The sequence below is a fragment of the Coptis chinensis genome, chromosome 4, assembly GCF_015680905.1.
Source record: "Coptis chinensis isolate HL-2020 chromosome 4, ASM1568090v1, whole genome shotgun sequence".
Lineage (NCBI taxonomy): Eukaryota > Viridiplantae > Streptophyta > Magnoliopsida > Ranunculales > Ranunculaceae > Coptis > Coptis chinensis.
This window is the reverse complement of record NC_141459.1, coordinates 89,108,228-89,180,316: the sequence shown is the minus strand read 5'-3', so window position 1 is coordinate 89,180,316 and position 72,089 is coordinate 89,108,228. Positions and strand designations below refer to the sequence as shown.

The 72,089-nt window shown below is 35.0% G+C and overlaps 5 protein-coding genes, 2 long non-coding RNA genes and 1 other non-coding gene across 9 annotated transcripts in view; 3 read left to right on the top strand and 5 right to left on the bottom strand.

Annotated features, from left to right (window-relative positions):
* LOC147505498 (nudix hydrolase 15, mitochondrial-like) overlaps positions 1–1,980 on the bottom strand; it is a 2,800-nt gene extending 820 nt beyond the window's left edge. Inside the window, exons 1-2 of the mRNA XM_086558013.1 lie at positions 1,417–1,980; positions 1,194–1,336 (exon numbers count right to left, since the gene is read on the bottom strand). Of these exons, the coding sequence (XP_086414139.1) occupies positions 1,194–1,336; positions 1,417–1,834 (561 nt within the window). The 5' untranslated portion in view covers positions 1,835–1,980. The remainder of the gene's footprint in view (positions 1–1,193; positions 1,337–1,416) is intronic.
* A 1,150-nt stretch (positions 1,981–3,130) lies between these two features.
* Positions 3,131–3,204, bottom strand: TRNAI-UAU (transfer RNA isoleucine (anticodon UAU)). Its single transcript has one exon. It is a non-coding gene; the product is annotated as a tRNA-Ile (tRNA).
* Positions 3,205–18,407: 15,203 nt separating this feature from the next.
* On the top strand, positions 18,408–19,181 carry LOC147505496 (uncharacterized). Its single transcript, XR_015220612.1, has 3 exons — positions 18,408–18,455; positions 18,541–18,641; positions 18,893–19,181. It is a non-coding gene; the product is annotated as an uncharacterized LOC147505496 (long non-coding RNA).
* An 8,918-nt stretch (positions 19,182–28,099) lies between these two features.
* LOC147505495 (uncharacterized) lies at positions 28,100–34,057 on the bottom strand. Its single transcript, XM_086605566.1, has 7 exons — positions 33,959–34,057; positions 33,840–33,878; positions 32,726–33,313; positions 32,559–32,587; positions 32,222–32,467; positions 29,253–29,649; positions 28,100–28,630 (listed from the first exon to the last, which is right to left on the bottom strand). The coding sequence occupies exons 1-7, from the start codon at positions 34,055–34,057 to the stop codon at positions 28,100–28,102; spliced, it is 1,929 nt and encodes a 642-aa protein (XP_086461692.1).
* A 1,514-nt stretch (positions 34,058–35,571) lies between these two features.
* Positions 35,572–37,797, bottom strand: LOC147505494 (uncharacterized). Of its 2 annotated transcripts, none has more exons than XM_086604150.1 (3): positions 37,525–37,797; positions 37,107–37,260; positions 35,572–36,034 (listed from the first exon to the last, which is right to left on the bottom strand). In XM_086604150.1, exons 1-3 carry the CDS (start codon positions 37,615–37,617, stop codon positions 35,865–35,867), a joined length of 417 nt encoding a protein of 138 aa, XP_086460276.1. In that variant the 5' UTR covers positions 37,618–37,797; the 3' UTR covers positions 35,572–35,864. The 2 variants fall into 2 exon arrangements, with proteins under 2 accessions (XP_086460276.1, XP_086460275.1); XM_086604149.1 differs by having other exon boundaries at positions 35,572–36,169; positions 37,525–37,786.
* A 6,329-nt stretch (positions 37,798–44,126) lies between these two features.
* Positions 44,127–45,067, bottom strand: LOC147505493 (uncharacterized). The gene is made up of 3 exons (XR_015220610.1): positions 44,887–45,067; positions 44,645–44,805; positions 44,127–44,483 (listed from the first exon to the last, which is right to left on the bottom strand). It is a non-coding gene; the product is annotated as an uncharacterized LOC147505493 (long non-coding RNA).
* A 7,047-nt stretch (positions 45,068–52,114) lies between these two features.
* LOC147505492 (uncharacterized) lies at positions 52,115–54,512 on the top strand. Its single transcript, XM_086604148.1, has 5 exons — positions 52,115–53,018; positions 53,105–53,218; positions 53,314–53,450; positions 53,539–53,770; positions 53,895–54,512. The coding sequence occupies exons 1-5, from the start codon at positions 52,479–52,481 to the stop codon at positions 54,042–54,044; spliced, it is 1,173 nt and encodes a 390-aa protein (XP_086460274.1). The 5' UTR covers positions 52,115–52,478; the 3' UTR covers positions 54,045–54,512.
* An 8,959-nt stretch (positions 54,513–63,471) lies between these two features.
* Positions 63,472–63,849, top strand: LOC147505491 (uncharacterized). The gene has a single exon (XM_086605565.1). It carries the CDS (start codon positions 63,472–63,474, stop codon positions 63,847–63,849), a length of 378 nt encoding a protein of 125 aa, XP_086461691.1.
* Positions 63,850–72,089: the final 8,240 nt, after the last annotated feature.

Below are 72,089 nucleotides of genomic sequence, written 5' to 3'. Positions count from 1 at the left end.
CCGTGCATCACATACACCAATTTAGAGTTGAAGGCACTGCTGAAACATTCCATGTAAGCACCAAATAGGTAAATACCAATATACCATGCAAACTATATTGACAAAACAATCCATCATATACATGTTCCTCTTCATAACTTTTACAAGTCTATTCAAAACTTCACCAATAATGCACACATGTAACCTTTATCTTATAGTTATTTCTGAATCTATCCCACTTCCCTCTGACATTTTATTCAGATCCAATTCTCTAATCGAGTGAGCGGAGCGAACAGGGCCTTAGGTGGGGTATGGGTCCAAGAATGTCACTTGGTTGGTTTCCATATGACTGTCCTCAATCTCTCTTCTCTTCTTCTTCGCCAAACTCACTCATTCTCTCCAATCTCAATAACCCTTCTCTCTCTCTCTCTCCGCCAGAACCCATCTCTCCCTAACTCGCTCTCTCGCCTTCTTCCCACCCAAAGCCCTAACTCGCTCTCTCTCTCACTCTGCAGCTCTGCTCACTCCCCACTGCTTTGCAGTATACTAGTATTCATAACAATGCCGATCAACAGCCCAGCTACAAGACAAACAGGCTACTTGAATAGAAATGGGGGAAAGATGGTCTAGAACAAATAACTAAACTGACACTGTTTCAGTACCAAGAAACAATTGTGCAAGGCAAAACACCATATATTTTTTCAATCAATATGTCCAGCTAATTTCCATAGATGTGAGATTAATCAAGATACAGAAAACCTAAAGTGAAAACTTTGCAGCTCAATGAGGCACCTTAATGTAGCCTCTTCTCTTCTCCTCCTACTGAACCTTGTTGCATTTCACATGACAGTTTTATATGGTGTAGCTTCTGCAAACTTGTAGATTTCTAACTTTCTGTGCTCATTTTCAAAATTCGAGTTAAGCAAGTTCCCATTCTATTATTGTAGTAAAATTCCAAGCTATCACCATTTCGCCCTTCGTCCATTTATATGATCCTCTCTCTTCCTCCTTCATTCCGTCATTATTCTAGTTAATCAAGGACACTGTTGGGGGTAGGAGAGATCCATTTATATCAATTTCTCTTCATTTCACCCAGCCCCCAAAGAGACATAAAATGAATCAACATCATTTTGTGAAGCACAAAGACATCCTTAATTTTCCCAAAAAATGCAACTAAACAATAAACAGTAAAACAATTGCAATACATTTCATACCTTAGACAAGAATGGTTCCATAACAGTAACAACATTAACAGTAGAAGGCTCCAATCCAATTTCCTCTTTCGCTTCTCGCATCGCCGTATCCGTATCATTTGCATCTCCTTCCTCAGCTTTACCACCAGGCAATGAAACTTCACCTAAAAACAAAAACACACCACATTTCTTAAAACTCAAAAAAGAATCAATCTTTACTAAAAAAAATCACACAACCCAATACCTGAATGTGTGGAAAGATTTGAAGAACGTTTAGTTAAAATAACACGAAGAACCCCATCATCATCCTCAAACAAACATATAAGAACAGCAGCTTTCTTGGGCTGGAATCTTTCAGGATTAACAACAATGGGTGTTGAAGATTCTGCAAAACCAACTTGAGAAACAAGTTTCCCAGCACTCTCTTCTTGTCTCTGTTCTTCAACTTCATCAAAAAATGAAGAAGGTGGTGTTTTATATAAACGAAGTTGTTGGGCTAAGTTTTGAAGTCTTAAAGAACCAAAGGAAGAAGATTTGGAAGTGTTGTCCATGAATAATAATAATAAGTTGGTATTAGATATTGAATTTGAGACTGAAGAAGAATTTGTTCTTGTTCTTGTTGTTCTAAGAATGTGGGAGATTAATGAGTAGCTAAATCTCATTATTTCGTATATATTAATTATTTTTTGTTGGGAAAATTTAGAGTTACGGTCTTACGGACATGGTGCAACAATTGGGCATGAGGGGAATTCATCTCGACCATGTAGGCATGGACCATATTTTGTTTGGGTCACATCTATTTAGTCCTATCACAAGACAAAGAATACATCCATTCTTATATTGGAGCTGATTTTGAGGCCAAGACAAAATTCAAGTTTTGGGTAAAAAAAGAATCAGAACTTGTATTGTTTGTATCAGGCATCTCCATACAGTGTTCTGAAACTTCTGAAATATGTTGCTGATGCTTATGGCCAGAAGTGATGTCTTGCGATGATAATTCAGGTTGAGTCTCTTTGGCGGTCTTAGGACTGAAAAATGCCTATCACGTCCATACAGGCATGGGTGCGCAGCCTTCTTACTGTGAGAGGTACTTGTTTGATGCTAATTTATTGAAAATATAGGATACAATACAGCTAATTTTGCGATAGGGAGTGCTCTTTGACCCTGTTAATGGAGTGTCTGTGACTCTGTGTCTTCACACTTTGAATTTAAGAGTTAGAAGGAACTAACATAGTATGTTGCACACTTGCATTAGAAAGACCCGTAGATTACACAAAATCGCAAACATTGCCTCATTCCTCAAACACTCATGAATTACAGCTTCAATATTATTAAAACTACGAAAAATAAATATTAACCAGATTTTCCCACTGGTAAATGGGATTTGAATGGTGTTGATAGTGAAAGATTTGTTCAACCATAAAAACGGTGCACATGTTGTTGACAAATTGTATCCAAAGGACATTTTGGTGGTTAAGTTTGAGCATGAACCTTTTGTAATCTTGTTTGTGGATAAACAATAATCAATCCACTCTATCCATTATTGAATGATACACCCCTAGTTGAATTCTCTTCTTTATCCTTCTTGTTCTTTTAGGATGATATCACTTTCAAAGAGTGTAATTGATAGAGTCCAAGTCCGGAGTCTTGGGAGTTCTAGTTCGTTGTTAATTGAGTACACATAAATTGAGGAAGTTGTAAATTAATTGGTCCATTGAAGACAAAATTTGTGCACCATTTGAAACAAATTCAATCAGGCCAGTTGAAGCTCTACCACAGTTATATGACTCCCAGTTCTTCAAATATAAACTAGATTCAACCAGAAATATTTGACTACGGTGAAATTTTCATATGAACTTGGAATTGACTGTTGTAGTCAGACCAGTGAGTCTTCAATCCATTGAAAGATGACAATAGATTTTACAAAAAAGTTTGATAGTTGAAATCAGATACAAATATTGTCCCGGCGGGGCTCGAACCCGCGACCTTCGGCTCATAAGACCAACGCTCTAACCAACTGAGCTACGGGACATCTTGTTGATGTGAGTTGGAAAGTCTATTATCACATAAACAATCCAGTAAGAACTGCAAGAATGTCCCAAAGTTTACTTTGTCAAACTGAGTATGGCTCGCCTAGGGAACCAGCGGTAAATAGCATCGTGAGTGAAATAATTGGTATACCAGTTTTATCAGAACTGCAAATTATAAGATGGTATTATAAAGTGGTTTGTTTTTAATTTTAAGTTCAAAATACACACATGTCCCAAAGTTTTACTTTATATTAATTTGTCAAACTGAGTATGGCTCGCCTAGGGAACCAGCGGTGTACGATGATAGCATCGTGATATATTTGTATTTAGTGAAATAATTGGTATACCGGATTCCGTTAAACTTTTACCCTTAAAAAAACTCATTCTTGATATCATTAAACGAGGATCCACAAACAAAGTGCTAAATTAGTAAATTACTCAACAAAATTACTAAAAGGAAATAAGTACGATAATGGGATTTTATTAGAAGATGAGTAGATGACAATATCATATCAACAAAATTCATTGTAGGGTTGTAGATTCTATGAATTTTTAGTAATATAAGGATATTTAACGAAAAAAAATGGGGACTGAAGACATTATTTGAGTGCTGACATAGAGCTGATGTGGCATGATCTATATGTGAGATTGTCAGTGGGTGTCTTTGTTTTTTTTTTTGGCATGATCTAAAGTGCTTCAGCCACCTAAATATAACATGTACTACTTAGAGATCCTCCTGTATTTGCCGTAGTAACCAAAAAGGTGTTTCTATCTCCCAGAAACAGTCATGGAGATAATCAGCCCTAGTGGCTAACACATGTACTACCTTATTACAATGTCTATCTACATGGATTACTATTAATAAGGAATAAAAAAACCGAGGTAAATTCCTAAGCATCTATGATTATACGACGGGTTGTCCTCCCGACGTTAGTAGTTAGTATACTCTAAAAGTTATCTACTGTCTTGCAATCGGTTTCTACCAGGATCCTTTGGTAGCCTAGGACACTCCCATTGGATGGCGCACTTGAGCCCTCAACTCTCTCTCTCTCTCTCCTTGGCGTCTCATCTATATGTTTTGGTGGTGCCTGCATCACTCATCACACATACTATAACCAATACCGTACCAATAGGTTTATATTTCGAAATGAAAGCAATATCCACATTAATTTTGACATAGGAAGATGGTAGTGCTAGCCAACTTTTTTTGAATGGAAGTTGAGTGGATGGGTGTGAAGGTGTTTTATTTTGTTTATCAAGGTGGAGTGATGTGAGGTGGGTGGCTGTCTTGGCAATACCAATTGGTAATGGAATATATTTTGCTGAAAAATTGTGAGCACATCTTTCTTTCCTAATGGTCTAGTATGTGTAAAGTCATGTTAACTTTCACTCCTCTAACTCCACAGGGCAATCAGGTGGTGGTTTAAACCAAAGACTAACAAAATCTTTAAATAATAATTTTTAAAAATGTCAATGCGTATATGCCAAGGAGTTGCAGACCAAACCGCCCTAGAGAAAAGGCAAGTAATTAGCAGATGGGGTAAAGTTTCGACGGGCAATTTACAAAAAACGCATTGTTGATCTTTGATATCAAAGATACAATTGATTCTCTTTAGTCAGAGACAATGTCATGAATACATTTCTAAGCAAAAAATTGGGTCCTTGGGTTCCCACTCGATTTCCAAATTTGAAGGGAAAATTTGGAATATCTACAATGAGTTTGTTTAGTTTGTCAACAATTAGACACTCATGGAAGGATTTGATACTGGAGGACCCCCCTAGGCGCCATTCTGGGCCTGAGGCCATAAATGCGCAACGCACCCAGTCTTTAGAACCAAACTAGATTTTTGGACCCGTTCATCGAACGGGGCCCGTTTTTATATGATTTTTATGTATAAAAAATATTACTTCGAAACTATATTAAAATATGGGTTGTATACAAATGTGGAGTTAAGTGATAAGCCCATTTGGTAATCTGTAATACGAACTAAATTGACCACATACAATCCAATTTTATCGCTTAGGTCCATAGTGCACTTCTTAGGGCTATAGTGCATCTTAGACATAGCCTATAATAAAGTCTATTAACCCATTTAATTGTGGTTGAGTTTAATTTTTGAATGAAAATGTGTCATTGGTTTATTTATTAAGACATTTTTGTTGATGTATAAACTTGCACTTACTGAATCATTAAGTTTTGATGGAAGAATAATCAAATAATTGAAACAATAAAATTTGTATTAACCGAACTATTATTTATCTGTTACTATTTATCAACGTATGTGGAATTTATAGTTAAAATATTACAAACAGGTCTGCAACTTTGCATATTTTATTATTATGTATATTTTTATATTATGTTTAAAAAATGTTATTTCAAAACTATATTTAAATGTGGGTTGTATACAAATGTGAACTTAAGTCATAAGCCCTTTTGGTAATATTTAATACGAACTAAATTGACGCATACAGTCTAATTTTATCGCTTAGGCTCATAGTGCACTTATTAGGGCTATAGTGCATCTTAGACATAGCCCATAATAAAGTTTGTTAACCCATTTAATTGTGGTTAAGTTTAATTTTTTAATTAAAATGTGTCTTTGGTCTGAGTATTATTTATTAAAAACTTTTTATTGATGTATAAACTTGCCCTTATTGAATCGTTAAGTTGTGATGGAAGAAGAATCAAAGAATTGGAACAATAAAATTTGTATTAACCGAACTATTATTTATCTGCTACTATTTATCAATGTATGTGGAATTCATAATTCTTTTTTTATAAAACCTTCATACATTATATGTGGAATTTATAGTTAAAATATTACGAACAGGTCTGCAACTTTGCATAATATTGTTTGAATATGCTGTAACATTGTTTTAACAAAGCGTTAAGAGTGTATTTTGTATGTATGAATAGTGTATCAAGCCAAAAAAATGTACGAACAACGTATTTTACGAAAGTCCAAACTTTGGCCCATATATAGTCCATTAATTGGTTGGAGTTTTGTGATGGTGTAGTTGTCTAAACATTGAGTTGTCCATAACCATACAGTAAAGCATCAACTTCGTATACGATGCAGTGTTCTTCTTGTCGTGTCTGAAAAAGGCCAATAACACATGCTTAGATGCCAAAGGAGAATGCAACTAACCACCAGTTCTTGATGATGAAAGAAGTAACTCATTAACAGGAAGTTTTAATTTGTGCTTTGTAACTCTTAAAAGATTCTCACTGTATAGTCTACCATTATTTACATTGTAACAATGATTTCCTTATTTCAAGTATCAATTATATGGATTGCAGATATATAGACAATTATTCAAAGTACCTTCGAATACCACCTAAGTTGCATAACGAATGCTTGTAATGTAGTTTGTTCTAGTTCCACCAATCAAAACAAATAACCAATCGCAACCTTCATGATGAACCACCTAAAATAGTTCGATTTGAATGTATTAGTGAGATAGACTCATATTCTATATAGCTCAGTGATTGCACACACTTTCTGATACTTTCATCCATTCACTTCTCTTTTAATTAGTAAGGTAAATGTTCCAGATGGAGAGCCAAAACATCCAATAACCCATCAGTTAGTGCTGCAATTTCGTGTATAGAGTACGGGGTCCTAGAATGTAAAAATGATTTTCCTTTCATATTGTTCATGACATGGAATAAAAGTCACAACCACCCCTGTGTTCTACGTACTGTAATGTAATAAACTTAAAAAGTATGAGCACTAAAAGTGAAGAAATTAATAAATTCATATAAAATGAGCATATGTAAGTGTAGTTTGTAAATCGCTTGTGACGACATTTCAAGTGGCAGCCATGCATGGTCATGACATTTGTTAATTAATACAACTGATTTGTTGAAGTAGGTGGAGTGTGGAAACGCCAAAGGCATCTCTTCATGTGTGTTGAAAGCACACAAACATGTCCAGATAAATGTACCAAAAAAAGAGGAAAAACATACTAATGAAGGTTCCACGTTTGTGCTTAAGATACATTTCAATGATCTCATCGTTTGGAAAATTCTTCTCAGTAAAGACTCTTCGTTTGATAGGCACAATTAGGTGTGCAATTAAACAATTTTGAATCAATGAAAAACAATACAACAAATAGATAGCTCTTGCTTCAAGTTCTTTTAGATCTTTTTTTACACATTGTCATTGATTTTTTTTACTTGATATTTTATTTTATTTTCTCACATTTTATCTTGGTCACATGTTTTAGTTAAATTTCGTTTTCAATTGAAATAAATTTATTACAAAAACAAAATGGAAATTCATTTTAGCAATTTTATGGACTGATTAATTGTCATTTAGCAAGAAACTTTGAACATATATACTCCTTTAAATTAGTACGTATACAACATATTATCAAAATATAATAAGCAAAGAATTCAGACAATTAGGCGACTATTGGGGACATGAACATTCCTAGTGAGCGTTTGATCCATAGTTATTGAAAAAAAAAATTGAAACTAAGCAACAAAATGAAATGTCACTATTTTTTTTAATACATGCTGAAGTGATGGAAAACAAAGAATATCTTTTACATACTCACCTAGTTTGTCAATATTTTTTTAAATGATACAACAGAAGATGTTTTTCTTTCGTGATGTTATTAAGGAAATGAGCATTTCCAATGAAGAAAACCAAGATGACCCTAAGCTCGTACACCATTGCTCAGTACTAATAGCCCAATACACCTCCCACACCTCCCAATACGCCATATCGTCTAGCTAAAAACTTGAGAGTTTTGTCTCAAACGACACGCGCAGATCGCTTGAGTGTACATTTTACAGTCCAATTTTATCGCTTATGCCCATAGTGCCAAATTTTACTTCAAAAGTATATTAAAATTGCATACAGTCCAATTTTATTGCTTAGGCCCATAGTGTTATAGTGCATCTTAAACATAGTCAATAATAAAGTTTGTTAACCCATTTAATTGTGGTTGAGTTTAATTTTTGAATGAAAATGTGTCATTGGTCAGAGTATTATTTATTAAGAACTTTTTATTGATATATAAATTTGTACTTATTGAATCGTTAAGTTGTGATGGAAGAAGATTCAAAAAATTGGAATGATAAAATTCGTATTAGACGTACTATTATTTATCAACGGATGTGTATTTTATAGTTAAAATATTACAAACAGGCCTGCAACTTTACATAATGTCGTTTGAATATGGTTTAACATTGCTTGAACGAAGTGTTAGAGTGTATTTTGTATTTATGAATAGTATATCCAGGGAAAAAAATGTACGAATGTCAAAAGCTGAAAGTCTTCTAAATATGTATATATTTTACGAAAACCCAAACTTTGGCACATAGTCCATTAATTTGTTGGAGTTTTGTGATGGTATAGGTGTCTAAACATTGAGTTGTTCATAAAATTGTTTTGGTCTCATTGTTTATTTTAAAATAAAAACCCAATGCATTTTTTTTTTAAAGGAGTAGTGTTACATGGACTTACTTTTTAAACATACTATTGCAACTGACTATTTGGATAATGTTGGTTTGCATTACAATACACGCGGATACATGTCTCTATGTAAATCAATGATTAGGACTTTTGACACATCAGTAGATATAAATAGTAGTTCAAAATGTTAAATAGTTGGTTGGTGTAACATTACTGCTTTGAAAATAAGGCAAATTGTAAACACTTGTCTATAAGCTTTGAAATGGGCTATGTTATATTGGTTTTGTCTCTACTTATTTTCAATTTTATTTTATTTTATTTTATTTTATTTTTTTGGTTTATTTTGTTTATTTGACTTGTTATTGGAAGACCACATGTACAGGATCTATTATTTATGTCCTTACAACAAAAAAGAAGCGGAAGTTCTGACGTCTGAAGTTTGTTTGGGTGGAATTGTAGAAGTTCTTCCTTCATCGTTCAACCACAAACCCATTTCCCCTAAACTCATAGTCCTCGCTCTCTGCTATTTTAGTTTCATATTCACTGTATTCATACTTATCTACTACCGTAGACGCCATGGATGGGTAAGTTGTTTTAGTTAAATTTTGTTTTAGTCCAATTGCTTAAGATACTTAAGAGACAAAGTAGGATGAGTTGTACATGTGTTGGGGACTTGGGTGTTCTGAAGTACATGAAGATGAGTCCGGATAGCGTATAGTCTTCTATTCATGTGTATATAAATCAATTATCAAGTTTAAGTGTTACAATATAGTTTTGTATTTACATGATATTGTGGAATTTTCATTTATGATAGTAATTAAGTTCCTTTAGTTCATCAGGGAATCAAAGACTCATCTATTCTATTTTGGGTAAATTAAATGTGCTGAATATGAATTGTTGTTATGTAGAAGATGCAAGGCTGATATAGTCATTGGCGAAAGTTGTGTGTGATGAATTATTGTTGTAATACCAAGAGTTATTTTCTATTTTAATGCAACAAATTGAACAGGCTAGTTTGTGGTTATCATTCAACAAAAGTGGAACAACTTCTCCAAATGATTGTAATCGAATTATTAAGTGTCCACAGATTCAAAGTGCTTCATAGTTACATATACCATCATATATCGGAAATACTACACAATGTTACCTTGGCTTCTAACTGCATGCTCATGTTCTCGCCATTAGCTGAAGGTTTGGCTAGTGTATTTCCTGGAAATGAAGTGAGTGAGCTTCTCACCGAGTCCCTGCAGAAGTTGAAAATGTTATCGGGTGTGGTAGTGCTGTGAATATGGGTTTTGTACACAACAATTTTTGAGAGCCTAACATAGTTAGTCTATTAGTTTTGAGGAGCTGCTGAACGCGCATAGCAGGAAAGGTGATGATCTGTCAGTGATTGGCAGACTTCTACTTCTTGGAGTATTCTTCCCCACTATTCATTGGCGTCCTGCAAAAATTGTTCCGCGGATTGTTGTAGCTTTGCATTTATTCTTATATGTATCTTCTAGGCATATTTTCTTCTATAATGATTCTGAATTTGATTGATAAAACATCACTAAAAAGAATATGAGCGATGGTTGTTATTATTTTCAAAAAGTTATCCCTTCAGATCCCAGACTATTTTTTTATATAGGTTGAAAGATTTTGGAAGGATGAGCTCGGTACCGAAGTTATTATATAAGGTTGAAGTCTTGAAGATCATACTGGCAGTTATATGATGTCAGTTATATGTAGTATACCCGTTCATATCTGCTATCTGCTATTGCATGATGTGTGAAGTTCAAGTCTTAGTGCAAGGTATATGATCAGCAATGGTTCTATTTTCAGCAGTTTAGTACCCCCTGTATGCATGCACTAAGTGCTACATATATTCGGATAAGAGATTCTATGTTGAACTTACTGTCAAAACTCGAAAGTCATTGAATTTCATTGTTGCTGGAGTCGGTAAAATTGGTAATAGTTGCGAGAGATTATTTTTGCAGAAAATTCTGTGATGTAATTCCAGTTGCAAATTGAAAAATTCCACAAATGTTAATATGATCATATAATCGACTGGCAATCAAGTAGAGTTCTTCAATTTGATGGCTAAACATTTATGTGACTAACTTTCACATCATACTCAATAAAAAATAAAAATAAAATAAAAAAACGCCAAACCAAACCAAGTTATGTATGTATTGTTAACAATCTCACATTTGCTGAAGTATCACCTGCAGTGAATGATACCAAAGAAGAGTACTAATCCTCATGGTTTTCTTTTTTTTTTTATTCTGAAACCGTTTTTTTCCTCTTTGTTGCTTTTGCCCTTGTTTTGGCTTTTCTCAATGTCTTTCATTTATTTAATTTTTTTTTCGAGACAATATATTTTATCTTTGTTGTGTTTATCATCAACCAAACAATCTAGCATAATATTTCTGAGGACGCCGAGTTGATTCTGTTTCTCTTCAACCTCTTTTCTTTTCTTCATAAGTTCTTTAAAATTGAAGTGTTCAATTTCTATATCACGTTCATCCTTTATAAACTGTATTGCGTGAAAAGCTGCTAAATCCTCTGCTTTTGAAACAGAATATGTAGTGCTTCCATCAATTTCTTTAGCTACGACGTCTTCATTGTTAAAGAATAAGTCTTTTGGTACCTTTAATATTACAGTGCTTTTGAATCGTCCGTTCTCTAATTTTGTGTTGTAGACCGGATCTTGTTGAACGTTAAGTCCTGCTTCTAGAATTTCCTTTAGCAATTTTTTTTTACATAAGCTGTAATTTTCATACGCCATTATCTGCAATATACATAATAAAATTTATAAATTATTTATCCAATACTCTTTAATATAATAAAAAAAAATAACAATCAATATGAAATGAACTCATAAAAGAATTGTATATAATGGAGAAGAGGAAAAAAGTAGGCTACCTGGTTTTTGGATACGTGTAGTGCAATTGTTTTTTTTTGTACATATATATAGGAGATAAGGTATGATTTGTATATATATATATATATATATATATATATATATATATATATAATATATATATATATATATATATATATATTATTATATATATATATAGGAGATAAGGCATGATTTGTATATATATCTTAAGTTAGTTTTTTTTTTCAAACTTATCTTAAATCAGTTTTTTTTTTTCAAACTTATCTTAAATTAGTTTTATTTTTTTCAAACTTCTCCGTGTATTATTGGGCCTAGGCCCAACAAATTTGATAAGACATATTTTAAGCGGGTATTTGTATCGGCAACTTCTATTCAAATTAAACATTTTCTAATCTTACCGAGGCAAAGAAAAAAGTTTGAATTTATGAGCTAAAGAAGGGTGATATCTCTATCAATGTCACCAACTATGGTGCAACCATACTATCATTTGTTCTCCATGATAACCAAGGTTTTATTTTATTTTCGCGTGAAATGTATTACGCCTCCAGCTTCATCCCCAAATCCACAGTTGAAGAATTTTTTTTTTCTTAATTTTTTTAAATTTTTTTCCAGGATGTGGTTTCACAGGGCCTTTAGAGCTGATGAGTGGTTGCTATATGTGGTAAGTATCAACAACTATGCTCGTTTTCTTGTTTCCTGGCGGTGGTTTCTCTGAAATGATCCATCTACTGTTTTGCAGATGGACAACCCTTCTTCCAGTAATGTCTGTGGTTTCTCTTTAGGTCGCATCTTTAACAGGAATGATGAGGTAAATGTCTAGCTTGATATACATTTCTTAGAGAGGTTGGATATGCTTCATTTTCTTTTCTTCTGTCTAAGTCTTTCCTAATGGATGATCAAATTTTGTTTACATAATGGGCAGCTTGTTATGTCGTTTAGTCAAGGGTTTAATGAGGACGGTGAAAACACCAAATCCTGTATTCATTTCAGGTACGATTTTAACGAAATGCAATATGTTCAGCAGTTTCAATAGTGACTAATGTTCATAAATAGTAAACTTTTATTCATAGTGCTATTCCTGCCACGCTCTCATGGTTTATGTGTTGTTGATATAGAAAACTTGTTCATTTTCTAATTCGAATGTTCTTTAAGTTGCTTCTGCTACAGTTGGGTGTGTGTCCTTGTTTTCCTCGTTGTTGGCATATTTTTTCTTTTCTACGGCCTGTAAAAATAAAAAAATATTTGCTCTTGGAAGTCTTCTTGGTCGAAAATTTATCATGTAGATAGTTGTAAAAAAAAAAAATTATCATTTTTTATCTCTAACATTGATTTGTTAATTTTTAACAATCAGTAAATGTAAAACGTATTGATTTACCTTTTTCAAAATATTGGTTGTTGCGTAAATTCATCATAAATTTCTCGAGTTTGATCTTGAATACTCGGTTGACAAATCCTTCATTCCTTGAGGCAATTCCATTTTTTTCAATACATTTTGCAATTTCTTCATCAAAGATTGAAATCCATTACAATTTCAAAGGGTTTTTGTGGATTGATAGCTCGATATTTTTTTTTCTAACCATTGAGTTGTCAGTAGTATCATCTAAACCTGTGTACATGTCTGCCGTGATTATTGGTAGTCGGTTGTTTGCCTTCATCTGTATAATAAATGTAAAACTTTATTTTTTTGTAAAAGTAAATGCAAATGTAAAGAAAAATAAATATTTCATTAAGTTATGATGAACTATAGATAATTCAAATCGAAAAAAAAACAAAAACATTAATATGATGGATCTAACACTGTGCTAATCTTCATCTAATATAAAATTTAGCTCGAAAACAACTAAAAAAATAAATTTGATTGATCTAACACTACACTAATCCTCATCCAATTCTGATGAATTATTTGGGATGCTTAGGTAGTCCATTTCCCAATTTGGTCCTCCTATAAGCAATACTTCATTTATTGACTTCAAATAGGCATTTTCTTTTCTCAAGTTTTCAATATATTGATGAAGTTGTTTTTGTCTAGTATTTGCTTCATGTAGCTCTTCACGTTTAGTAATGACTTCTTTGTGGTTGACGTCTAAAACCTCAAATTTGTATATCTGCTGTAGAAAGCGGATAGCGTTTCCTGCAGCTGCATTTTCTGAGTCCACTTTCTTAGTTTGATACGTCCCCGGAAATGATTGGCTTATAGGATAATTTGGATTTTTGAAGATTTCTCTCATTATCGGCAAATCTATTATGACATTTGCAGCGTATTGGTTGTTTTCAATCTTTGATATGTAAACTGGTACTCCCTCAATTTTTTCCTTGATGAGAATTTCCTTCAACGCTGTCTTGAGTGAAATATTGTGTTTGGTTTCATACTCCATGAGCTGCATTTTAAAAATTAAATTAGTTAATGATTTGGAATGTGATAGTAACAACAACAAAATGTTTTATAGTTTAAACGGGAACAATTACAACAGTAATCCTAGTTCCACTAAATTACTTTTAGTTACTGAATAAATCCTACATTGACGTAGTTTCCCAGTTTGTGTTCAATTAAGCAGAATTTACTAAGATGATTTACGTCCTATGAGGCATCCAGCTATATAAACATCACACCCTAAGTGTGCCTAATGCATTTACCTGACACAGCAAACATTACAACAGTCTATCGTAGCGAAATAGCTTTAAAACAAATTCTATACATCCAAAACAATGACAATAGCAGCGAAACATATAAATTTGTACCAAACATTAAGCAAGAAACATACTCAATCATTGATAAGCGAAGTAAACTACACATTCAAGACACATAAGCAATGCAGTATTGCAGTCTACCTAAAGTTTCATAATCAAAATTCTGTGATATAAACAGTGACATAACGGTATGGGCACAGTTAAGAAGTGAGGTTGCATTTGGCGAAGCTGTATTTATCTAAAGGTTGTAGCTCTTGTTAAAATCTTGAAGTTTCTGTTTCATACAGTTCTTTAGTCGCGAAAGGCTCAGTGGATACTATGGAGTTGGTGCATTCACCATATCCAACTTCCTTTTGTCCTTTCCTTTTCTTGTCATGATTTCGGTTGTTTCAGGGACAATAACGTATTATATGGTGAAATTTGACCACCGATTCTCTCACTTTGTGTACGCCATTCTTATTATGTTAAGGCGTTTAGCTGCGTTGCTGTTGTAGAGAGCTGTATGATGGTTATTGCATCCTTGGTTCCTAACTACATGATGGGAATAGTAACTAGAGCTGGATGCAAAGTTTATATGAATCTTTTGATGAATTGGGATCCATAATCGCATCTGAGCATCCTGATCCAGTTTGGTCTTCAACACTACTAAATGATATTTTGCTCACTTTGCATGCTCGGCTTAAGGTACACAACTTTTAGCTTAACAGTTTATTTCTATCAATTTGCATTGGTGTCCTAGGTTTCAGTTTATGTGCATGTTTTTTTTACCTTAACTAACCACAATAACTCTAGTAATACTTGAACACAAACTAATAGAAGGCAATAACATATATTTTTGATGTTGAATTCATTGATTAAATAAAACATGTTTATTAATACTAATAAATAAAATTGAAGTAGATGTAAAAATAAAAATTTGTTTACCTTAACCGTTTGTGTTACTCTTTCTGTAGCCTTAATTCAATATCTTCTATTCTATACAATGAAAAAATTTAGAGCAATTCAATTAGATATGTAATATTTGATTCAACATGTATATCAGAAAAAATAATTGAGAACCAAAAGTTTACCTGTGTTTTTATATGCGTTAGGAGTAGGGAGATATGATCAGATGTTTTTATATATATAAAGAAAAGGTTTTCTTATTTCATTAGAATTCTAGTATTAGTATGACTCTAATTTTGAACATATCTATAATTTTTTTTGTTTGACAATTAGAAGTTAAAGCATGGTGGGACTCTTCCTTGTAGTCATCTATACTTGATAGTAGAATTTGCGGTATGAGATAGGGATATGAGTTGGATATCTAGAGTATAGCAACTAAGGAAAAAGTAACATGTTTATAGCGAAAAACTATTTGGCATATCAACAATCACATAAATAATCTACAAAAGCCAAATATTAGAAGTGTAAGTACCTGAGAACAAATATTAACAGGAAGAAGGCCAATCAAGTTTAAAGCAAGTACTAAAAATTAGAAAATAACAATCGACTTACATATGCCTATATCCAAAAAGCATTATTAAACAATTTCAATGGAAGTCCGACGTACTGAATGCCTATGTTTCGAATGTTAATGATCAAGTTTCTAGTGTCATAGAGTTTGGACGTAAGGATGGAGTCGGAAGTCGTAGTATCAAACAAAATACTTTTATGAAGGTGGTTCTGAAATTCGTTTGCTGGTTTTTCATAATCTTAGTTGCAGTACTTATGAAGTAGGACATCATTTCATTCCTACTTGATTCGCTTGCTGATGTTGTACCAGTTTCACGAACAATTTTACAGCTCAGAACTGGGTTCTTGTTACTAACCTGTAAATCGCCTGACAAATTTTTGTGTGAAATGTAGCTTAACAATTTCGTGGACGGTTCTCATGTTCTTAATACAACCTATTTGTTGACTCTCTTGACTTTGTTCTTTGTGTCAAATACATGTTGGTCCTTCTTTTCTTTTCCTTCTTAATTACGGAAGCAATTTATAACTCAGAATCAACATTTTGGTTAATTGATAGAGTTGCAACAACGAAACAGATAATGTACTTTTGGTCTCGATTAGTAACTTTCTTCCCTTGTACGATTTAGAGGTTTGGATTATGTAGAAAGTGTTCGCCCCTCGATACACCTTTAGGATTCAAGACAATTGGTTTCAGCACTGCCAATGGAATTGTACAGGTGTACGCATACTTACCAAACAATTCGTAATTTGATCCAGGACTGAAAATGTATAGTTTTTCAAACCCATTATTCCCCCACTGCAACTGAGTTTCTTCTACCTTGTTGTATTACAGTAGAAAGACAACTCTTAATATAGCAGGCCACATACATTTTAGGAAGTAAACGATTTGAAATTTTATCGTATAAATAATAGATGAAAGTCATGAAACGTATTCAGATTAAAGGAACTTCTAAGACCAAAAGTAAATTGGTTAATTTTCTTTTCATCGTTTTCTGTTGAAGAATTGGGTCAAAGTAATAAACTATGGGAAGTGCTTCCTATGCGTTCTCTGATTATATTGAACATTATCGCTAACACACATTAGGTTAATTTTTTCTTTGTCCTGTGTACTACCAAGATAAGTTGAATAAGAAATGATCAAGGGAAGTCCTATTTATTGGATGAGTACACATGTCAATAAATGTGAATTCGAGGTGCACCGTGTATATCCCGCTCATTTCCTCGGTCGGTTGTCCATAATTATCTTTCTCTTACCCTTCCAATTCTTCTTCGTTTTGGTGTTTTTGTTTAGTTCAGAAAGACTGTTTTGATCCTTCTTTCCCCTGCTACTAGAAAATAGTCCTTGAAAGGCTCCCGTTGTTAAACTTTTCGATCTTGGTGGAATGATGGTGTAATCGGACACAAAAGGCGGTTTGTTTGAAGTAATTTGAACCTTCTAGCCCAACAAAGATAAGTTGCATCAGGGCTGCTCATGCTTAAATGGCTCAACAAAGACCCAGTCACCTCTAGAGCTGAAGATCTATAGTTTTTTATCATCACTTCTGAGCTTAAGACATCTGGATGTAGGGTCACAATGTGTTTAACTGCGACCATGTCATCTGAATTCCTGCTCACCAACTCTACCTGCATTGAGAAGTTCCACTGTCTTCTATTGAAAAGTGCTTTCTAACTACAAAATTAAAATTGGAATTGATAGATGACCTGCGTCGATAAAGTCTTCTGCGTTTCCTCCCACATCATGGAGAGCCCAAGTGCCGGGTGACCATGGGACTCCACCTTGGCTTGTACACCTGAAATTCAGAAACATGCCTCCTTGTATAGCAGCACCGCCTTCACCCTCTGAAACAATTGTGTGTAGAACCTCGAGCGTGCTTCCATGCCACATATGAGCCTTGTATGCTGTGATTAATCCGCTTGTGAGCATCAGGCTGGCAACACTTCCATTATCCAACCTCATGCTTACCACACAGCTGTCACCAATTTCAGTAAAGCTTACTCCATGGTCTTTATAGATTGATCACTATTTGATACATTTGGAAGTTGATTCTATTCTCTATCTTGTATATGTGGCTTGATGTTGTGGAACTGATTGGTGGTGGAAATTGGTTTAAGATTGCATGGCATGGTGTGTAAATAAACAATATTTGAAAGGAGAAAGTCAAAAGTAGGAAGCTTAAAAAGTCAAAATGTGTTAGGCACACGACATCCTTGACGATTTTCCTCACAGATATCGATGCAAAGTTTAGGAGATAAATATGATCTTGCATAATCTTATTATCTGGGGGTGTTATTAACCTTATTATTTTCTTTGCCATTATACTTTTAGTTCTTGTAGGATGAGAGATTATTCCTAATCAGCGAACAGTGAACTGGCTCGTGCAAAGGCACCACCAGGGAATCAAGTCACTACATCTGGCTTTTGAAGTTTGTAATTATATTGATAAAACTTATTGGACTCTATCAATTTGGCCATAGACCATAGTAGTTGAAATTTTAATTAATAGTTTGGTCCTTGTGTAGAGATGTCATTTTCTTGTAGTTAGATTCCCCTAACAACTCATTCTGAGTAAATGTGCTCAAGCTGTGTTCAAAGCCACACTCCGTCGTGGATACTGGATCTTGGTTTTCATTCTTGAGTTGCTTGATTTAGTTTATTTTGGACGACATTGAACTGAAAAGCATCTTCTGTGTATATCACATATTGAAATGATTCCTTTTGTTGGGGATTGTGGATCACCGCCGCATTACGTTCAAGGGAGAACTCCTTAATCATCAAGGAGATATTTGGAGTTACAGAGTATGGTCCTTTGCTGGAACTCTTGTACAATCTAATTGAGCCATCCTAGGTTATCTATATTGATCTATAATTTTCTCATACGCAGCAAGGACGCAGTTACTCTTCGGACACACACGCTCTCTGAAGCTGGGGATGTTGATTCAATTCAGAAGATGGTTGGCATTTCAGATTCAGAACAATCTAATGGTGAGTCTTCTGTTGCTTCTCAAGAATGATGTGTCCCATGGTTAGAGTTATGGCGTGAGTCGGAGTAGATAGAAGTGACTATATTAATGTTTTTTTTGTTGTTCTTTATATGTTAACTGGTAAAATTTTGAGGCTAATATATTGGAATGAAGTGTTACAATACCTGTTCGCATTTTTGCCACTCAAATTTGCCTTACTCAAAATGGGCATTATGCGTAATCTGACTTCTTAAGTTCTTGTTATTTGTATAGGGGCCTGTGTGGTAATTCATTGAAAATCATAAATGTTAGCTGTTTGCCATGAATGCAAGTTAAAGTTGACCCACTTGCCATATTTCTATGAGGACTGCTAGTAAGCTCTTGATGAGAAAACAATACATCGGATCCAAGTAGAAGAAAATGGAGAAATTCTAAAAAGGAAATCTAGAATAACTTTGAAAGCCAGAGGATGCAACATAGGCAATGTATTGATGGATAAGGTACTTCTAGCTTTGTATGTGGAAAAGCTGAACCAACAAAGTCGTGGCATTCACATTTTTATTATTAATTTGTAAGTGTATTTTGTGCTCTTTCTCAGATAATCCAGGTTCGATGGGATGGCTTTAATTTAGACCAAACTTTTACCGATTAGATATGTTCTCAAATTTTTGATTACTCGGGCATTTTCTATATTCCAAATCCAAATTTTTTCGGGGGTCCGGAAGATTTAGCTTGGAGAATGGTTTGTAATTCTATCTTTCTTTACCAATATTTTTGTCAGTTTTTTGCTAATTTGTATATTTGTGCCTGTTGAGTGCTGACAAAAATAGGAGGGTTGGGTGGATACTGATAAGTAATATTATAGGAGTGTAAGGTGATATCTAAACATCATCCTATCCATCATAAGTTGCGTACTACACTTGTCTACATTCTCATAGAAATTCGAGACAAATAGTAATCATCCAATCACAGCATATTAGGTTCACATGTGATGTTCGGCTGGAATAAATCTATTGCACCTTGCAGGTTTCATTTATCTGCTTATTTGCATCGTTTTATTGAACTGTTCTTGTTGTGGTTTTTAACCAATGTTTTGCCTCAAATGTTAGAGACAACTGAGAGAATGAAACCTGCAAACATCTTTTCGTCATTTCTCAAATGTTATCTAATAACAAATACACATTTCTCAGGATTGTACATAGCATTGACTTGCACACATCTTTTGTCTTAGAATCTTTGATAAATAGCTTAAATCTCCCTGTCTCTGCAGATATCTCGTTGGCATTAGAGATCAGGTGCAGTCTGGGTTTTCTCATTATAGCAAAATTAGTTAGCAGCTGTCTAACAAATATTTGAAAGCTGCACATTAGGAAACTTAGCAAATACCATTGCTGGGGTTATTTGAAATCCATTTTTTTATATTAAAACTACATATTGGAAAGGTTATTGCTTGCTAGTGTCAGGGCTGTCTTCTTTGAACTTTGGTGCTTGTTGTATCTCTAGTGAAAGTCATGGTAATTCGAACCGACTCTGTGTTAATTTAGGATGAAAATGAAGTTTTCTTTAGGATCAAAAGAAGTACTCAGCTGAGGAAACTGATGACTGCATACTGTGATGGCCATCTGTCGAGTTCAATTCAATTGCCTTCTTGTTTGATTCACTATCACAATCTAGTATCTTTAGAAGTTCTTAAGAGATGGCTGACTTTTTATTTTGCTTGTCTTAATCAGATTGGCTACCTAGGCTACTGCAAGAAGTAGGGCCTTTCAACATGTTATACCCCTCATATCAATATAGAGAGGCAAATACAACTTCCAATTTCAATCCAATTTTTGGTCTTCTATCAAAAATTATGCAAGTAAAGCTCTAAAGAAGACTTCACTTTCTCATATTTTGGTTGGAGCAAGAATGAAATGGAGGATCTAATTTATTTTATGCTTTAACAGGGAGAAAGGTTAGATTTCTCCATATATTCTTTCTAGTATGAATTATGTTGTTCTTTATCATTTCATTATCTGATTTGATTCATCCTCTTTTATTGTTTTTGTCAGTTATTCCAACTATTAGATCTCTGAAATTATAATAGCATTGACATAAATAAATTTGAAATCGTAATATCATTCACATAATGAAGAAAAACCAAATTAACTTGTAAAAGACATGTAAAAACATAATTTATAAGCAAATAAAAATGTCAAATTATTTTCTCCATTGTTCATTGAAGAAAATTATACCTCTGAAAACACTAAAATCCTATTACCCATCCGCTCATTGTGATTCTAAGAGCTTTCCGGTTCTTTTTGTTGGTGAGACCTCATCCTGTAGGATTTTGTTCTTATTTTTTTCTTTCTATTTGATCCATTTTCCTGTATTTTTGACATGTAAGTTTTACTTATATATGAAAATAAAATTGAACAACGGTTAAAAAGAAAATTAGTTTAAAAGATTATTACCCTTTCGATGGATTGGGGTCATTGTTTGGGTCAATATATTTTGTTTTTTTTTTTATCAGTTTCTTCTTCCAAGACATTGTTTACACTAAATGTTGGATACATTTCATGCATACTGTACTTTCGTTTATCACAACTTTGAAGATGTATGTCTTTCCAAGTATTTTTCTCTAGTTCTCCTTTAATTTCATCCCAATCATTGCCCCTCATTATAGAAATTGAAATGCATTAATATATATTTTCCAAAAAAATTATACTTGGTATCATTAAATAATTGTATATTTACTCGCCTTTTAAATTCATCTTTTTAATTTTGTCAAATGGTTGTTGCACTATGTATTCGCTCTATTTCCAAAAACAACAAATCTTTGTTTGATTTGTTTCATCTTGCACACAAAGTTTAAGATAGTACCTATGCATAAAAAAAGAAAACATAATTGAGAAGATTAGTAATATATAAATTTTATGTGTTTTTGAAAATTCAATTTGTTTACCTCTCGATGGTTCATTGTAAGTAGTTTTACATTCCTTGGTATGCATGGTTCATCCCCGTTTTCACATGTTTGACAAAGATGCATTTTTGCAAGATTTGTAGTTCCAACGATTTCCAAAAGCTTTTACTTAATCTTGCTTTGCAAGTGAATGACTTTTTCTAAAATCAATATTTAAATAATGAAATAAATAACTTTTTTTGCATCGTCTTTATGCGTAATTCCAACATTACAAACTAACCTTGGTTGCATCTTTCCTTGCCTAATTTAATTAGGTCGTCATGATGGTGACTCTGTCCTTACTAAGTACTTCCAAAAGTGAAGTAGGTTCACCTTCTTTATGTTCCTCAAACTCTATTTGAATGTTTTTGGTCTCAAACTTGCATTAGATTAGATTTATGTGTCAATATATATTAATTATTAAATAATAAACATATTAGATTATTTTTACCTCTTTCTCATTTCATTAGACTGAGGGATATCCAAATTGAAGTATACTTGTGTTGCTGATGTGACGGATGCTTTAAAGACAGCTATGGAGTCAAATTAGATAATAATAAAAATTAAGTTTTTTAAAATAATAAAATTAGACATATAAACATCGAGTATTATTGAATAATTTGCATACGTCCAATTTTTTCATATAGAGTGACGTTAATATGACTATGACAATTCCATTAGAATTGTTTAGTGCAGCAATTTTTTCTGAATCTTCACCCCATAGAGCAATATCCAGTTCATAGTTCCTGCAAAAGGAGAAAAGAGATCAGAAATAAGAATTTATTTTGTAAAAAAAATTGTCGAATTATTTTTTTTCTTCGTATGTTACCTCTCATTCATTAGTGTAACATCTCTGAAACCATATGGGCTTTGAGCTGATACTTTTTTTAAAAGCCCTACAAAATCTGTTGAGTAGAAAATGTTATTACAAAAAATACATGTACAAAACAAAACTTTAAGTAATTAATAACATACCAACTGTGTTGATCGCTTTGACATAATAATCTTTTTTCTCCATGAATTCTTCAAATTCAACAAATGAAAATTTGTGGTGCCTGAATATTGATTTGTCTTCCTTTGAAGTTGTCACGACTGTTTCTTTTTTGAATGATATTGTGAAGTTGAATCTCACAGGTTGAAATTTAAATGGGGCTGCCTTTACCTCAAAATTTTCAAAATAATAAACTTCTCCTTGTTTCAATTTTGTGTCAAAGTCCTTTTGCAAAACTTTATCGATTTTAGCATGAATTTGGTTTTCCTATCAACAACCTTGAAAATCTCAAAAAGATAACAACTTTGTTTTTGTCAAAATAGTGCTAATTATTTGTAGCAACAAAAACATTTAAAATTATCAAACAATGAAACTTGAATTTTAATTTCAATAGCCTAAACAAATAAATTTTACCTTTTCATCAATTAATATCATCTCAGTTCCAAAGAGTCTTTCCTTAAACCGTGATATCCATAGTCTGCTTACTCGTGCTCTTATTTTGCAAAATCCTGAGTTAAGGTTCAGTTCGTCAAAAGTTTTGCACTTCCTTGCCATTTCGTCTGATCTGTAAACCATTAACAATATCAAAATATTGTTAAAAGCATGTAGTTCATGGAGTAATAATAGATTAGTTAAGATTTTACCTTCTTTTGTTTAGGAGTTAAGAATGACAATTGTATATTGGTATTGTATTTATAGGTTTAGTATTAGTATGAATTAGAGGTTGAATTAAACTATTGTTCTCAGAAACGTAGCTAATAGGAATTTAAAGGCATCCAGCTATAGAAGCATCACACCCTAAGTGTGCCTAATGCATTTACCTGACAAAGCAAACATTACAACACTCTATCGTAGCGAAATAGCTTTAAGACAAATTCTATACATCCAAAACAATGACAATAGCAGCAAAACATATAAATTTGTACCAAACATTAAGCAAGAAACAGACTCAATCATTGATAAACGAAGTAAACTACACATTCAAGACACATAAGCAATGCAGTATTGCAGTCTACCTAAAGTTTCATAATCAAAATTCTGTGAAATAAACAGTGACATAACGGTATGGGCACAGTTAAGAAGTGAGGTTGGATTTGGCGAAGCTGTATTTATCTAAAGGTTGTAGCTCTTGTTAAAATCTTGAAGTTTCTGTTTCATACAGTTCTTTAGTCGCAAAAGGCTCAGTGGATACTATGGAGTTGGTCCATTCACCATATCCAACTTCCTTTTGTCCTTCCCTTTTCTTGTCATGATTTCGGTTGTTTCAGGGACAATAACGTATTATATGGTGAAATTTGACCACTAATTCTCTCACTTTGTGTACGCCATTCTTATTATGTTAAGGCGTTTAGCTGCATTGCTGTTGTAGAGAGCTGTATGATGGTTATTGCATCCTTGGTTCCTAACTACATGATGGGAATAGTAACTGGAGCTGGATGCAAAGTTTATATGAATCTTTTGATGAATTGGGATCCATAATCGCATCTGAGCATCCTGATCCAGTTTGGTCTTCAACACTACTAAATTATATTTTGCTCACTTTGCATGCTCGGCTTAAGGTACACAACTTTTAGCTTAACAGTTTATTTCTATCAATTTGCATTGGTGTCCTAGGTTTCAGTTTATGTGCATGTTTTTTTTACCTTAACTAACCACAATAACTCTAGTAATACTTGAACACAAACTAATAGAAGGCAATAACATATATTTTTGATGTTGAATTCATTGATTAAATAAAACATGTTTATTAATACTAATAAATAAAATTGAAGTAGATGTAAAAATAAAAATTTGTTTACCTTAACCGTTTGTGTTACTCTTTACAGAGCCTTAATTCAATATCTTCTATTCTATACAATGAAAAAATTTAGAGCAATTCAATTAGATATGTAATATTTGATTCAACATGTATATCAGAAAAAATAATTGAGAACCAAAAGTTTACCTGTGTTTTTTATATGCGTTAGGAGTGGGGAGATATGATCGTATGTTTTGTTTATATATAAGAAAAGGTTTTCTTATTTCATTAGAATTCCAGTATTAGTATGACTCTAATTTTGAACATATCTATAATTTTTTTTTTGTTTGACAATTAGAAGTTAAAGCATGGTGGGACTCTTCCTTGTAGTCATCTATACTGATAGTAGAATTTGCAGGCGCAGATAGGGATATGAGTTGGATATCTAGAGTATATCAACTAAGGAAAAAGTAACATGTTTATAGCGAAAAACTATTTGACATATCAACAATCACATAAATAATCTACAAAAGCCAAATATTAGAAGTGTAAGTACCTGAGAACAAAAGGGAACTCAGTCTTATTAACAGGAAGAAGGCCAATCAAGTTTAAAGCAAGTACTAAAAATTAGAAAATAACAATCGACTTACATATGCCTATATCCAAAAAACATTATTAAACAATTTCAATAGAAGTCCGACGTACTGAATGCTTGTTTGAATGTTAATGATCAAGTTTCTAGTGTCATAGAGTTTGGATGTAAGGATGGAGTCGGAAAGTCGTAGTATCAAAAAAATACTTTTATGAAGGTGGTTTTGAAATTCGTTTGCTTGGTTTTTCATAATCTTAGTTGCAGTCCTATTGTCAATCACATGGATGGACACTTATGAAGTAGGACATCATTTCATTCCTACTTGATTAAACTGGCGATGTTGTACCAGTTTCACGAACAATTTTACACTCTGAAACTAGGTTCTTGTTACCCAACCTGTAAATCGCAAACAAATTTTTTGTGTGTGAAATGTAGCTTAACAATTTCTGTGGATGGTTCTCATGTTCTTAATACAACCTATTTGTTGACTTTCTTGACTTTGTTCTTTATGTCAAATACATGCTTTGGTCCTTCTTTTCTTTTCCTTCTTAATTCTATGATTTAGAGGTTTGGATTATGTAGAAAGTGTTAAGCCCCTCCATACACCTTTAGGATTCAAGACAATTGGTTTCAAAGATTGCCGATGGACTGTCATGCAGTGTCGATACTTACCATACAATTAAGTAATTTGATCCAGGACTGAAAATGTATAGTTCTTCAAACCCATTATTCCCCCACTGCAACTGAGTTTCTTCTACCTTGTTGTATTACAGTAGAAAGACAACTCTTAATATAGCAGGCCACATACATTTTAGGAAGTAAACGATTTGAAATTTTATCGTATAAATAATAGATGAAAGTCATGAAACGTATTCAGATTAAAGGAACTTCTAAGACCAAAAGTAAATTGGTTAATTTTCTTTTCATCGTTTTCTGTTGAAGAATTGGGTCAAAGTAATAAACTATTGGAAGTGCTTCCTATGCGTTCTCTGATTATATTGAACATTATCGCTAACACACATTAGGTTAATTTTTTCTTTGTCCTGTGTACTACCAAGATAAGTTGAATAAGAAATGATCAAGGGAAGTCCTATTTATTGGATGAGTACACTGTCAATAAATGTGAATTCGAGGTGTCTTGGTGTATATCCCGCTCATTTCCTCGGTCGGTACATCCATAATTATCTTTCTCTTACCCTTCCAATTCTTCTTCTGTTTTGGTGTTTTGTTTTAGTTCAAAGCAGACCTTTTTGATCCTTCTTTCCCTACTAGAAAATAGTCCTTGAAAGGCTCCCCGTTGTTACGCTTTCGATCTTGGAGGAATGATGGTGTAATCGACACAAAAAAAGCGGTTTGTTGAAGTAATTTGAACCTTCTAGCCCAACAAAGATAAGTTGCATCGGGGCTGCTCATGCTTAAATGGCTCAACAAAGTCACCTCTAGAGCTGAAGATCTATAGTTTGTGATCATCACTTATGAGCTTAAGACATCTAGATGCAGGGTCACAATGTGTTTAACCGACCATGTCGTCCAATTCCTCAAGCTCACCAACTTTACCTGCATTTGAGAAGTTCCAATCGCCTTCTATTGAAAAGTGCTTTCTAACTACAAAATTAAAATTGGAATTGATAGATGACTGCGTCGATAAAGTCTTCGTGTTTCCTCCCACATCATGGAGAGCCCAAGTGTCGGGGTGACCATGGGACTCCACCTTGGCTTGTACACCTGAATTTCAAACATGCCTCCTTGTATAACAGCAGCACCGCCTTCACCCTCTGAAACAATTGTGTGTAGAACCTCGAGCGTGCTTCCATGCCACATATGAGCCTTGTATGCTGTGATTAATCCGCTTGTGAGCATCAGGCTGGCAACACTTCCATTATCCAACCTCATGCTTACCACACAGCTATCACCAATTTCAGTAAAGCTTACTCCATGGTATTTCTGCAAAAAACATGTATACGATTTTAGTGGTAAGTCCTTCACAGCAAAAATCAGATAGTAATAGAGCCTTACAATCACTTGCAAAGGAATTTCCAACGCAAACAAAAAATATTAATAATAATATTACAAAAAACATTAAGTATTATGATGTTGATAAGTTTAATCATAAGAACAATACCTTAATCAAATTGCTTGAAAAACCTCTTTATACACAATGTTATGTGTATATCCTTTTTGGCTCATCGTCTTCACTTTTATTAGAAATTTTAGTCCCCTGTCTAGATGTTGTTCTTGAAACAACCACATATAATTGGCCATGTGTGAAAATTGGCCGTGGTAAATAAACACCAACATGGTTGAAAGTTTGTCCTTGGCTCTTGTTTATAGTCATTGCATAACACACTCGATAGGGAAATTGTTTTCTCTTGAAGACAAATGGCCACTTGGTGTCACTTTCGAGAGACGGGATGATTCTTGGAATGTAGACTGGATCTCCTATATTACTACCTGTTATAATTTTTGCTTCAATAACTTTGGATCCCAACCTGGTCACAATCAACCTAGTTCCATTGCAAAGCCCTGCACTCTAGTTCAAATTCCGCATTAACATTATGGGAACACCAACTTTCAGCTCAATGTTATGGTTTGGCACTCCAGAAAATTGAAGAGTATTCAAAAATTCTATAGGATAGAGAACGTCTTGTTCAGCAGACTTTCCTGCAAAATAATTAAATAATCTTATAAGAAATGTAAAAAACGTCTAAAGGAAAACAGTTTTTTATTTATTTATTTGATGTGCTAACCTTCTATGGGACAAAGTGAGTCTGCACTCAAGTAACTTTGTAAATCTCCTGGTAGTGATGAAATAATGTATGAGTTAATTTCATCAACTGTTTCATTCTTAGGGGCTAAGATGCTTCTTTCCTTGAGGTACTTAACCGAGTTATGATTTCTGGCAAAATCTGGATAAATAGTTGACACAATATCTTGGATAGAGTCATCGGATTCTGGAATAAGGAGATCTTCTGGAATTTGTATCCATGTTCGTTCAATATCATTCTCCATAGCAATTGCTGGCAAGTTTCCATCTCCAAGATCTAAAACCCACTTGCTAAAGTCTTCTATAGAGCTAACTGTTTTAGGGTCTACTCTATCATTTTGTAATCTCATGTTTTGAGTCAGATGAAATACTTTACATTCTTCCTAGATTTTGGACCTGTCAAATATAGATAAATATGGTAAAAAAAATAAATTGTTCAAAGTTACTAAGCGAATTATTTGATAAAATTGTGTTTTTTGATATATCTTAAATCGTACCTATTTATTGAAGCGTCAACAATGTCACCTCTTTTACCCCTTGGAATAACTGGCAAAATTTGTCTGAAGTCGCCACCCATTAGAAATGTTTTGCCACCAAAACGTTTGGTTTCTTCATCCATTATGTCTTTTAAAGTTCTATCAACAGCTTCAAAACCGTGCCTATGAGTCATTGGTGCTTCATCCCATAAAATAAGATCGGATTTCTGTATGAGCTTGGCCAGTGCTTCATGTTTTGAGATGTTGCAAGTTGAATCTTCATTGGTAGGAATTTGAATATTAAACCTCGAATGTGTTGTTCGCCCTCCTGGTAAAAGGAGTGATGCTATTCCTGAAGAAGCAATTGCAAGTACAATTTTACCTTCTGATCTCAACTTTGAAATGATAGTCTTGTACAAATACATTTTTCCAGTTCCACCGCTGCCATAAACGAAAAATACACCTCCATTCTGTGAATATACTGCTTCTGTAACTGATTGGAAAACTTCCTATTGCTTAGTATTAAGGGCTTCATGCAATTTAACGTATTCATCACGTAATGCCGCGGCGCTTATAGTCAAGTTCTTCTGCAATTATTTTATTCCCAAACCGCATTTGGTCCTTCATATCCGAAATGGAAAGTCCTTCACAGTTGCCAAAGTTTTTCCTCTTTTGAGCATGATATTTTCAATCTCACACAGAGGTGTAATTTTTTATTTTCTCTTCTGATAAATTCAATGTCTGATTCCCATTGTTTCTTCTATACCGATATAAGATGTCTTCTCCAAGAGCATGATGATGTTTTTCCCATAATTTTTCAGGAAATGATATCTCGCACTTCAACATTAATGTCACAAACAGTTCACGTAACGCTTTAGGGCTTTGAAATCCGCTTGCCTCTTTCAGAGCATCATCCCACTCGCTGTCATCATCAAGCAAACCTAGTGCCCCCTAAATTTAATTTAATAATATATATATATATATATATATATATATATATATATATATATATATATATATATATATATAAAAAATGTGCTAAATGAAATCAAATAATATACATGCATAATAGGTGTGTCTATAATTATGAAAATCTTTTAAATTTTTTGGAGCATTCATTTTATAAGTTACCTGACATGCCGCTTTGAAAGTAGGATAAGTAGTTCCATTTACTGTTCTGATCTCTTCAAAGCTTCTAGGGCCTTTGACAATATTAAGCAATATACGCAAGTAAAATCTTTCTCCTGATGTAGGGTGAGCATAGTAGACATGGCCAATTTTTTTTTTACCACCACCTTTTCTTGGAGTCCACTCTTTACTTTTGGTTTGCCAAACCCATTTAGTTGGAAAATCCATGTAAGTAAGTTCTCTAGCAGACGGGTACATGGCATTTGCTTTAAGCCACTCTGTAAACTTTGTCTTTGATACATTCTCGCGCTCTATGACTTCTTCTGGTAGATCTTTATCACTGTAATAGACCATTTGCTCTCCTTCAAGATGGAATGGCAACCTTTCTATGCTTGGGTTTCTGTATTGAATTTCAAAATTCAATAACCTCCAACATGCTTCGTGAAGCGAAAAGATAACGACAATCAAGAAAATGTTCAACTTCGTCTACATCTTTAATGGTTTGTTTCCCTCATTGCCTAAATCTGTCGCGACATTTTTCAACAATAATGGCAATGGCTCTGTCTTTTGCCTTGTTAATATACTTGAAAAGATATTTGATCGACCTTGCCTTATTACGATTGCTCAACATTTATGTGTGCTTGAAATTTCACACAAAATCGACATTATGTGGTATCACCCACCTATTGTCCAGTTCTTCGGTTTATCAAAAACTTTAACCGTGACTTTACGACCATTGTTTCTTCTCCTATAAACGGTGAAGTCATTGTGATCAATAGAAGTCTCACTGCAAAAGGCCTTAGGATAGTGTCTAGAGCACTTATTTTCCAACATACATGGCGATCTTGAATTTAAATCTCCACAGGCCATGTATATCATAAACTGCGTGGATCGCTTCATATGTAACTTTATCTTAAGGTCCGAAGCTCTGGCGATATTAACTTATTGATCTAAGTAGGGTCTTTGGCTTGGCACCATTATCCAAGAAAAGCAATATATGAAGCGTGTGGTAAACCCCTCTTCTGAAACTCTATTGTGTATATTGCTGCATAACAAAAGTTGGAAAGTATTATTTCTCTGGCATAGTCAAAACTTGGAAAAACAAATTGAGTAGAAACTTTGGTTTACAAAAGAATATTATTATTGCTTCGGAACAGATTATATGCGCGTTTGTGTTATTTTTACAGCTTTGAATTCTCTTGTAGAATTTAGAGAGACTATTACTGGCATGGCTTAGTGATTATTATGATGGTCATGTTAGTTTTGAATTCGTTGTACCTTTAGGATTTACTTGTGAATTAGAGATCAGGTGCACTCTGGGTTTTCTCATTACAACAAAATTAGTTAGCAGCTGTCTAACGAATATTTGAAAGTTGTACATTTGGAAACTTAGCAAATAGCATTGTTGTGGTTATTTGAAATCCAGTCTTTTTATTAAAACTACGTATTGGAAAGGTTATTGCATGCTAGCGTCAGGGCTGTGTTCTTTGAACTTTGGTGCTTGTTGTATCTCTAGTGAAAGTCATGGTAATTCGAACTGACTCTGTGTTAATTTAGGATGAAAATGAAGTTGATGACTGCATACTGTGATCGCCATCTGTCGAGTTCAATTCAATTGCCTTCTTGTTTGATGGTTGTCGTCTTAGAGGAGAGCAGACTCTAGATGAGGTATCTATTTTTCTATCACGTGTACTTCATTTTAATCCAATTCATCAGCTTCATTTCTGTGCTGTTTAACTTTTGAGCTTGATTGTTGATATTACAGCTTGAAATGGAGGATGATGATGAGATTGATGCAATGCTTTGCACCAAACAGTGGATTCACAGCCAACTTTGTGGGCTAATCGACTACATCTGTAATATGGTTGGGAGAGGTGAAAAGGTGGGGGCTATATATTATGTAAGGTTTCAATCAATGCTAAGATGTGTTGAAGTAATGTTCCAGTGTCTCATACTTCAACATGTGTTTGTAGTTTTCTTTAGGCTTTAGTTATCGGTTTTACTCTGATTCTCTGATGGTGTTTTTAGATAAGTTGTTAAATGTACTGTGTGAACTCTTAATTCTATTTGTTATGGATTAGACAATGTTCAATGTTTAGAGGGAGTGATTATTGACTGACGCAGCAACAAATAATATGCTGTCAATTGGGATGGCTCAACTATTTTAAGTTTCTAGTCTGTCCCAACCTTTCTCCTTCCTCTTTTCTCATCTCCTAACTTCTCTTTTTGCCAGAAACTCCTAATCGTTGTCCCCAGTCTTTGATAACCAACCAACCACCTTCACTGCCGATACTTAATTCCATTTTCAGCTCATTTGGTTTACTAATCTCTAGTTCAGGACGGACTAAAAATCTGAGAGGTAAAGTTTCTAGGCCTGGGTAGAGGTGTTTAAAAATTTCAGTACAATAGAAAAAACTAAACTTTTCTAATAATGGTCTTTTCTAACATACTAAAGCATTCTAAATGTAAAATTAGTGGAAGACTTGTTAGAATAGAGCGATATAATCAAAGTACATTTGATTTTTGCTTTTGATTATATAAACGTAAAGCAGACAATACTTTGATTATATAAAGCATTCTAAACGTTTGATAGAAGTAATCCTTCAGTAGTCTTGTCGATCTTGACATGTAACATGCAGAAATATTTTTACCTAGTTTTTCATATTTATTTTTTGTTCAGATCAGTTGTTCAAGCAAGAGGTATGTACTAACTTTCCTTTATTTATGCCACCAAATGATGGCTTACTAAACTGGTAGATTTGAAAATCTATAGTAGGTGCAAATTGACTCTCTAAACTATAACACTCTTTCTTCATTCTAAGTTTCCCATTATTCCAAATATTTTTGGGTTAATTATGTATGAACCACTATTATTGAAATGTATATATACATGTTCGTTAATTCCAAATGGAACTACGCTTATGCATTTTATAAATTATAGGCAAAAGAATTAAACATAAAGTCTGACCTGCCCAAGCTTTACCAAAATGTTTACGCCAAGCCGTCGGTCATTAACTCGTGCAGGTTTTATTTCGAATACCCGATCAACAATTTCAGGGGCATCTTCAGGTTTTAGTCCCTTAGAAACCTTGTCCAATGCCATTTGAATTTCAGGCCATTTGGGGTTGCAAGTAAATGTGGTGAAAATATCAGGAGTTCCAGCCCATCTGGAAATGGCTATGGCATCATGATAATTTAAACCATATATCTTGGACCACCTATAAAAAACAATGGTAAAATTAATCATTTATCATTATATATTCATTTTCAAAGGTTGCAAGTGAGTATTTGGGATTTGATTGAACTTACCTGTAAAAGACGATGGTAAAACTAATCACCTACCAACAGATGCAAGTTTAGTGTCCCCAGAAACAACAGCATCAACCATACCTTGGTATAGTTTAGCACGAATCGTATGTTGGTTATTTCTAACCCACGAAAGCCTTATTTCCTTAGCAGTGATAATATGCATCAACCCAAAATTGTTGCTTCAATCGACCACTTCTAAATATTGTTAGTCCTTCATTTGCTCTCATTTGCATTCTAAAAGCATAATACTCTCTCATGGTAACATGTTGTCTCTTACCAACTTTACTACCATTTATGTATTTTATTTTAGGTCTATACCCATCAGCTCCATCAGGAAATAAGAGAGGGTATTGCATTGACATAAAACTTGGAAAAGTCTCATCGATCCTCTTCAAGCCGTATCCTTTCTTGTCAACAACAACGTCACGGTGACCTTGAGATTCATCTCCATTACCAACAATGAGACCAGCAACCTCATTAGAAGTTGGCATGTTGTATACTCTTCCATCAGTCTGTCTTGTACTAATGAGTCTTATACTAACATCAGCAATTTCAGATTCTGTAAATCTATCTCTGGCCATTCTGTAACTCTCAGCTATTATGTTGTTTTCATTTAACATTTCAATGAGTCCTGCTATAATGTTTGGATCTAACGGTTTTTTCTTTTCAATCTTTTTACTAAAAGAGTTCAATCTGTTTTGCACTTCATTGGTCAGATCATATATCATATAACTGGCCAAATTTAGGAATCTGACCTAACGTAAAGAACAAAAACGAAATTAACAGGTAAATGACATGTAATCACAAAATTATTAAGAAAAATCAAATGTCAAATTATTTTCTACATTGTTCATTAAAGAAAATTATACATACCAAAACAATATAATATTTTGCACTTCATTTGTTGTATATATGTATAACTGACTAAATTTAAAAGCTAACCTAGAATTGGTAGCAAGGTTCCAATTTTGTGATGATTCTGCCCACTTATCTTATAAACATATGGCCCCTTTCCGTTGTTTATTTTTTTATCAACCACTCCTCCAGTTGATGTGAAAGCAAACATCGAGTTATACGCCCGTATATTTTCTCTATAATTTGCTGACCTTGTACCACTTTCATAATCTAGTAGTTGGTTTAGGAATGGAGGTGCATTAGCCAAAATAGGAAGTTGAACTTTTCCATGTAGGCAACATATTCCAAACTGTGGTTTTTTGGTTTGTCTTGTTCGCCCAACCCTTTCTTCATACCATAATATTGCTCCACAAAAAGAACACACACAGTTTGGTTCTCCAAAATTCCATGCTTCTTGAAAATTTCCTGTGTAAAAAAATAACAAAATAACACAATTAAAATTTTTACATTCTAAATATCAAAATAACATATATTTAAATTCTTACTTGTATGTTCACTTTCTCCAAGCAGCATGTCTTCATATGAATTGCTTTCTTCATCCCCATCTGATTCACAACCACTGATTTGTGAATAGTAATCATCATCTCTGAGCGAATCAAAACAGTTTCTTTTTCTTTTGAGGTCTGTTTTTTTTTTTTGGGAATTTCTTTTATTAAATCCTTCTTTAACTGATTTTGCAAATCACGAACACCTAGAGGTCTATTCCTCTTTTTTGCTAAAGAAGACATCCGATTAGATCGATTAAATTTATATTCTTCTTTAGTTAGTACCGGAGTACTAAGAATTGGTTTTTTTGCCAAACAATTTTCAGGGTCAGATACGTTTGTTCTTGATCTTTTTGCAGCTCTAGGTTTAGTTGTACCATGTGCTGCTCTGGCACTATTTGTAGTAATGCTTTGTTGTCCCTCTTACAACCATATTAGAACTATAAGTTGCATAAGACATAAAATTATTATTAAGAACTACTAAAATTTACTAAAACAAATATAATAGCTATCAATAAAAGCAAGAGGTCTATTCCCTGCTAGTGAAACAACTTCAACCAGTTTCTAAGATAAGAATAGATGGACCAGAATGCATCTCATAGAGGCCCCATCTCCCCCATCTCCAAAAAAAAAAAAAAATCAATCAAACATAACATAAACAGTAAGAAGAGTACCTGATTTGGTGAACAATGTACAGGTATTGGTTGAGTATAGAGACGGTAAAGAGGTGTTTTGGTTGAGTATGGTAATAGGTTTTTGGTTGAATGTGTATAAGTGAATAGTAGATTATGGAGAATTAACCAAATCTAGGGAGGTATTTATAATTATTTAGCATTACTTTTTTTTAGGAGTTGCTTCAATTAATACGTGATTTGTATAGATATAGGAGATAAGGCATGATTTGTATATATCTTAAATAAGATTTTTTTTTTCCAATTATCTTAAATGATGTTACAGTGATAAACTTCATGTGTTACGACCTATGGCCTTTTAAAGTGTCCTAATGATAATAGGATACAAAATAACTAAGATGGTTTAAAGGCGACATCAATGATTTCTCTCTTTAACATTTTCTTTTTAGGCAACATGTGAGTATTGGATACACATCACCTTAATGATAGTACGAATTCCACTAATCCTTTTTGATTATCAGACTTGCTATTACAATTGAAAGGAGGAAAAGGAAGAATGAAAATTATACGTTCATCCTGGTGAACCTGTTCAATGCGAAAGAGTCTTAACAACTAATCTCATTTCATCATGGTTTAGAATATCTGAAGAAATAATTGTAGAAGGAATGTTATATTACAATCCTTTTCTCTCTTCTAGCCAATCCATGGAAACATAAATACATATAGAAAGTATCATTGTACAATTTGTTTATCAAAATTGAAACTTCAAAGCTTAAGTAGACATAGCTACCAAATGAGCCCTGATTATTCCACACTTACAATGGAAGACAACATGAGTACATGATTTGTATACCTTTGGCCATAAACAAATACTACTAACTCGACAAAAAAAATTTGGTAAAGACCATATGAAGTTTCAAAGACGATGCAACCTTTGGCGAGATCACACCACACGGCCCCAGCCATCATATCTGTGGAAGCTTTAAATTAAAATATTCATTTGCCACTTCAATGCTATCATGCACTTTCTTGGGGAAGAATGAACTTCAGCTGTCATTGATCTAGCTTTGCTTGTGAGGAGAGCATAGGATCAGGGGTCAATTCTAAACCACTTCTTCCAATTAGCAACACTTTTATCGCTGGATGGAAATCTGGGAATGTTTGGCAGACTATTCACACTGGTAACAATGCTCCTTGAAGTTGGCTCCTTGCAGGAAGCTTTTCATTCATCGAATCAGAAACAGGAACAGTCTCATCGGAGCTTCGAAGGGTGTTCACTTGTTGAAGTATATAGGATCTTGAACCCAACCACTGCTCAAATTTGAACCCTGCACTTTCGCATTTGTTGTGTCGTTGTCCTCTTCAACTGATAATGTTGGGTTTGCCTTCTCAAGCCTCTCATCCAAATCAACCTCCTGAACTTGACTGGATGGAAAAACCTCATCTAGAAAGAGACATATAACAACACAGTCGTCACTTTTCGACGTAGTAAACTTGATTCTCCATGCTCGCACAACACAATCTACAACAACTCTGGCTGCTGTTGTCCGACTTGGGGCAGAGGCGACTATATCCACAACTTTACATGAAAATTAAATGCAAAAATTATATTTCAGCTGTTGGAACCAATAAGGGAGTAAACAAAATCAAAGAAAAAAAATGCTTCAGAGGATGATTACATGACAGCCTATTATCTCAACGAAAAATAGAGATAAATGTATATTATCTATCATAACATGAATCAATTGCAAACCGGTAGTAATGTGTAACATGGTAGCTGAATAAAAATCGTATGTTGATTTATACACCAAGTCTTAACCATAGAATATGATCAGTAATGATATTACAAAAATGAAACATAAAACATTTAGGAAGATGATGGCATTACTTACATAATTGACAGTTTATTCAATGAATCGTCTACCATCTCTTCCTTGACAATATATGCAATTAATAACCATGATATGTTTTGCATCCAATCGTCTTGCATTCTCACTTAACCCCACAACCTACATTCTCGCTAATAAACATAATCTGAAATATAACCTAAAAGGACTCTACATCATCTGTAGATGTGAGTCAATCTCCAGCTTGTTAACTCCATGGGGGCATATCTCCATTGCATTCTCACTTAACCCCACAACCTACATTCTCGCTAATAAACATAATCTGAAATATAACCTAAAAGGACTCTACATCATCTGTAGATGTGACTCAATCTCCAGCTTGTTAACTCCATGGGGGATTATCTCCATTTAGTCTAAGTACAATGCAAGAGAGTCACACTCAATCCATAAATTCTTCCAGTTGCTCTACACAACACATTTTACTAATACGATTGCCAAATACTCAGCTTCACATTTGGTAGCAATGCCTAGACCTTGTGTCAAGACACAAAGTATTTGATTGTCACTGTCTCTAAAGATAGTTAGCGATCCACTGTTTCTAGTATTGCTTATGGAAGAACCATAATTCCCTATACATGGTCTTGTTTCAATGCTTAATTAGTTGCTTACCTTCAGATTCTTCGAAGTTGTCATGACCGGTCGTACAAATGGTAAAGCAAACCCATGAGCTCATGTTGGCCCCATGTTTGAATTCACTGAAAAAGGTGTTGAATGCATCATCTCCTCCGCCAACAGTTTTGTCACTTGGCATTTGGCCATCAGGCTAACAAATGAATACACAATTCTTAACATAACATAACAGTCCATACTCTTAACCAATCATTTTTCAACGTAACAGGCATTTAGATCTACTAAAATAAACCAATCAAATTTTAGATAAAAAAATACGATCTGTTACATTCAGCGTAGAATAATAAGCCTAGATCTAACATATTCTACCCACATATTAACTCTAGATCTAACAAACTCTTAATCGAGAATGAGAAAACGATAAAACATGTTTCATATCTGAATGATTGATTAGTACCTGGATGCCGTGCTCGAGGCAGTAAAGTTCCCAGCATGCATTTCCGCCTTGAATACCAGCCTGACCAATGTGAATCGATATGCACTCCCTCATTTTCGAATAAACAAATCAGTAACGGATTGAGACTATTAACCTCTATTACAGATATAATAGTCAGACTTATCATGTAAGTTGTATTGCAAATACTTGTTAATATAGTTTTTTACTTTTTCTTTGATCAATGTCGCTGGTGGAATGATACATGTATTCATCTCTTGCATACCCACTTCGAAAAAAAGAAAATAAGAGTATACAAAAGACGTGCTTTTTTCTCTTTTCTTTTTTGGTATTCTTTTTTGTAACCAAACATATATGACTGCTAAACCACAGGGTTAAAAGTATCAGTAAAAATCCATTCAATATACATATACCAAACTTTAAAAAAAACACCAAAAAAAGATGAAAAAAAAATGTACATTCATCCATCCATTTTGTTTCTCAATCTAATATTCAATCACGCGTACCTGCATACCAGATTAATATACTTTGGAAGTTATGAATCCCAATAACTGTACACCAATTTAAAATACCAAAAGAGGCAAAAAGCTTTAACGTGCTAAAGCCTAAATACCAAATCAACAAAATTAGATTATCGTCTTTAAAATGATGAGGGATTACAAATCTGATAAGAGAAGAGATTAACGATAGTCAAGTAACAAAATCCTCATAATTCAACTCTCTAAAACATTCAAGCATTAGCTAAATTGGTTCCTTTATCTAAAAAGCAACTTCACACAACCAACTTCTACTTGTATAAACTAAGATGACAAATAACGTCCCACTAAAAGCAATATACACCAAAAGTCATTGCATTTTCTATACAAAAAATGGGCAAGAATGGTTTCTATTTACCTTCAATAAACTTCCATGGTGTCCGAATAAGATTGGGGACTTCCATTATTCATAAATCCAGGAAAATATGATAACAAAAATTGTAAATTCATCTTTGAGGCATTCTAGAGATATCAATCTCCTTTTATTGATTCTACCAATGGATCCATATACATGTGCTATACATAGTCAAAACGTGAATAACCAAGGAGTTATTAACACTTGAAACAATATTAACATATTCTCAGCTAGGATTCTCTCATAAACAACTTTGATAATCTTTTCTTAAAGGATAAATCATTGGACATACCTATGGATCGAGAAGTAGCAAGCACTCCTAGTACTCTATAGACATTCCAATTTATGACTCTTCCACCAGCGACTTCTACTCTCTCCATTTGATCTGGTCTATCAGGCTGCAGAAAGATGTTTCCCATGATTAGAGTTAAAAACTGGTAAATAGTTCACAAAATAAACACACATTTTATTTTCGAAGTGAAAAGTTTTACATGATACATCAAAATCTAATAGTGCACAATGGAATCACGATGCCTTATCAGAACTTTGCTTTGAACACAAAGAATAATACTAAACCATCCACTATTGATGTTTTCTACTCTCATCAAAGCCTAAATCAGTTGTCCTTCTAAAACTTCCTGAACCCGTTATCCCCCTGTTGCCTTCATTAGATACTATGATAACTTATGTTGTGAAGGCACCTACTCTCAAAAACAATCCCCTTGCGATCTATGTTGTCAAGCACTTACTATAATCAGCTTTAATCCCCTGCACCTAGTCAAACTACTCCAAATAGAGGTCAGGCAATAGGTTTAGATGTTCCACATGAAGTATATGAAAAAGAAAAGGAAAGCTAACATAAAGACTCCTGAATCATTTCAACAACAATCATCAACCAAACAAAGAAATCAAATAGAAAGAATGAAAGTTTCCTTAAAATAGTGTTCGTGGAGTCTCTCCTGATTTTTCGAAATTACCCTGTTACGTTTATATATAAAGATATGAATGCTAATTTGAGTTGGCTATCTTATTACATTGTAAAGCCAAGAAATAGCTTTAAAAGGGCATTTATATGAATCAGTTTTAGTATGTTCAAGAATTTCGATTAGCAATCATCAGTACACTTTTATTGTCCTTCTAAAACTTTCCGAACCCATTATCCCCCGTTGCCTTCGTTAGATACTATGATAACTTATGTTGTGAAGGCACCTACTCCAAAAAACAATCCCTTTCAATAATGTACTTGCTATGCATAGGAAAATCACTAAAATGTAGATAACTACTAACTATTACTACCATGACATTAGTGAGAAATAAAAAATGTACTAAAACACACTGAATCCATTATCGGTTCACCTCTATTTCATTGTCCTTGTAACTACACAAAGCTCATCTCAGTAAATCTCTAATCTTATTTTCCTTAATCCTATTCATATCTAAGCCTATAATCTATCATGGGAAAACTTATTTTCATTTCTATTAATGTTAGGTAACTATGTTTGTTGTTCATTTAATAATAATAATAATAACTTTAGGAATATTAAGTTTGCACTTCGCTCTCATTTAATCTGCACAGAAATAACAACAACAATAACATAGACAAATAAGCATGCACACTTGTTCAAAAATAAGATATATGAGATAATTTCTCCATGTTTGATAGGAAATGGAGTCCAGTTCTACTCATGTTGGTCGTAAACATATTTTTCTCTCCATAATATAACAATTGTGATTTGGGAACAATGAAGAAAGTTTTGATTCTAGGCGTTTAGTTTTAGTCCAACTTGGGGATGTCAATCAACACTAAATAGTTATACTAATTATAGCTACACAAATTATGCATACTTCAATCAGTTCAAGATAAGCTATAACAAAAGGAATCATGGGACATAAAATTGATTACCTAACTATTGCTACTTGTTTGGTAGGTTTTGAACACTCGCTCTCCATGATGCATACAAAAACCTACCTGAAAAATGCAAGAGCCACAATGAGTGAGGAGATTGATGAACGCTTGAGAGCAAATAAGAGAATCTCTGAACGGACTAATATGAATCGTCATACCTTGTAATAACAAAACTTGTAAAAGAAGCAAAAATTTATCACAAAAGAAGAAGAATGTTTTGCAAAAAATGTGGAAAAGAAAAAGAATCTAAAGCTAGCGCAGTAAAAATAAAAATTCAAACTTACTGAGATGAATAACACTAACTACTATTGATTGATTAGAGTATAAATTTCAATTAATGTACCCCAATTATAGGGTTTTTCGAATGATGTTTAAAGGAAGGTTAAATCAGGTCTTTGCTAGTGATTAGAAAAGGGTTTTCTAACATATTCTTTCAAGAAGTTTTGTTTATTAACAGTTGAAAAAACGCAATAAGGTTGCACTAATGTGGGCATAATATGTGATGATCATATATTTGTAAATAATAGGGAGAAATAATAGGGCCATTTGTATATAATACTTTGTCATGGATTTTTACATCAAAATTATTTACCTGCTACAAAAGATGATAGGGAGTAGAGAAGAAGATAGAAACCAGTTTGAGATACACATGGGTACCAAAAAAAATATCACATTAATTCGAAAGACCTAAAAATTAAATCTTTTGATTTGGGTTAAGCAGAAAGCTCAGAATTACATTTTTAGTTTATGAAAAAATATTAGAATGATAAATTGTCGTAATGCAAGATAGATACCAGATTACCGCTGAATGAGTTGAGGGTGCAATAGAGCAAATAGGAGGAGAGGAATGCAAACGGGAGACTTGAAGCAACCACCAGTTAAAAGCAAAATGATAGTGCAAAAATATATTGGATGATAGATAAACTCCCCAACTTGCTACCTATATCATCCATTAAAGCATAAAATAAAGGGAATATATATTCAATTCTTCGATTCATATCACAAAAGTAAGCAAATCATATCATTTAATACTACACACAGGTGGTTTCCATTTGTTGTCACTAAAGGCGCTATCCATTTTTCGTTTTATACGTTCTCGACATTGCTAATAAATATGTCACTCTATATGTGTCCCTGCAGACTTAATTAAAACCCAAAATTCATATGCCACACAGGAAATAGCTGTCTTAATGAATTTGGCATCTTAAATAATATATTGAAATATTGAAAACAAATGAAAGAAAGAAGCATTAAAAAATATAAATATTAGTTGAGAAATAAAAAAAAAAAAATTAGGTCTCTCTAAACTAATAAGAAAGAAGAAAAATCTTATACATGTCGATTTGAAAGACTTGAATCTGAAATTTCAAGAAGTAGAAACATTAGTGAGAAATAATCGTGTTGAACCCCCCTTATTGCTTGATGATTGGAAAGAATGGTCGTGTCATGGTTAGTCTGTCTCACACTCTCAATCCCATTATCAATCGCCATCAGATTAGCTGAGTTTTGCTCGAATACAAATTCAAATCTACAACAAATCAAATGGGTAGTGTGGATTTTTTTTGCAAAGGGCTATGGAGAATTCAACTAAGTTGGTAATTGCTTTAAGAGTTCTATGTGCACCATAATAATTCCGATAATTTAGAACATAAAAAAATTATCAATATAATTCATTCTATGTGCACGGGAAAATTTGGAATCACTATTATTTTTTGGCAAGGATTAGAATGCAAACAATGCATTTGCAAATTTTAGGGGATAATTAATCTTACTAAGTAGTTAAAAATACTAAAAATAATAGCTAAAAGTAGTCAATTTGGAATAGTAGAGAATCAATGGAATGTACCTTTTAAGAATCGAAGAATATATAGCTCCTCGACTTTTTGCAAGCCTTCTTGGTTTTAAACACTCCAAATTTGTGAGCTTGAGGGTAAACGTCCTCTAGGTTGTGGACGATCATGACCTCTACCATGATTCTCACCACGACCACTATACTGATTCTCATGCCACCACGAAACCTTTCTTCGTTATCAGCAAAACCCCTACCTTGGTTCCCACTACGACCCCTGTATTGATTCTCACCATTAAACCTTTCTTGATTATCAGCAATTCCCACCCTTCAGTTATTGTCACCATTATCCCTTCCTTGATTCTCACCACGACCTCTACCTTGATTATCACCATGAGTTCTTCCTTGATTCTCACCATGGCCTCTTCCTCGTTCAGGTCTGGGTTAGATAACCATAAGTACATTTTGTGCCTGCGATACCTTTTTCACTTTATCAGCTTTAGAATTGGCATCCTCTTTCCGCTTTGCACCATCGTTTTCAGAACCCTGTAAGCCATTATTCCATTAGAAACCAACCCTGATTGATGAAGTTCTCAGAAAGTGAGAAAATGACAAAGGCAAGCCAAACAAAGAGTACATACCAACTTCACGAAAATTTCATGATTTCCTTTCTTGAGAAGCTTCATAGATTCAAATCCCTTAGAGTCAACTTTTCTTTCCTCAGTAGTTTTCGTTGAGAGTACTGGTTTCCGCATCTTCTCTTATTAGTTTTAGAGTCATCACTTGTTCACGAGGACCAATGAAATATTAGCCAAGGATATATAAATAACATGCTAACATAGACTACACCTAACAGAATGACACAAACAGATAGAATAATAATATTAGCCAAGGATTATATGTTGATCGTGAGAAGCTAGCATGCATTTATTCCTTCTAATAGTATGATTGCCATAATGTGACAAAATAGTCAATTCTGATGCATTTTGGAAAACCAAGCTGTTAAGTTTCTAATTTGTCAAGAAACAAACATTTGCTTCAAAGCATTAGAATGTTTCTATAGACTATAACAACCGTAGGCCTACCTTTATATTGTTTAACTAATTCAATTTTAACCCTAAAAAATATTTTCATTATGGTTACATGAAATCCAACATCAGAAGCATAATGAATCCTTAAAAATAAAATGCATGTTAGAAAAAAAAAAAAAAAAAAAAAAAACTAAATAATCTTTTAATAAGAAGGCCATGACAGAGTAGTAGAGTTGTACCTTCAGTTTGGTTTATATGCCGGTGATAACGATATCTATCCCTAATCATACAGGTATGTCGTCATTGTTCATTCTCAGGGATTCATTGTTGATGTGTATGAAGGTGTTCAACACTTGGCATTATCTGTTATCCATATTACATAGAAAATCAAAGCGCCATAAAACTGGAAAAAATAATAATAATAAAGAATAAGATTTAAGAAGCAAATGAGAAGAAAATCTTCAATTCGGAGATCGATGTTACCCAAACATTGATAAACGCCAGAATCGAAAACTGGTGAGAAGACATAAACATAAAATAAGCATTTAATCAAAAACTTCCTAATCAAATAAAAGAGGAATGGAAAAGACAAAAAAAATGGAAGAGATTACACATCTTCAAGCAATGATTACCAACATGTTTGTGATATAGGGAGACCATCACCATTACCTATGCGTAGTTGATCAGGTCCATTGTATTCAGTCCGAAGCCCTAAACCCTAAACCTAAACCCTAACAAACAATTAGAATCCAATTTAATTCAACACAATCAAATTGTTAACTATTACTAATTGAAAATAGAAAAGGTAACATATAATTTGTAATTTCACACTTTCATTTTTCGGTTTACTACGAATACCAAGTTGTTGCAAAAGTTGTGAAAGATCAATAGGAAATTCAAAACACACTAAAACCAAAATAAAATTATTGAAAATTTGATTCAAGCACAAACCCATACTAAGATCGATTCGGATCTGATCCTTCTCCTCCCGAAGGTAACCCCAACCTTTGATAATGCTCCTCCGTCGGCTGTGCAGATTCCGAAATTCGATAACTGCATGTTCTCCATCTCAATCACCCGGCCTGCAAACCCCTAAAGCTTACCCTGTACCTCAAAATTTTCTTTTGGAACTAATGTTTGTTTGATGGGGTTCCGAACTGCTACGATGATCTATATATGATTGCTGAGGTCGGTGCTTCACCTTCCTAATTGAAATTTGAAGTGGAATTCTAATTTGATAGGATTTAGTCATACTTCTAATTTTGGGAACCAAGCAGAGGTTTTAAGAACGCTATTTTTTTCAGTTTATAAGGAACTTGTATGCATCATGTGACAATTGAGTTTCCTGCAAACAATTGTTGAAGCTAATTCAAAATGGGTATCTTAAAACTCAAAACAATGAAGTAGTATCCTCAAATTAAAGAGAAATCGCCACCAAACTTACACCAATATAGAAAAACCTGTGCAAAAACTTTATTGTTGCCATCAGACCACAAAAACTCATACCTGTGGTTTCTTCTTAGTGTTCTCTGGACAGGTTTGCGCAGCTGAGATAATTCCTATAGAGCAGCCATTAATAACACCTCGTTCTTAAACTCGCTGACACCTTGTCTAGAGTTCCTTGAGAGCCTCTTTACAACTATCTCTCGTTCTCCATCCAACTTGCCCTAGTGATATTCGTTGTCCACATAGAAAATCATATTAAGTTTACCTTCTGAATTTGTGAAGACTATATGAGTAAGACTTACCTTATATACAGGACCAAAGCCACCTTCTCCCAGCTTTTTGTCTTTTGAGAAGTTATTTGTTGTTGTTGCTATTGTACTTAAATCAAAAAGCGGCATTTCTAGGTCATCTTTCTCACATTCACCTGATCAGAGGATGATCATCGTTATGCAAAAATTTTGATGTACTACAAAATACGAAGATTATTACATAAATGTTAAGGATATGCACTTGAGGACCAGATGCCAAAAAAGCCATAAGATCTGAAGAATTTGAATCTGACCTTTGAGGTTTTTCATTGCGAAACCAACACTTCGCAGCATTATGGTTTTTGTGGCCACATATGTTGCATGGACCAAGAGAATAATTGGATTGTCCAGATCGTTGTCCATATAGATTATTGCTTCGACTCTGAAAATTATTCAAGCGGTTCTGAGGATGGTTATACCGCACTTGTGAGTGATTATTACGCCCTGACCTATGCGTAGTTGATCAGGTCCATTGTATTCAGTCCGAAGCCCTAAACCCTAAACCCTAAACCCTAACAAACAATTAGAACCCAATTTAATTCAACACAATCAAATTGTTAACTATTACTAATTGAAAATAGAAAAAGGTAACATATAATTTGTAATTTCACACTTTCATTTTCAGTTTACTACGAATACCAAGTTGTTGCAAAAGTTGTGAAAGATCAATAGGAAATTCAAAACACACTAAAACCAAAATAAAATTATTGAAAATTTGATTCAAGCATAAACCCATACTAAGATCGATTCGGATCTGATCCTTCTCCTCCCGAAGGTAACCCCAACCTTTGATAATGCTCCTCCGTCGGCTGTGCAGATTCCGAAATTCAATAACTGCATGTTCACCATCTCAATCACCCGGCCTGCAGACCCCTAAAGCTTACCCTGTACCTCAAAATTTTCTTTTGGAACTGATGTTTGTTTGATGGGGTTCCGAACTGCTACGATGATCTATATATGGTTGCTGAGGTCGGTGCTTCACCTTCCTAATTGAAATTTGAAGTGGAATTCTAATTTGATAGGATTTAGTCATACTTCTAATTTTGGGAACCAAGTAGAGGTTTTAAGAACGCTATTTTTTTCAGTTTATAAGGAACTTGTATGCATCATGTGACAATTGAGTTTCCTGCAAACAATTGTTGAAGCCAATTCAAATATGGGTATCTTAAAACTCAAAACAATGAAGTAGTATCCTCAAATTAAAGAGAAATCGCCACCAAACTTACACCAATTTAGAAAAACCTGCACAAAAACTCTATTGTTGCCATCAGACCACAAAAACTCATACCTGTGGTTTCTTCTTAGTGTTCTCTGGACAGGTTTGCACAGCTGAGATAATTCCTATAGAGCAGCCATTAATAACACCTCGTTCTTAAACTCGCTGACACCTTGTCTAGAGTTCCTTGAGAGCCTCTTTACAACTATCTCTCGTTCTCCATCCAACTTGCCCTAGTGATATTCGTTGTCCACATAGAAAATCATATTAAGTTTACCTTCTGAATTTGTGAAGACTATATGAGTAAGACTTACCTTATATACAGGACCAAAGCCACCTTCCCCCAGATTTTTGTCTTCTGAGAAGTTATTTGTTGTTGTTGCTATTGTACTTAAATCAAAAAGCGGCATTTCTAGGTCATCTTTCTCACATTCACCTGATCAGAGGATGATCATCGTTATGCAAAATTTTTGATGTACTACAAAATACGAAGATTATTACATAAATGTTAAGGATATGCACTAGAGGACCAGATGCCAAAAAAGCCATAGGATCTGAAGAATTTGAATCTGACCTTTGAGGTTTTTCATTGCGAAACCAACACTTCGCAGCATTATGGTTTTTATGGCCACATATGTTGCATGGACCAAGAGAATAATTGGATTGTCCAGATCGTTGTCCATACCGATTATTGCTTCGACTCTGAAAATTATTCAAGCGGTTCTGAGGATGGTTATACCGCACTTGTGAGTGATTATTACGCCCTGCTTGATTGTATCTCCCACCATTGTATGATGTTGAGTTGCAATATTTGTTGTCTGTAGGTTTGGGCAACAATGCAAAGATTTTGGGCCTCAAGGCATTTCAAATGCAAAGAGATGGACCTGAATTCATCCATTTCTATATCATCAAGTCTAGCTATGAGGGTGGTGACAATACAGTCATGCCCAAGTCCTTAAAACTGCAAGTATGACTAATCCCACAATTCTTGACCCACACTTCATTCATACCTAAATTCTCTTTTACCAAAAATGGTAGCCCAAAATGCATTAGTATTGCCTTCATACAAACCAACAATGTCATCGGCATCAATTTCGTGCAAGACCCATTCTTTGTATTTCCAAACACTTGATCCATAAGGCCAAGTAGTCTTCCTACGACTGAAGTTAAACAATGTTTTCCAATCTCAATCGAACTTCTTCAAAGCTTCTATATTATACTTGATGTCGTCAAGTGAGTAAAGACTTTTGCAAGAGGGATCGAAGATTAAAGGGGACAAATCGGCCGAGAAGGCATGGTTATCCCAAGAGATTGATGGAGAAGCTCTCTCTCCTCTCTCTAAATTGAATTGGTTCTCTTGTTTTTCTCTCTTCTATTTTTCTTATACTAAGAAAGTCCATTTGTGGTTTCAAGGTGAGAAGAGTTTAGGGTTGAAGAAATATTTCGATTGGTTTTCTGTTTGATTTGTTTAACATTTCGGATGTGTTTTCAGACTTTAGGGAGTTGTTTATAATTTTTTTTTGATGGGCATTGTTTAACATTTCGGATGTGTTTTCAGACTTTAGGGAGTTGTTTATAATTTTCAGTTAAACTAAAAAGAAATTAACAAATCTAGATAGGGGTATAGATTAGAATTTGAAGAGGTCATAATAATATAATAATAAATTAGAGAGATTTAAACAAATCTAGGGAGGTATTTCTAATTATTAGAGCCTCCTCTTTTTTAGGGACCACTAATATTGCTCGGTGTGCAAAATGGAGCAATATGGTGAGGAGAGAGAATGTGCGCGAGCTTTTATATATATATATATATATATATATATATATTAAGGTTCTGATATCCCAGATTGTTTTATTCATGATAGAAGAGATACTAGTGTATTGAATTGAAGACAAAAGATATAGTTCATTTCCTACAAAGATGTATGTAAGTATATGATTTGTTGGGCTAACATTGGGCATTTGAAAGGCAATTGGATTCGGATAAGAGAAAGAAAGATTTTGTGTTTGGATTTTCCCTTGGTTTGCTTGCATAGTACCCTCAAAATTATAGGGGCAATTAAGGTTGACCAATTATGTCATATCTTAAGAACATCATGTCTAGATTTATTATCTCAAAAGAATGAACTGGACTTAATCGATTAGAAACTTAGAGTTACAACCAAATATAACCCAAAAAAACATTTGATTTTAGTTGAGATCTTGAGAATAAGAGCATCTCTAGGTGGTATCAAGTGTTGGTTTGCTACTACCATTCTAAATTTCGCCAAAATCCAACTTTAGGTAGCAAATTTGGTCGCATCTGTATTTGCGGTTTTGTTTGCGAATGCAGCATGACAGTGTGAGTGTAGCGTGACAGTCCCAATGTGGCGATGATTTTTTTTTAGTTGACGTTTGGGCTCGACAGTCCCAGTTTCCCAAGGGATTGTCTATTAACAACCCATCACCACTTTTTTAGGCAATTTTTTTTAACTAATTAAAAACTAGTGTGAGACCCATTTTTAATAATTTCTTTTTTAATTTAAAAAAGAAATTAGGTCCCACTTTTAACAACATATGTTTGCTTCCACCTAGAATTGGTTATTGTTTGTGAATGCTTGTTCTCAAACATGACACTTGATACCTCCAGCACCTAGAGATGCTCTACGGCCATTTCAGCCGATGGCTCAATGCCATGCATACCTAGCAAATGTTGAGAAAATCCCAACATATGGTGAATACTGATTGTGCAGGACAAGCTTGAAATGTGTGTTGGAGGCATACCACATAGGTGATCAAAAGAGCTGACAAACTGTGTACATGACATGTAGTTTCATTTATCGACCAAAAGAACTCATGTAAAGAAAGTCTTAAAAGGATGACAGATTTTGTATAAAGCGTAATTTTTGTTCCATCAAAATATAATACTGGCATAAATCATGATATCTCTAATGCCAAATAATAAGAATATAATTCTAAATCTCGGACGTGGAAGAAGATAATTTGAATCATTAAATAAGGATTACAATTGTAACACATTACTGGATATATATATTTCTTATTTTATATATATATATATATATATATATATATATATATATATATATATATATATATAAAAAAAACACAATGGTGTGGGGCCCTTGCAGGGGCCTCCAAGGTGGTTACCATTGTATTTTCTAAGTTGTGACATGGCACTTTCAAATTCATCTAGGTAGTGTCTTTGATTTCTAAGTTAATAGCAGTTCTATGATATCTCTTCTTCTCTAATTTAGGGTAAAAAAAGAAATAATCATTTCCTTCCAACATCCTAAAATCACTCCCACCCATTTTCTCATCTTGTCGAGAACCGCGGTATAAATCTAGAACTTCAAGGTGACCAACAGTATCCACGCCTCCATCGTGGCTTTTCTTTCCACAGCAACCACAACCCCTGGTGAGTAACGAAGACCTTACTTGCAGATGTTTAGATATGAGATCTGGAGCATTTAGATCTTACCTATCATACGCACTACTTTAGTTGTTCATTTGTATATTATATGATGTTCTGTGATCTTTAGCACTACTTTGCTTCAAAAGAAATGCTAAAACATCTTCCCATTTTCGCCATGTACCCCACTATAATAGCCATGTTCTGTGATCTTTAGCACTATTTCGATTTTTTTTCCCACTTCTATATCAAGCCGTTTTGGGCGTGGTTATCGAAGATTTGTTGAGGTTTGTATGAATTTAATCTGAAGACAAAAGATATAGTTTTTTCCCCACTTCCATATCAAAGTCGTTTGGAAACACATGTGATGATTGATCTAGAAATGTTATGAAATTAAATAAACCCACATGTACATCGATGGAAGACCAATTATCTTTCGGATTTCAAACCTTATTAAAGTTGGATTAGTAGTTTTCAATCAAGACTTAAAACCTTGAATGCATAATACCCCTCCAAAATTAACATTGAATAATAATAATAATAATAATAAAGGTGGGAAAATAACGGATGAGTTTACAAAAGGGCGCGATTGAAAGTTATTGGTGTTGTGGTTGATGTTAGATTTAATGAAGGGTTGCCACCTATTTCGAGCTTTAGAAGTTTTGGATAATTCGATTCAAACCGGCTCAACATTTTAGGACTATTGCTATGGATGGTAATTGAAGGTCTTGTTAGAGGTCAAAGGCTTCTTAATACTTTGGTTCTCCCATCACTAAAGTATGACCCATTTATTAACTTTAGTTATTTGTTGCTAATGAGAGGTAATGTAAGGAAAATGTTGTATAAATTCATTTGGGATTGTTTCAAACATTGAGATTAGTTTTCCACTACATATCATGGTATTCGACAGTGGTTAAGATGTGGCGGATAATTTTTATCTGTTTTGGTTGTGGTATTATTGATGGTAATTACCCTTCCTTATCCGTGGGTTGTTGGTGTTTCATTAACAACCTACTCTTGGTTTTTTATTAACATCATTGGTGAACCCATTGACCAAACTAGATATATCGAAAGAATTTTTGAGATGCTGCTCATTTGCTCATCATAGTTTTGTCTTGGTACATATGTTTTGGTTTGTTCACTTTTTTGACATGTTATTTCCTTTTTCACCGTGAACCGATCATATCTTGCCCATCCATCGTGAGGCCCCAAACTTTGTTGAAAGCTTACGATTTCAGAGCTCCGAAAGCAAGAAATCCTTTGTATCGGCGGTATTAAGGTATGAAGAGCTTCATGTGCTTATGTAAATATTGTTTATTATCGGTTATCTTGAATTCTATTTAATAAAAGTAGCACGCAGCGTCCACTTTCACAAATGTTACAAATGTTTGAGAGGAGGAAAGATTATGTCTCAACTAAACGCGTGTATTATTGCATTATTGCAACTTTACCATACCGAGAGGAGGAAAGATTGGGTTATTTGGTGGTGGTGTTGAAAGCATGGCTTATTATGGAGGTGATCAAAACGATAACTTCGGGTCGTTGTGTTAGCACTATATCGACAACACGCTTCTTGAATGCATCCTTCTTATCTCTCCATTCTATCCGCAAAGTATGTATATAATGATATGTCAGAACTAACTTTGTAAAACCAAACTCATATAGTTAGCATATTCTAACAAAGCTTAGATATTTCAACAGCACACGTCGGCATAAATATTTAAGCCCAATTATTATAAATAGTAGTGGGGACATGCCGGTTTACCTCAAGAATAACTCTTCGAAAGTGCCGAGGTGGAGCAGACGATAATTTGAATCATACCCTAGTATATATATAAAAGGTAGAGTTCATATAACCATCCCCTATAATATATATATATATATGCACATTGTACAGCTATCTCTCAGCTGTCAGCACAGGTTTAGGCAAAACTAACGATGTGTTGAGTATTTGAGCATTGACAATAATAAATGCGCAAGAAATCAATAGGATCAACCAGATGGCTTCCTATTATAAGGTCAAATCTTTTCGATCCCAAGGTTATTTTGACTTTGATGCTTTGATCTCAACATCAAGTTGTGCGGAATGTAGATTGATAATTTGAGCGAATTATGAGATGAGAGTATGAGACTGACAAGAATACAATAATCTATTTTTTTAAAACATTTTATTGATAAAATAATTCGATTTGTCGAATCAAAGAAACTGAGGTTGTTGGTGAATCAAATGCACGTGTGGGTCCACGTTGGACCCATGAAAGATTCTAAAGCTGCAACTCTGCAAAGTGTAACCTCATTTTCACAAAAAAAGTAGAGAATCATCAATCATAAAATGCCACTACTACACTTCTATGCAGGTATTACTCTACTTATAGAAAATTTGCACAAAAGCAGAAAAACAGAGGATCACAGGAGTGTGTGTTGTGTGTGACTTTAAAACCATTCTATAAAAAGCCTTGAGCAAAATATGGAGATGTTTTAGTAAAATTTAGAGAGTTTCTTAAGGAAAAAAATGATATGTTGGAGCGAGGATTTGGGCTATAAAATAGTTGAAAAAAGATTCTGATAAGTGCTTTTTTGGATTTGCGTGTTTTGAAGGGTTTTATTTGTCTTTCAGACAAAAACTTAAGGATGCACCAGATCCAAGTGATTTTCTCTCCTTCAATCTTTGCTTAAAACTTGGGTGTTGAAGTTTACCGATTTTTACTCCATAACCTGCGAGAATTTTCTTCTCATTTTTGGGATTTCAGTTCCTTTTTTTCTTCATCTAGTTTTTCTATGCATTTTGTGTTGTTTTGCTTAATCTTGAAACTGTCCGGGCATCTTTAGTTTGTTTTGAAAATTTGAACTCTGGGTTCTCTTCATTTTCACGTTTGTTAAATGGGCATGTCTTCGTTTCTGTTTTTTCGTTTTTCTAGATTCTTTGTTTCTATCATATAGATTAAATGGCAGAAAATAAAAATGTCAAATCAGAATGATAGTAATGGTAGTAGTGGTAGATCTTCAACAAGGAGGCTTAAGCAAAACAAAGTTCCGCAGAGAGGACTAGGCGTTGAAAAACTGGAAAGGATCAGATTAGAAGAGCAGATAAAGAACGGTGCAGGGGCGCCAGGACCCCCACCAGTTGTTTTACCACTTCCGCATCATCATCAATATCAGTCACCTACTGCTCCTGATCTTTCTTCTTTATCGTCACCTTCAGTAAGAATATCTGGTACTAATCTTTTAGCACCACATCCAAGTCATATACCAAAACTTTATACTCAAAATACCAATCAAACAGTGAATAGAAGTATAGGACCTGCATTGGGCTGGTCGGCAGGGGTAGGAGCAAGTAACGGTGCTTCGTTTAATACTAGTTTCGGATCAGAGTATACTAAGTTTCAAACAGAATTTGGAAGTGGATCTAGTTCAAGTTTACAACACGATTCCAAACCGAATTGGCCACCCCTTTTACTAATGCAATGGAGACAACATAGTCAGTATCAATTTCCTTCATTGGTGAGAATTATACTCTTGTGATTGCTCTTACTTGGAGTTTATTATTTAATGTTTATTAACAAATTGGAATTGTACTTGGATTGCAGATGAATCCTCCTATATCGACTTCATCATCTTCTGCTCCAAATTTTGAGATAGAGCCCCCTTCAAACCAAAATACATATGGCACTTACACACCTCCTTCAGGTCATCATGAGAAGGTACATTTTATAGGTTACAATTATTTTTCTCTATTTCTGGCTTAGTTCATGCTATGAATACTTATAAAAATGTGGTTTGTTTATATGGAATTTAGATGGTTGGAATGAAAAGGTCATGGCCTTTCTCTCTTGACAATCTACCAGATCCCTCAATTCCGTGCAATCTTACTTCGCTTGTCCCTTCCTTTCAAAGATCAGATGAATCCTATGGACGTGGAAATCAAGTATTCAGGTTTGCTTGCTTTATGAGTTACTACGATTCATGTAATTGCCACCTTGTTGTTATAGTTGGTTCACATTCTTTTTGCTTTTGTTTTCAGAGAGGTTCCTTCAGTTTCAACACAACCCGTTAATGTCAACTGGAGGGAGAACTCGCCCGAGCTTAAATTAGTTAAGAGAATCAAAGATAATGGTCTAGATGGAGAATTTCTCTCCTTGAGCCTCCCTGCAACTGCATCATGTTCTAGTTCTACTCCAAAGTTTAAGCATCCGTTAGTATTTCCACGTCCTGATTACCATGAGCTGTCCAAAATTGACGCGCTTCATTTTCAGGTAAGAAAAGAATAAGTAACATTCAATTTCACCATTTTGAAGTATGTTTTCTCTCTTGGCATAATGCACATTACTTATGTGTTAGTTTGGTTTTTAATAGTATACTTCTTGAATGAATTTGAAGGGAAACATGGAAGACCAAGTGATCCATTCAAGAGGTTATGTACAACCGCAGTACAGTTTTTTCCCTCCAAAGGAACAACACATTGGTCGATCAACATCGAACTCCAAAAGCGAAGTGGTAGATGGTGTGGATCTCAGCTTAAAGCTATAAAATGAAACTAGACCAAGATATTGCCTTCAAATCTAATGTTTAATGAGAAAGATTTTTTCCCTGGATTTGCTGCACAAAGATGTCATCTTATGCAAGTTGCGAGAAGTCAAGAAAAAGGATATGCTTTTTCCATGAGCAAGAGAAAGAGGTGGATTGGTTTGGTGTTTGTTCTAAAATAATGCTTGTTTGTTGCTTTGTGAAGTTCTGTTTGGTTTGGTTGAATGATGAGGGTCTCTTAGATTTGTAACAAACTTTGCTGAGGAGAGCAATTACGTTGTCTTTCTCTCCTTTATGTGAGGGTGGTTATGGCAGAAATATCCATACAAATGTTTGTTTGATTTCACCTTTCGGTGTTGCTTTATTCCAGAAATGACTAAGTGCCACTGGTAGAATGGAAGGATTACTGTTGGTATTTGGTTGTCTGATTGAAGTAAAGACGTATGCTACATTGCTAGTTTGCTACTATAATGTTCCACCTGAAGTCCTGAAAATTAGTGGGTGTTTGGTTCTCATTTTTTCAAAAAATTATTTTTTCTTAAAAAACACTTTTATGAAAAAGTATTTATTCTAAAAACAGTTTTTCAATAAACATGTTTGGTTGTGACTTTTCTTAAAAGCTATTTTATCAAATCAGATTTCACACTATGTTTCTCGATATATTTTGGCATATCGTGGCATAAATCACTAAAGTCTAAAAACATCCGGAGAGTTCATTTGCCTTTAGCACCAAAAAGTGTTTCCTTCAAAGAAAAAATAGTTTTTAACTTAAAAAACAAGTTTTACCTAATTATCATAAAACAAGTTTTTGGGACCAAAAAGTGTTTTTTGGATGAAAAACTATTTTTTTTTTAAATAGAAACCAAACACATTTATTTTTTCAAAACATCTGCCAAAAATCAGCTTACAAACACATTAAGCGCACCGCAACTTAACTCCTGTTACCCTGTAGTATGAAGTATGAACTTCTTAATGATCAGTTTTTTGGTAAAAAGAACTTCTTAATGCTGATCACTTGAATGTAATCAGAAGCCAAAATTCACGGTTATCATATTTGGCTCTGTTGATAAATCCGTGGCGCTATTATTATCACAATCCAACCGGGAACCACATATCCAGCCGAATTGAATTTAATCCAATGAAAATTGAGTTTTACTCGGATTTTCAATAATTTATATTTTCAGGGAGGCGACTCTAGAGGACAAATCTACCAAAAAAAGGAACTCTAGAGGACACATTTTTTTTAATCACTCACAAGGACCGGGTGGATAAAAGTTCAAGTTTACCCTTGACGTGAAATAACAACGGCTTGAGTAGATGAAAGGTCAAGTATACCCCTGAAGAAAAATATAAATGGCCCGACCCAACCGAAACAAACCGATTATGAACATTGATTGCTCATACCCACAATAGATATGAACAATGATTGTTCATACCTACCCATGTTGAACATCAGCTATGAACATTGATTGTGGCTATGAAAATATGAACCCAAAACATATATGAACAATCATTGTTTATACTTCCAATTATGAACATTAGCTATGAACAATGAGTGTTCATACCTATTGGACTATGAACAAAACAGACATGAACAATAAATGTTCATACCCAAAACAGATATGGACATTGATTGTTCATACCCAAAACATATATGAACAATAAATGTTCATACCCAAAATAGATATGAACATTGATTGTTCATATCCAAAACATATATGAACATTGATTGTTCATACCTATTGGAGCTATGAACACTCATTGCTCATACCTTTAAGCAGGTATGAACAATAAATGTTCATAACCCCAATTATGAACAATCATACCCCCCATTGGAGTATGCACAATGTGTGTTCATACCTATTGGAGCTATGAGCACTCATTGTTCATATGTTTAAGCAGGTATGAACAATAATTTTTCATATCCCCAAATTAAATATGAACATCAATTATAAACAAGGATATAAATAATATGAACATTAGTTATAAATAAACAGAATATAAATAATAATAAGAGAACTGATAACACATTAAAAACACCAATATTTAACTTTTATAAACAAAATATCATTGTGCACAAAAAACACCACAAAATATATTGTTTTTTGCATTCCTCACATTCATTCAGCAAACATTCCCTTTCTAAAATTTTCCTGAAAATCATGATCATCTTTACTCCAGCTTCTCGGCAAGTCTAAAAGCATTCTACATGCAATGTGAGGGCGCAAGTTTTGTATTTCTTTTTCATTTATCAATTGAGAGAAATCCATATTACCTTGTTCATACAAAATTTCCATCATTTTGCAGACATGAATGCCACAATCAACGATGCAATTTAGAGAATACACAATCAGTGCTAAAATATGAGGAATCATTGTATTCATACGTATTGGAGTATAAACAAATATTGTTCATAGTTCCTATGGGTATGAACTATGATTGTTCATAGCTATCTAATGCATGAAAAGTCATTGTTCATACCTATTGTATACCTAAATTTAGAGAATACACAGTCAATTTAGATAAATACACAGATAAATCACAATCAATTCTAAATATGACGAATCATTGTATTCATAATTTTTCATACCTATCTGAGACATGAAAAACCAATGTTCATAGCTATCTGAGGTATGAACACTCATTGTTCATACCCAATAGATATGAACAATCATAGTTCACACATGTAACACAGGAGAATAAATAAATAATTACCTATTGTTTTGCTACGGACATTTTGGTGAAAGTATTCTTCCTTTATTACTGACAAGATAGATTTTCAAATCTCCCTTTCTGATAGGATGGTTTATTGACTCAACTAGTACCTTCTTCTGCAAAATTACAATAAGTTATTTCTTTATATTTCAACATAAAAAATTTATGTAATTTAAGTGTTTATTGTCGATCCCACAAATTCTTTTGCAACTTTCAACCCTTTATGTGTGTGGCTTAGGGAGTTGAAGTAATACCATCTTGCTTGTTGTCCCTCCACCAACTCCAACACAAGAAGAGTCCAATGATTGTCCGAATGAATTGGAATGGCAATGAATTTCAAAGAGAAGTCGATGCTCTTCAATATGGTTTCCAATCCTACTTCTTCCAACAATCTCTGTGTCAACAATTGTGTGAAATAATAAGAATGTGACAATAATAATAGATGAAACAATATTTTTTTGTAATAAAAAATTGACCTTAGAGTTTGCAAATACTAGACAAATCTCTACTTTTCCAGTCTTCCTCTGTTAAAGTTCTATCGCCCACCAGTCGATGACCTGTTGAATGGATAAGTTTTTTTAAAATTGGCATCACATAAATAGCTCATGACTATGAACAAAGAATGTTTATAGTCCAATTGTCGTATGAACAAAGAATGTTCATAGCTTGGCAAGTTGCTGGAGTATGAACAATGAATGTTCATACCCATTGCCATTGCCACCAAGTACGGTACGGGTTTAAAACAGTGTACTTGAAAAAAACTTAGTTCGTGTTTTAAACGGAACGTCTCGGGAAAAAAAAATGTGGGGCATAAAAAACGGGTTTAAAACGTATAATACATAAAAGAAACGGTAAAAACCGATGATAAATAATATAATAGATAAGGAGTTTGATTTTTATAAGAGTGGAAAAAAGAATAGGCACATAAAATAAAAATAAAAATAATACAAATGAAATAAAATTCAAATACATGAAAGTATCAAATTATCATTACTCATCCAAATACTAGAAGTTTTTTATTCAGTACCAAAACACGACTCTAAATAAGATACTACTAATTACCAACCATAATGGCATAATCAAGTATTACAAATAAGTTAATAACTTTAAAATTTCCAATTATTAATAGTCCAAAGCAAAATAGAACTGTCTCAATAAGTCAATCTAATGCCCACTCTTCAAAAAGGTAAACTCCAAAACCACTTTTTCTTCTCGCATTTTCTTTTAGATTATTAAAAAAAAAAATTAACGAGAGATTTTCAAAATCTCGGATTTTAAACGGTTTTTAAGTTTAAAACGAGTTTTTTTTTTAAACCCGAGTTTTAAACTAGAACAAGACGCCTTGCCAATATCTCAGGTTTTAAACGCGTTTTTCCAAAAAAAATGCCGAATTTGGTGACAATTCCCATTGTTGGAGTATGAACAAATAATGTTCATAGTCCAATTGTCGAATGAACAAAGAATGTTCATAGCTACCAGATTCTTGAATTGGCAAGTTACTGGAGTATGAACAATGATTGTTCATACCCATTGCTGGAGTATGAACAATGAGTGTTCATAGCTAAAGACTATGAACAATGATTGTTCATAGTCCAATTGTGGGTATGAACAATGAGTGTTCATAGCTAAAGACTATGAACAATAATTGTTCATAATCCAATTGTGGTATGAATAAAATTTACCTGGTGATCAATTTCTCTATCAAAGAGAATATCTTCAACTAGAACACCTTGAATTTGTAAAGTTCCATTTGACCAAGTAATAGCTCTTCAAAAACCATTAGTCAAACAAGATATATTTACTCAAAATAATATTTTTTGGTATCTTAAACTTACCCACTGTCCGCAATTTTGAAGAACGTGTCAATGACTTCTCGATGGGTTTCTTCCAAACCCACATAGTATCAACACGTCTTCGGGTCAAGCAGAGGATGAACGTTATTGTCATCAACAACAGTTTGCTTGCCAGTGTCACCTTTCTTTCTTTTTTTCCTCCCATCACTAGTGAAATCCTCGCCAATCATTTTAGTTTTCCTTTCTTTATTTTCCTTCACTCGCTTTACAAGTGAGCAAGGTTTCTCGGCTCCCTCAACATCTTTCTCCTCATCTTTATCTGGAGGTGACAAGGTTAGGCATATATCAAATGATGGACCATCGCAACATACTTACTCTGCTGAACTTCATCCGTGACTTCAATTGTGACTTCATCAGAATGCCCCTGCTGCACTTCAGCCGAGTGGACTGCATCCGTGACTTCATCAGGATGGCCCTGCTGCACTTCTTTAGGTGGGTGGACTTCATTCGTTACTTCATTAGGTTGCAATTCAACCTCATCAGACATATACCTCTCTTGCTGCTCCTTTAACTTTTCAATTTCATCTCTGGAATACATAATTTGCTTTTCAAGCTCGATGACTCTCTCCTTCAGTTATTTGTTCTCCAGTTTCAATGCATCAATATTTTCTGCAGTAGACTGGACTGTTACTTCATTGTTTGTGACTAAATCACTATACATGTCACAAAGTAAAGTCTTTTCAGCCTCCATTGCTGCTTCAACATCAACAATAATCTGACTTGCAGCTATTTCTGTTATTGGTGTCTTTCGAAACGCATCAAGCAAGGTCTTCAAATTCCACCTTGCACACCTCAAGAATTTGGTTTCATGGTTCTCTACCTTCTTGATGACTACAGAGTGCTCACAAAACCAAAACTGCAACGCACGTGACGAAAACCATATTAGTTCATACACCAATAAACCAAAACATTAAACCAATCAATGTTCATACCCTAATAATAGATATGAACATTGGTTGTTCATACCCACCAATAGCTAGAACATTGGTTGTTCATATCCACCAATATGCATCCATGTATGAACATTGGTTGTTCATACCCACCAATAGCTATGAACATTGGTTGTTCATATCCACTAATAGGTATCCATGTATGAACATTGATTATTCATACCCACCATTAGCTATGAACATTGGTTGTTTATACCCACCAATAGGTATCCATGTATGAATATTGATTGTTCATACCCACCAATAGCTATGAACATTGATTGTTCATACCCACAAATTGTTATATATAAAAACAGACAAACAACCATAAATTAAGGATATTAAGTTAAAGAAATATACCAAAAACATTATAGTGCATCCATTGATCGTCTATTTTTTTGCTTCTTTGTATTCGATGGCAGCATCAATTAACTCCTTGTGTATGGCAGTTGGTCAAGATAGATTTCTAAGTGTATCCAAGTTGTCAACAACCTTGATCAATGGCCATGATGCTCTGTAATTGGCATTGCTGAAGAAACATGTAGCCAACATGAAAAACGACATCAGCCTTGCAAAATCTTCAGTTGCAGATTGCTCATCAGTGGTTGCCAAAGTCCTCATTATGCTATCTTCAACATGAGACTTGGAATACCTGGTATTGGCATCACCAAAGTACTTTTTAATGAAGATGGTTGTCTTTTCATCATCTCCAACAGTCTTATTTAATTGCACCAAAGTCTCCGTGATAGGCAGCCCAAACATGAGACTAACCTCCTCTACAGTTAGCTTTACCATTCTTTTACCAATCTCAAATGCCTCCTCAGGTACTAATTTGAAATTGTCCAAGAGATAGAATATTTCTTTGTTTGGCTTGAATTTGTTTCCTTTAACAATCCCACTGTTGTATAACGCATCAAACATAAACCAGAACGACGTCTTCTTCATTTCATTGACATGTTTTTTTGGAATTCCCACTTATTTGAGTTTTTGTACCAAACTTATCATGTGTGAGAAGCTACTTCGCAGCTGCACAGGTGCTACTATGCTACCTTTAACATTCTCTTTCTCATCTTCCTTATCTTCCTTCTCTTCCATCACCTTCCCTTTCCTAGTATTCTTGACCACAACCTTCCCTTTACAAGTTTTCTCTTCCACCAACTTCCCTTTCCTAGTATTCTTTGTCTTAAGTTTTTAGATTGGCTAGTAGCGCTACTCGACTCCGATTTCCTTTTTTTGGATGCAAATCTCAAACATAATTTTTGTTTGGTGTGTCAGATTTCAAACATAACCTTCTACCCACACTTCTACTCACAGGGTACTTATCGACTTTCTTCTTCTTCTCCATATTATTTTTCTTCCTTTTTCAGACTAAAGCCTGCAAATAATTGAAGGTCAGATATGCAAATTATAAACATAGTTTTTGTAAGGGGGATTTCTCGTCATTAGATAGATAACACGTGCATGGAAAATAACCTAAGACTATAAATGTCCAGAATGAGACGAGGACTATCGGATAAGTTCTTTGGATAAGTTAACTCGTGCTTCGCACGAGTGTTTAGTGAACATGTGTCAGGCACATGACTGACCACCTCTAAGCACAATAGTTCTCCAAGTCGTTAGGAACTGATATGGCCAATTCTTGAACAGAGGGAAACTGATGAGGGTGATCTTTGATGATAAGGAAGGAATTGTAATGGCATATCTTGAAGAGTTACCTTTTAGATATAATCTTCCCATATACGATGGGACATTATGACTAGTAAGGAAACCTACCTCTCATAAGATATGGTCTAGATTAAGACTTCCGTAAAGAGGGAATTCCTAATAGGAAGATAGAGTCCAAAGATGGAAAGGAACTCACAAGCAGTGGAGACAGCCCTAACCCTAAGACTCTCAAAGCTCTTCCTATATAAACCATAGGAATTTCGCTCTTAGGAACTACGCAAGATATAATTTGATTCTCCAAAATAAACAAGGAGATACGTAGGCAGCCGCCAAGTAGTTCAACCCTGAACTCATATCATCTCATCCCTTCTCTACTCAGTAAAGGCTTCCTGATCACAAAGCACAGAGGAAGATCAGGAATTCCCCTATATCTTGTGGCGCCGTCTGTGGGGACGAAAGCAGGTAAATATTCATTCCAACTGACTGATTTAGTCTAAAAACTCTTACTGCTGTGATGGCAGGAGCAAAGAAAATAAAGGGTGGCGCTACTACACGCAGCGTCGCTATCAGAGAAGAAGTGCACAAGATGCCTGAGGGGGGTGATAATATTGATCACCAAGACGTGAATAATCCCCCCCAAGGACCTATGACCAGCCCCGATGGACCAGTTGCTCCCGATGCATGCCTTAGGAATAACGCTCAAGAGGAACGTCAAAATGGTGAAAATGTTGTCCTCACCAACCCAGAGTCTGTTCAGGCGAGCTAGGCGGTATAGGCTCTAGAACAGCAAAGAAGCAACCTTGAGCGAGAGTTACAGCTCCTGAGGCTCTTATACCAGTCTGACACAGGGAAGGAGCCACTCATCGATCTCGATGATGACGACCTTCTGGAAGGTGGTCGTGCTAGGAACCTAAGGCTTGGGGATCCAGTGCGACGCGAGCCATCTGAGTCAGAATACAGCAACTCAGATGAGGACTAAGGAACAACCTCAGAACCAGATTCAGCTGACCAAGATTGTGATGTCGACCCTCAACACCGAAAAAGAACTTAGAGCAGGAAACTTTCTACCAAAGAAAGTGCATGGGAAACTGAGAAGAATAACCTGATCTGCCAAATGCATCAGATGACAGGCAAAGGGAGAAAAATGCAAGACTCCCTTGTTCAATCTGCCACAATGGGGGTAGGCAAATCTCCTTTCGCATCACGGGTGATGAGGAAGCCATATCCCTATGGTTACAGACAACCGAAGTTCATTGTCTTTAGTGGCAAGTCAGATCCTGTGGATCATGTATTCAAGTATCGTGTCACTATGGGACAATATGAAAGATATGACCATGTCATGTGTTAAGAGTTCAAAGCCTCCCTGTCTAGATCTACGCTCTAGTGGTACCACAGATTACCTGAGCAGCAGATCAGGTCCTCAGGGGAACTATTTAGGACCTTTATAGACATGTACTAGTGCAACAAGCATCAACCAAAACAGATCGATGCACTGTTCAACATTAAGAAAAAGGACGAAGAGGCATTGAGGTCCTACATACAACGGTTCATGGAAATTTCAATCCAAATAGTGTTTTGTGATGAACAGACTGCTATAATAGCTTTCTAACAAGGGTTGGATGAAAACAACGCCTTATTCGGATCTCTCTCCAGGAAACCACCTCGTGATTTAGAGGAACTCCTAGACATGGTTGAAACTTATGCGGGGAATAGGATGTCTGGAGCAGACGTTAGGAAGCAAAAAGACTAATCGGGCAGTTCTTGTGGTCCCTCGAGAAGGGAATGGGAATTCTTCCCCTCAAAAATTAAAGAGAGACCGTAATCATGGTCGCCAAAAGGTCAAATCCCCCTCTGAACAAAATGTCGGATGAGGTTTTGGACTTGATCAAGAATCAGAGTTACCTCAAATGGCCAACTCCACTTAAGCCATGCTCCTTGGGTACCCGAGACCAAATGACCTACTGCAAGTTTCACAAGAGTAAGGGTTATAGTACCAGAGCCTTCAGGACCCTGAAAAATGAACTACAGGATCTGATCAAAAGGGGGTATTTGAAGCAGTTTGTAGCACGAACAGTGAATGCAGATAACAACCCGAGGAGATCGATCGTCGATTCAAGATCCCCCGTGCATGGATCGCTTTCGATGGCCGACTCGGATAAATATGATTTTCGGAAAGGCAAGTAAACGAAGTGGGTAGGTCATTGAAAAGGGTGCGTGATATCAGATGCGCATCGCCAAGCAAATGAGGATCATGACAAGAAACTGACTATGGGTGCTCAGGTTAAAGCAGTACCTCAGAAAGACTCACTCATTCTTATCATTGAGGCTGACTGTCTCAGCATCCAAAGTCCACATGAGGATGCGTTAGTTCTCATACTCATTTTTGGAGATTATGATTTGCACCGCATATTGGTTGACCCAGAAAGTTCGGCAGATGTGTTATACTATGACGCATTCAAAAAGTTACTAATCCCATATTCTGAGATGGTTTCCACCAACTCCAACCTGTATGGATTCAGTGGAGGCAAAGCTCTAATAGTTGGGGAGATCCAACTACATATAGCTACTGGTCCGATAACTCTCATAATAAATTTTGTTGTGGTAAAAGCTAACACACCTTATCACATGATTTTGGGCAAGACCTAGCTACACAGACTCCATGCCGTTCCCAGCACCTATCACCAATGTCTAAAGTTCCCACATAACGGGAAAATTGAGACAGTCAGAGGTGATCAGGTGGCTTCCAAAACATGCTACGCTTTGGTGACAAAGCAGTCCGCACTCCCTTTTGAACCAATGGAGGTGGGGCAACCCGCTAAATAGCAATTACAGTTGGATCCCCCTCTCCCGGACCTAGTACCAAGAGAGAGGGAGGATCCCCCCTCACTAGAGTCGTTAGAGGAAGTGGATATTAAGAGAGGCAGCTCGCCAAAAACCACTTTCATCGGCACCATGTTGAGTTCTGAAGAGCGCACGACTCTGATACAGTTCCTCCGAGAGCACAAGGATGTGTTTGCTTGGCCATTCGAAGAAATGCCAGGAATTGATCCCCATGTGGCATGCCACCGACTCAATGTCTGCAGTGATGTAGTAGTAATCAAGCAGAAATCAAGAAAAATAGGTGTTGACAGATCGAAAGCAGTAAAAGCTGAAGTTGAAAGAAGAATGGGTCATGAAGTTGAAAGGAATGGGTCATGAATAATAGGTGTTGTCAGAGAAATCAATTTCCCCACTTGGATTTCTAATATTGTCCTAGTGAGAAAGAAGAATGGGTCATGGAGAATCTGTATCAAGTTCACGGATCTGAACTGTGCATGTCTAAAAGACAGCTACCCTCTACCACGAATTAACAAATTGGTGAATGCAACGGCTGGACATGAATTGTTATCTTTCACAGATGGGTCGTCTGGTTATAACCATATCCCATTGCATGAGGAAGACCACAAGCATGCCAGTTTCACAACCGAGGATGGCCTGTACTGCTATCAGGTCATGCCGTTCGAACTAAAAAATGCAGGAGCCACATACTAGCGTTTGGTAAACAAAATGTTTGAAGGATTGATAGACGATATTGTGGAGGTGTATGTAGACGATCTTTTGATCAAAAGCCTAAGGCAAGGAGATCATCTCTCCTACCTGAAGCGGGCATTTGACATTCTTAGAGAATATCACATGAAGCTTAACCCTGCAAAGTGTGCTTTCGCTGTCTCATCAGGGACGTTTTTGGGGTATCTAGTTACTAAAAGAGGAATCGGGGCAAACCCAGATCAAATTCGGGCGCTCATAGAAATGCCCTCACCTAAAAATATGAAAGAGATTCAAAATGTTATATGCAGGTTAGTAGCTCTGAACATGTTCATCTCCAAGAGTTCAGATAAGTGCAAACCTCTCTTTCAGTTACTACGGAAGAATACCTCATTTGCATGGGCGGAAGAATGCCAAAAAGCTTTCGATCAACTCAAAACATATTTGGGGGAATGATAATCAAGCATTTTATACGTTTATTGGTTTTCAGTTACTTATTTTCTTAAGTCCGAGGTCCACAGTCAAAAGTCCGAGGTCCAAAGACCCAAGTCCAAAGTCCAACGTCCGTATAGTCGTACGTTTTAGTCAAGTACCTTACTCACGTGGGTTTGGTAGGATAGGTCGAGTAAGATATCGTCCAAACCTTAGGGCTCGGATAGGTTCACAACTGGAATTACAACTTTTGGTGAGTAGGATTTTTAGGTTTCTTTTTAGTTGGTTTTAATTAAAATAACGGTAATGCAGATAATGTAAATTACTACGGCGATTATATGTAGGTAAACAAAAATAGAGAAACAGGGAGAGAGTTAATCATGCTCATGCAAGAATCATTTTTCAACAGTTTTTATTACCAAATCACTACATCTCTAATTCGTCTCGTTTTCGGAGACGACGTCGAGTATTGATCCCTAGTGCATGCCCACATCTCTAGGTCGCATTTCACTAGCATAAGGAGTTTCAATAATACCTCATCTCTGGTATATTATTTCAGCTCCTGGCTCGATTTCACATCAGCTGGACTAATTGGAGAGAGTCACACCGACACTGCAGAAACGCTTTTTTTTCTCGACGCTACGGACATCCCCGAGCATCAAGAAATCCAACTTTCAACACCTCAGTCATTTTGGGACCAGATGTCAATTCTATGCCTAATTCCTAAGTAGTGATTCTAGAATATTAACGAGTCAATCCGGATTTTCACACGAGTGGCATAACCCTCCCCCTGAGGGGGGGGATTAGCTCATGGTCATAGAAGGAATAATAAAACTTGTTGTATACATTAAATAAATAAATGTGGGACATGAATTAAACTAGAAAAGAAATGACTGTTATTAAGGGTAAAATAACTTACAGTATTTAAGTTGCTGGAATGGAAATGACAGAATGTATGTACTGAAGCAATAAACTAACTAGGCGGAAGCTAAAACATTAATATGCTGAAGGGGTAATAATGAAGGCGACCCCCTCATATATATAGGCTGATACAGGAAGGCTATCCGTGAATGTTTTAGATTTTGGCTTTATGCTAATTGAATGGTTCGAAACAAAATTTTGTTTTAACTATTTTAATTTTTGTCTTTTTGCTTTTAAGGTTTTGTTTGTTAGCTCATTTCAATTCAAACCACCTGGTTTGAATTGGTACGTGTCTTCTCTCTTGCCAGGTGGTACCAAATTGAAACCATTCTTTGCCACCTGCCTATGCTGACTCGTCATGCCTTCTCGGGCCCTTGAGTGGGTCCACTTAGTGTGTCCATTGCTGGCTACCGATTTTGGCGTTTTTACGACTTTTTGTCCTTACCGCGAGAGTTCATCGCCCGGTCGCTATGGCAAACTTCACTAGCCAACGTCGGCATCTAGATTTATCCGATTTGAGCTTTGAAAGTTTGCTGCTTCTTTATATGTGGGCCCGTTCTGCACTGGTTTTGTTCTTTTGGAAGCTTCGGCTCTAGTCAGGCTTTGTTGGGCTTCACGGAGGTTGAGTGGGAAACTTCAAATATTCCCGTATTTCCGTACTTCGATGCATTTTTATCACTATATTTATTTTAATTGCGGAAACCTGCAAAAGTACGAAAATATAATTATTACATGATTATTAAACACATAATCGACCAAAATGTTATGTCTCTCGGGGTTTAATATTACAGTTTTGGGTACTTATCACACCACCCCCAAACAGCACTTTGCTTGTCCTCAAGCAAAGAAGAGACATTAAAACGATAAGTGGTCAAAAATGTGTTGTCTAAGCTAAATCTCATTTCAGCAGAGTATGGTTGCATTGACCGTGTATGCAACAAAGCCTTGAACCACTAGGAATTCCCTAGTGGACGAAGTTATAGCCTCGTGAGAGTTTTTCGAGAAGATACTCACAAACTTCATTTATACTACAACGACTTCAAGAACAAAGGCTTGTTTCCTTAATTAATCTCGTATCTAGACATCTCACTAGCGGGGGAAACAAGGATTTTATTCTTTCAAAATTCAAGTTAATATACATACAATAATTGAAACATCTACGTATGAGCGTGCATGCAAGTAATCTAATAATAAAATGTAATGAAAGGGGGCCGCTTTACGGATCCTTTGGATAACGCCCCTTAATTAGGTTCTCATAGGTATGTGTCGAAACACAATTTCTCTCTTATTTTTCCACTCAAGCTTTGCTATCTCCAGTGTGCAGTGGGCACACGTTTCCTCACATACTCAATGACAGTTAGAGGAGCTGAGGTCGAGAAGTCACAACTACTACTTATTATCACACTATCCTATTCCTAATTGAGCTAGAGGTCTTTATTAGGTCTTATGGGGCTTAGGTGGTAGTGTAGAAGAAAATGGAATGGAAAGTTAAAAAATGATAAGTATAAGAGAATAAGGTCTTCGAGATATTTATACTAGAGAATCCTTATTTTCTTTCCTACTTCTAACATGGGTTTCCATACTTGGATTTTTCAAGCTTTTGTATTCCCTTTTGATTTGATTTTTTTTTTTGGGAATTCTAACCTTGACATTTCTTTTGATTTTTGGAAACATATTTCTATTTTGTTCTTTTTTCTTTTCTTAAAACAGTAACCGATTTTGATTTATGACAAGGTTTTTCTCTTCATTTTTCTCAAGACTTCATCCTATTTCTCATACTCATCATCTAGGTAGGCTTATTTATTTGTGGTTACTAGATGGGTAATGATTTTTTGGTGAAGTAGAAAGTATTAATGAAAGGTTCAAAGGGGGGGACTAGCGGTAAATTTTTTTTTTTGGTGTGAATTTTTTGCTATATCGATCCAAAGAAGGCCTAAATTCTTGCCTAGGATTTGGGTAGTGATCAAGTAAGTAGACGCGGTGAACTTCTCTATTCGAAGAACTACTCCTCCGTGTCATTACTCATATATCATACATTTTGAGGCTTTTGGTTAGATTCTTACAGGATATGGACACTAAGTTGTCTAACCGTGGGTCCTAGAAACTTCTATCATTATACATTTAATGATAGTCGGTGCATGAATGCTCATGAAAAGATGTAAAACTATTGCATAATTATTAAATTAAGTTTCTAAGAACAAGTCCCGATTCGATGCTAGGGGAGATTTCTAAATATTTTTCATCATAGAAAGGGAAACGAGAATTTGTCACTAAATACGCTTATTTAGACATTAAGTAAACTATATACAACTATGCATGCCTAATTTTTGCAAAAGGTTCTCACCACCCCCAAACAAATCGGACACCGTGGTCCTCAAAGTGTTAAGAGGAAGAAAGAGTATACCCGAGGCTTTGAGCAAAAATAAAGTGACATCTTCCACAGAAATTTATTGTAACATACTATATATTATACATCATAAAAGTAGAAGCACACTATTAGAGTAGCACACCGTTGGGTTATTTATTTATTTCACATCAAAATATAAAACAAATATGTACATGCATCAACTCACATTGCCCCAACCTTGAACTAGGGGATAGTCCCTCCTTGCCTCGTCCCTATAGAAATGTCATTCCTTCGCATCCCGCCAATCTATCATAGCTTTCCAGACTTCACTCCACTTCCTCTTCTTTGCATTGTCTAGATGAAGCTATCATTTTATCATCATTAGGGAAAGAACGAACTTTCTTAAGATACCTTGTAGGGCATGTCCATGTCCGAAATCATAAAGAACGAATTATCTTGTTTGTTGGACACATAGAGTCGACCTTTACCCAGTCCTGAAAGGTGGCCGCAAACTCAGGGAAGTACGTCCTCACTATCCTGCATGTTGTAAATCGGCGTGGTGATATAGTGTTGCCGAAAAGATCGGGCCTTCTTAAGATTCTCAATTACTAGTTCTGTAATGTCGAAGGTGGTATGTTGCTGGGCCAATGCATGGAATGTCTTACATGCTAACTTTGATGCGATGGAAAAATGTCAATCCCCATGATGTTCGTAAGAATAAATAACATGGCGTTCCAACATTCATGGTCATAATCGGCTAGTGGAATAGTGAATTCCGCCATCGGCCGCCTTTGCACGCGTTCTTTGACGCTGGCAAGGCCATCGCCATACCGGGCAAAGAAAATCTTCCCTAGAATAGTCATTAAGGTCATTCTCTATCATGTATTGAATGGGGAGATCCGGGCAAGAGGAGGAAGGTCTAGAGCCATAGCCACCGCTGGCTCATAAAAGCATGTCGGTGTTACCAATACGTGAGTGTAAAACCATTCAAAGGGAAACCATGGACACCGGTGGTAGATCTTCCATGTTATCATAAAAATAAGTTGCCAAACCTGGGGAGTATGTCCGCTCCGTGTAGAATAAGAGAGTTCCAACCAACTCGAAAGTGATGTAGTCTCTGAAAAGATGTCCATATGCCGGAGAATTCAAAGAACGAAAGTGGAAAGATTGTTCGAATCATCTTTGGAGCTTCCATTGTGTGAAAAAATTGTGACCTGTTTAGACAAGAATAAACAAATATTAGAGTATGATGAGAATAATTAAGTAAAAACAAATTACTATACCTAAAATTAAAAACTAAAAGGAAAATGATAAATAATATAAAATTGCAAAATTTAAATGGTTTCATTGGCCCAAGTAACAACGGGGGATCCTTTTGTGGGAGGGGATCCGCTTATAAGATTTTCTATGTCATTCAATCCGCGGCAAATGTGACTGTTGCAACATTTTGTTTTCTTTCTCAATGGTAAATCTCGCGTGGTTCTCCATTATGAGAGTGTGATTTGCCAAGAATTGGTTGTGGTCGCGGCAAGAATTGTGCTTGTTCCTCTTCGCTTATTGTCCGCAAGTCCCCGAAATTCAAGAAGGCCGGTGATAATAATGTTCGACGCTTGAATAATGTCATTAGTCCTTGTTGAATTAAGCCGGCCCTTCCATTGGATTAAATACGCTGCATAATGCATTTTCAGTAAAGATGTTGTCGGTGGAACAATCTTCGCTTGGTCCCTGCACCGACATGGTTCTTTGCAACGCCGGGTTCCGAATCCGTTCCTACATACCGAAAGTGAATGGTAAGAATGTTAGCTGTTCAAGAGGTGTATGAGGAGAAGTACTAGAAAAACCCAATGTATCATGATAAGTGTCACAATGGTTGGTAAAGGAGTTGCCTTTTTCCCGCACGCGGCGATCGCATTCCGAAAGAAATTTAATAATGCAAAATCATTGCAGTTACTCGCAAAACCCGTGAGTAAATGGAGGAGGGTTTGGTTATTTCGAAGTCTTAGACGTGCCTAGGACATTATGAGCTACCCATTGATCACAGATAATTGGTTCTTTTGTAAAGATCTCTCGATAAACAATACGGTTTTTCCGGTTGTATTCGCCGCGGAAGGATAGTTGCAAACATCGATGCCGGATATTATCGAAAAGGTGAATCTCAAGGTGTACTCCTTGGTTTGTAATAGGAATTTGAAGTACCTCGAGATGATTTCCATAGTTAATTCATGTTCACATCCGTTAGCACGGACAAAGAATTGTCCGCTTTGGAAATAACCGCTTTTATAAAATAACAAGACCAATTCTCCGAATAAAATGCTTGCTTATGGTGTAAAAGAGGGTACCATCCTCAACGTAATATTTCAGTGTCAAAAAAGGATGAAAAGACCATTTTGGAAATTTTCCATAAAATTTTGCTCGGGCACCTAAACTTCGAGTGAGGGCCATTAAAGATGGAGTGGTGAAAAAAAAAAATTATTTTGGGAAAAGGGAAGTTAAATTTTTGAGGTGTCTATCCTTGTTATAAATAGGCACCCATCCTAAAATGTAAAAGATACGCTTTGAGGTGTCACAGGGTAGTTAGACCACGTGTATCTTCTAAGATATGCGCAAAAGTGGATGTAGTGTGGATGAGAAGAATGGGGCATGTGACAAGGAGTGCCCCTTTGTTTTTTTTTTTTTTTTTTTTTTTTTTTTTAGAAAGGACAAGGAAAATGTAGATATACGATTACAATAAGATGTAAGAACGCATAAACGGTATGGAAACACAACATAATGATACGATGACTTAAATACAAACCTAAATGTTAGATAGAACTATATGCCACATGAACAACATGACTATAATAAAACAACCGAGCATGAAGACTTGAGTAGCATATTCAATCTGCTGCTCAAACTTTTCTAGTGCATCCATGAATCTTGAGCTTGGAGTGATCTAAAACGGTTTTAGAATAAGAAGTGTAGAGGGAAGAATATGAAATGAGTGAATATGGAGGAAGAGTTGAACTTATTTATAGAAAAAATTGAAAATTGGTCATGACCGCTTTCTTATGAAATGAGTGAATATGGAAGAAGAGTTGAACTTATTTATAGAGAGAAAATTGCCGCTTTCCTCGACCGCTTTTTTTAGATGTGGTTCATGACCGTTTTCTCGAATCGCTTTTCATGACCGTTTTCTAACCGCTTTTTTATTATTATCGGTTTCTCAAACGCTTTATAAAACGTTAGTTTACGTTAAAATTTGTTGTTTAAGTATGACATTTAAAATATATATTTATATATGTATATATAATTTATTATTACCAATATATGTTCCTACCTATATACTATAATATTAGATATAGCTAATATATCAAGATAGAAATATTTAGGAACCATCTACTATTAAGCTGGAAAATGCAAACACGTAAATAAAATATCCGATATAAATATTATACAAGACCGAAAAATAAATCTAGCTACCGATGATCCTCGTGTCTTTCGTAGCGTAATCCTCTGGGCTGCGAAGAAGAAGAAGAAGTCCCGGCGACGCCGCCGCGAGACGAGCTCCCCGCGGAGGCTAATTGCTCCCCCGGATATCACCAAGAGTATCCATCACCGAGCCCGAAATGATGCCGGCTCGCCATGAACATTCACTGAAACCGTTCTCGCGAGTAAGCATATT

Bases quoted from the DNA above. Each gene is read 5' to 3' on its own strand.
- LOC147505495 (XM_086605566.1), bottom strand. From the start codon at position 34,057: ATGATGATTACTATTCACAAATCAGTGGTTGTGAATCAGATGGGGATG. The intron at 33,314-33,839 runs GTGTGTGTTCTT...TCTTTACGTTAG, and splicing joins GAATTTTGGAGAACCAAACT to GTCAGATTCCTAAATTTGGC. The intron at 28,631-29,252 runs GTAACTTATAAA...ACTAAGCAATAG, and splicing joins CTTTCAAAGCGGCATGTCAG to GAAGTTTTCCAATCAGTTAC.
- LOC147505492 (XM_086604148.1), top strand. From the start codon at position 52,479: ATGTCAAATCAGAATGATAGTAATGGTAGTAGTGGTAGATCTTCAACA. The intron at 53,019-53,104 runs GTGAGAATTATA...CTTGGATTGCAG, and splicing joins AGTATCAATTTCCTTCATTG to ATGAATCCTCCTATATCGAC. The intron at 53,771-53,894 runs GTAAGAAAAGAA...ATGAATTTGAAG, and splicing joins TTGACGCGCTTCATTTTCAG to GGAAACATGGAAGACCAAGT.
- LOC147505494 (XM_086604149.1), bottom strand. From the start codon at position 37,617: ATGAGGGAGTGCATATCGATTCACATTGGTCAGGCTGGTATTCAAGGC. The intron at 37,261-37,524 runs GTACTAATCAAT...TTCATTTGTTAG, and splicing joins GCCTCGAGCACGGCATCCAG to CCTGATGGCCAAATGCCAAG. The intron at 36,170-37,106 runs GTAAGCAACTAA...TTTCATGTAAAG, and splicing joins CAACTTCGAAGAATCTGAAG to TTGTGGATATAGTCGCCTCT.
- LOC147505491 (XM_086605565.1), top strand. From the start codon at position 63,472: ATGGGTGCTCAGGTTAAAGCAGTACCTCAGAAAGACTCACTCATTCTT.